Below are 71,028 nucleotides of genomic sequence, written 5' to 3'. Positions count from 1 at the left end.
TGCATCCCTCACCTCACCTTCCAGTCCACCTTACCAGGTGCTTGGTGTCACATTCCTTTAAGAGAGGGAGATACTTCATGAAACAGTCTGTCAGTGACAATTGATGGGAACCAGAGAACAGGAGGCTCCAGGAGTAGAGCAGTGACTGCCCCTGGGCAGAAGAGCAGGTAGGACAAGAAAACATGGCATCAGGATGGTGACGACAGAAACTGCGGTGGAAGAAACACAGCAGCATAGCAAGGAAGGCATAGCTATAGAGCATGGGTGGTCCTTAAGCACAGGCGAGGGGGGCAGGGAGCATGTGAGAGTCACAGAAGGACCACTGTGGCCACTGGGGAGCATTTATGAGCTACATTGGTACTCCTTGAACAAAAAGAAGGGATTTGGGGGTTGGGCTCCAGGAAATCTTGGTAATTGAGTCTGCTCCAGGACATTCTATCCCTCTCTATCTGCATTGTTATTACTTAACCCTAGAATGAGGAACGGAGGTAGAAGAAGGGGTCCAAAAGCCAAGCAGGAAGCCTTTTGCAATGGGGTTAATTGTAGTGTCAAAGGTCTAGTCTGGTTCTGAGCTTTTGTTTCCTGAGGTATAGTTTTGAGAGTCAGGACTTTTTACTAGGAGGGCTGTGATCTATCTCTTGGTGGAGAGGGTGACTTCAAAAGACAAATCCTTCAACATGGGACATGTCATAGTCCAGCTTTTTCCCATCTGAACACTCGAAGTCTTAAAGGTGATTAGGGATTGTCCCCCCAAAAGATAGGAAAGTTACTTTTTCAGAGCAAGAAACCCAGCTCTTTGAATCTCCTAACTCTGCAGAGAAGCATTAAAAGACAGTGGCTTGGGGCAGCACCAGTTCAATCCGAGTCTCGTCCAGGATGTTTGCTTTTGCTGGCAGCAACCCTAAAGGAATCATCTCTGACTTGCAAGAAACCCGTGTACTTGAGGTCTTAGCTGCTATTCAAAATAGTGCTCAGAGGGGGCTAGTGTGGGCCAACTAGACTCAGGAGTCCTGCCGCTAGGAGGCTCCTGAAGCATTTACCCTGTCCTTTTGGAGAAGTCTCCTGGCTGATGCTCTCAGACCTCCACCTGAGTTGAGCAGCAGGCTCTGTGGGTGAACAATCATTTCTTCATTAGTTGGGCACTTTCTGTGTGCTGAGTACTATGCTAGATGCTTTGGGGTAGAAGTAGAGTGAAAAGAAAAAGCACTGGAATGGGAGTTAGGAGACCTGGGTTCTATTCCTCCTAGAGAAGACTTGACATAAGAGGTACTGTGTCATTCTAGGACCCCTACTCTGGTAAAGAGGAGGGCTGAGAGTGCCCACAGCTATCCTGCCCACATCTTCAAAGTTGTACCTCATGGATGATTCAGTCTTAGGCCTCTGGATTCATTTTTAACAAGCAACAATCAATTCAAATTGAGTTAAACAAGAAGATGAAATACTCTGGCATGTGACATTGAAATGTCGAGGGATGGCAGAGTTTGGCATAGTTTGATCCAGGAGTTCAATGATGTCCCCAAGACTGGCCTTCTCTCCATCTCTCTTGTCTGCTCATCCCTGTGTTCGTTCATTCTCGGGCTTTATGTGATGGCAAGATGTCTGCCAGAAGCTCCGGGCCACAGGCCTATCTGAACTGATCGATGGCTGCCATACAGGTCCAGGAATTCACTCTGATTAGACTAAGTTGAGAATGACTTAAAAATAAGAAGTGGCATTTGAGCTAGAACTTAAAGGAAGTGTGAGAACTTGTGAATTTTTGCAGGGATGGTGGAACTATCCCAGGCAAAGGCAGAAGGATAAAGTAGAGGTTGATGTATATAGGGAAACTGAAAACTCCAGTTCATCCGAAGCATGTGTGGTGGGCACTAGAGGAAGTGAATAGTGACATACCCAGTCTTCATCCAGAATTTTAGACAGCATCCATACCCACTCTCCACAGTTTTGGTAAAAAAAAAAAACAAAACCTTTCCTTCTAATCTACCTACCTCAAAAATAAATAAATAAATAAATAAATAAATAAAAAGTAAAAAAGAAAAAAAGAAAAAGAATCTACCTACCTCATCAAAATTTTTTTTTAATGAGTTGAAACTATCACCAAATAAACTGCAAAAGCTTGATTGACAAAGACTCCCACCCCTTGTTACCGAGTTCTATGAAGTTCTTAGGAAAAGTAGCCAAGGACTTAATTATTTTCAGTCCAAACTCTTGGTCCTTTTAGAGAAGGTGAGTGTCACTGGAAGTTTCTACCCCAGGGGGTGACTGGAAGCCCTGGGGGTGATGCTTGTCTTTAAACCTTACGAAGCCCTGATTTTTTTCTGTCCCGGCTTTGGCTCCCCTGGAAGCAGGCCCTGAGATAAGGATTTGAGTGCATGTTGTTTATTGGTCAATAATCTCCAGAAACAGCAACTGAAGAGTATGAACGTGAAACAAAGAAAGTCTTATGGTTTCAATTGTATCCCCACCCCAAATTCACATGTTAATGTCCTAAGCACCATTACTTCAAAATGCGACCTTATTCGGGGATAGGATATCACATATGTAATTAGTTAAGTCAGAATAAGATCTTATGTAGGGTGGGCCCTAATCCAATATGACTGATATCTTCATCAAAAGAGGAGATTTAGACACAGATATGCACACAGGTAGAACACCATGTGAACACGAAGGCAGAGAGATCTGAGTGGGTGCTTCTACAAGCCAAGGAACACCAGAGATTACAAACAAACCACCAGAGGCCAGGTTAGAAGAATAGAACAGATGTTTTTCTTCTCACAGCCATCGAAAAGAACCAACGCTGCCGACATCTTGATGTTGGACTTCTAGCCTCCGGAACTTTGAGACGATACATTTCTGTCGTGGGATTTTGTGACGGCAGTCCCAGCACTAATACAGAAAGGAAGGCGCTGATAAAGCATATGCTATCAAGCAAGTTACCAGGGTGACCAAATGGATCTTAGCTCCCAGTGAATAACTCGGCAGACAGTATAGAACATGCACCTCAAAATTATCCTGCCAGATGCAATTCAACAATAAAAAGACAATATAATTTAAAAATGGACAAGGACATAGATATTTCTCTAAAGAATACATGCAAATGGTCAGTAAATAGAAGAAAAGATGTTTAGTCTGTCTTAGCCTGTTGGAGCTGCTATAACAGAATACCATAGACTGGGTGGCTTAAACAACAAACATTTATTTTTCACAGTTCTAGAGGTTGGAAGTCCAAGATTGGAGTGCCAGTATGGTCAGGTTCTAGAAGAAGGCCCTGTTCGTGCTTTACCGATGGCTGTCTTCTCATTATATCTTCATATGGAGGAGAGAGAGCAAGTTTTGGCTCTCTCCCTCTTCTAAATGGGACATTAACTCCACTCTCATGACATAATCAACTCCCCAAATCTCACCTCTAAATACCATAATAACAGGACTTCGACATATGATTTTGTGGGGGACACAAACATTTAGTCTATTGTTAGTCATTAGGGCAATGCAAATCAAAACCACATGAGATGGCTAACAATAAAAAAGACGGATAATAACAAGAATCAGAGAGAATGTGGCAAATTGGAACCCTCATTCATTGCTCCAAGAAGAAGTAAATTTACTGTTAAAGTCTGAGTTCTCTGAGACTTACTTGTTGGAAAAGCTGGAGAATCAGAATCAAACATTGGCTGTAGCAAGAGAAGCCGAAGCCGGAATCAGGGCACCTTCTGCAGTACAAGCTTGAAATGGCTAAGGTCTCACACAGTGATTTCTTGAGAAGAGCAGGAGTAAGCAAGTTTTGAGTTCAGTCCAAAGTCCACCCCATTTCTTCTCCAAGTTTGCAATTTCTTTATAAGTAAAATGGATACATGATGACAGAAAGGTAACCATGAATGATAATGCCACCAGGGACTTAGACAGTGTCCCTGTGGACCAGATACAACGTAAATGGTATTGTTATTCAATACAGCCATACTTTGCAATCATATTTGTGTCTCAAACAACTAATCACTGAAGTTGCTGGGCAATTATATTTGCCAGGCACGAGCAGCCCACAGTGAGCAGGTAAATGATTTACACCCAGAGATAATCTTCTTGGAGCTTTTGCCCTGCTTTCATCTTATATAAACCTCCAGACTGAAGTTTTTTGGTCCTATTCTATCTTCTTCTAATTCTAAAGATTTTCCTTTATTTATTTATTTTTTAAATCACATTGCTTTATGTGTCACCAAACTGTCCTTATTTCCAGTTGTCTTTGACAAAGGCCTATAAATGCTAAGCTGTCCTGGAACAGCAGCTCTCCGGTTTTGGGTCTCAGGACTCCTTAAATAGTCTTAAAGATTATGGAGGATGCTGAAAAGCATCTATTTCTGTGGATTATTTTTTATCAGTATCTGCTGCATTAGAAAATTTTAAAACAAGAAATTTAAAAATATTTATTAATTAATTTTAAAATAATGAGATTACAGGTTAACACAATTAACAGGCTTTTATGAGAAATATCTTTTTCGAAACAAAAACATTATGAGAAGAGTGACACTGTTTTATATTTTTAACAAATCTCTTGAATGTCCGCCTTAATAGAAGAAAGACAGGTCCACATACCTGCCTCTGGACATACTTGTTTGCCATGTAACACTGGAAAACGTGAGAGAACGAACATGAAAAGACAATACCTTAGCATTATTATGACGATAATTTGCTCTTGCAGATCTCCTAGGAGGATTCAACCCAGAGTTCCCAGACCACATGTTGAAAACTGCTGCCATTTTTGGTGTTCTTTATTCTTTTGTGCAGATGCATATTTCCACTTGGCATCATTTTCCTCCTGTGTGAATAAGTTCTTTTTACATTTCTTGCAATGTGGGTCTGTTAGGTCTTTCAGCTTTTGTATGTTTGAATAAGTCTTTACTTTGTCTTGGTTTTTGAAAGACATTTTCATTGGCATGGTAGAATTCTAGGTTGACAGTGTTTTATTTCAGTATTTTAAAGGTGTGGCTCCATTGTCTTTTCGTTTGTATTGTTTCTTTTTTTTGTTGAGATATAATTGACATATAGCATCACATTAGTTCTAGGTATACAACATAATGATTCTATATCTGTATATATTGTGAATTGATCACCACAATATGTCTAACTAACATCTGTCACCCTACGTAGTAACAAATTTCTTTTCATGTGATGAGTACTTTTAAGATATACTCGCTTAGCACCTTTCAAATATACGATATAGTATTATTAACCATACTCATCAGGACGTAGGTAGACTTTATCAGATTTAGAAAACTTTCTCCTATTTGTAGTTTGCTAAGAGTATTTTTTAAAATTAAGAGTTGAATTTTATCAAATGCTTTTTTCTGAATTTTCTCAAATGCTTTTTTTCTGAATTTTCTCCATTTTTTTCTGTGAAAATAGTAAATTTTGTTGATTTGTTTTCAAACAAAAATCACACTGGCATTTCTAGAATAACTCATCTTTGTGTGTGTGTGTGTGTGTGTGTGTGTGTGTGTGTGTGTGTACAGGTATGTATGGTTCTTCTAGAAATACAGAGTGGTTTGTCTTATTGAAAAAAATGTAAAATGTATCACTGGATTTGATTTGTTAGTATTTTATTAGGGATTTTTGCATGTATGTTCATGGTAAAAATTGGTCTGTACTTTCCCTTTTTCTTATGTCCTTGTCAGATTTTTAAAATTAGTTGGAAAATGTTTTTCTTTTTCTAAATTTTGGAAGTTTTTATAAGATTGGTGGAAAGAGGCCGCTTGGCTTAAAAGAGGTCAACCTCCCCCCACCCCACCCCCATTAGTGGCAGGAATGGGCGCGGAATCCAGCCCTGGCTCATCTGATATCTTCTGACCTTGATTGGTTCAAGTGATGGGAAGGTAACCAGGACATGCTGATGAAGCATAGGCCACAGACTTGTCCCGGGTGTATTGAGAAGTATGCATTTTCTTTGGTACTGGAAAATTATAAGAGGAAAGTATAATGAGGTTGCAAGATATTGTTAATTACCGAAGCTAGGTGAAGGGACACTTAGGGTCCATTACTTGACTTTTCCATATGTTTGAAAATTTTGCAATAAAATTTTAATAGCAAAAAAAAAATGGTGTTATTTCTTTTTCGTTTCCCCTTCTTTAATTCCTGTCGCCCCCACCCCCACCCCAACCCCACTTCTACTCTTGACTTATGGATGTTGCCATTTCCCCTTAAGAACTGGATCTCTGAAGCCAGGGCATCTCCTCACACATGCTCGCGGTGTGCGCCTGGGGCCTGGCACACTAGGGGCCTGGCCTGTGGCTCCACCTGGGGCGCAAACCCAGGACCTTCTGCATATAAAGCAGATGCGCTAACCAGTACACCACGGAGCCATCCATGCCATTTTTATGAAGTCATCTGATCCTGGAATTTTCTTTGTGAGAAAAAATTTTTTTAATCGAATTAAATTTCTTTAAAAGATATATCACTATTCAGATTTTCTATTTTCTTCTCATGTTCATTTTGGTAAATTGTCTTTTTCTAGAAATTCGTTTGTTTCACTATTACTCAAGTTCCCCTATACTCCCTGGGAAATATGGTGTTCTCTGATTGTTTTTCTTCTAAAACACTTTCTCGGAGTATTTCTGGTGAATCAAATTCTATACTTTATTACAAATTACAAATGTGGATATGTATGAAAATGTATAAATTGTGCTTTATCTATTATAATATGTACATGTTTTCACATTATAAAAACTCATAAATGAGGATGTGATAATTAACTTTAATTACCTATGTATGGGTGAAACTGGCCATGGTTATTCATATTGTCAGAAGGTCAGTTGAGGTTTTGTTAGTTCTTAATGTGTTGACTTAATAAGTTAAAGGAAATTTAAAATAATTACGCTATGATTTAACATGGGAATGAAAAGTTACTGGTAGGCAGAAATGTATGGTGATATTTGCCAGTCATAAATTTGATACTGTTGCAAAGCAAAAACAATGTGTTTTCTAGGACCTAAGAACAGAATTTACCTCAAAAAGATGAAGCTTGGTTACATCTTATAACTGAGTATGTTCGATAGAATTTCTTATCACATGTCAAGCAATGCAACTGAAAACAGAATAAACCATTAATTATTTCAGAACAGATGACAGAAAAGTCAGAATAGAGTAGCACAGGCCTATTCTCGAAGCACTGTACCAAATCTTAAGAAGTAGTGTTAATTTTTTCTTAGTGGTATACCAAATAAGGGTATGCTTTACAACTAATGGTGTCTTAAAATCAGTGGGTATATGAAGGGTAAAGACAGAGAATAATATTTCTGTTGGCCACTTAGCAGAGGGGATACCGAAAAAGAGGTCTATGTGAGTTAGAATTGGAATTATTGGTTCCAGTTCTTCACAACTCCTTATATCTAGGCCCTTTGCCATTGATATACTGTACTCCCTCCTCTGGAGATAGTAAATGTTTCCCATCCCTTTACTTTGTGACTTGCTTTGGCCAGTGGGATTTAGGTGGATGTAGCCTGCCTTGCCCTTAAATGACTGGGCTTGCCCTTTTGTGCTTTTGCCATCATCATGAGAAGAGCTTGCCCTGCATGGCTGCTGCCCCTTGGGCTCCAGAATGAGCATTTATGAGTAAACCTGAATCCATCCCACAGTAAGAAGTCAAGCCCAGCCTTGTTCACAGCTTGGAGCAAAGTCACTACATACACCCAGCACAGATCAGCCAATCCACATCTGACCCACAGACATATAGGCTATTTTGAATTTAAGTCCTTTTATCAGATAGGTACTTTGCAGTTATTTTCTCCCTGTCTGTGGCTTGTTTTCATTTTCTTCAGTGTCTTCTTTACTCTGTCTTCATAGAGCAGAAGTTTTAATACTAATGAAGAACAATTTATCAGTGTCTTCTTTTGTGAATTATGCTTTTAGTGTTGTATCTAAAAACCCATTGCCAAATCTAAGGTCCAGGTTGTTGTTTTTTTTTTAAACCACTAATAATTGTTAGTGATTTGTTATGCAGTATTATTGTTACAGTAGCTAAAATCAACAATAATCCTTTAAATTTAGTCAAAACACAAAATCCTATTCAAATAATCTTGTCCCATGCAAATAATTCTTGAGAGAGAGCTAACATGCATGACAGCTCTGATTTTCACTTAGCTCTCCACTGCTGGTCATCACCAGCTCTACTTCTATATTTGCCGTTAGCCGATAGTGACATTTTCCTATTGCTAAAGCTAAATCAGCTGTCCCATCCCAGTTTTCCAAGTTCCCAAGTTTCTGACCACCATCATCTTTATAGTTCTGCCCATTTCCTGCTGTTAACCCCAAAGCATATTTCTCTACACTTTCCCCACTCTACCCGAAACAGGGCATTTATTCTGAAATGTGGCAGCATCCTATCTTCTCATGGGAAGTATTAATATTTGATATTAGTTGAAATTTCAATTACTCTTATAGAAAAACCAGAACTGGTTAATATTTCCAGAAAATTGTGGTTAACCCTGCTGTACACACAAAAAACGAGTCACCTAAATATTATTGTTGACAGGCAGTTTAACTGGATAGAATGAAGACATGTATAGTAAGTTTCTTAGGCATTTATGACACCAGCACATTAGGAAAATGCTCTTAAAATAAGGCAGCTCTATATGCAATAATATGGAAAGATTCTCCAAGATAGATTGTTAAGTGACAAAAAAGTAAGATACATATTAGAAGATATAGGTGCCTTTTTTAAAAACCGAAGGGGGTGAGGAAAGAAGTGAGCAAAAATAACCTTTATTTGTACTTTATCGTGTATGGATAAAGAAACTCTGGAAGGATACCTATAGGGGACAAGGAGGAGTGGGAGGGGAAACTGGGCAGACTCAAGGTTAAGAGGGAGATTTTGTATACCTTTTATAATGTGTGGTTATAAATGTGAATATGATGAAAAATTAAACTTAAAAAAGAGACAAGAGAAAAAAATAAAATATAAAGATCCCTGAAATATGATGGCAGGTGGTGAGATCCTATGGAGGACCCTTGATTGGCTCCCTTCTGCCTCTCCTGGCTGTGGCTGCAACAGCCACACACAGTCTATTTCCTCCATGTGTTTTTAGTTTCTCTTTCAAGTCTGCTTTCTGTTTCCTGTGCCCTTTCAATCTCACTCTGAAAAGTGTAAGTCTTTCGCATTCTTGAGAAAATGGGGCTCTTTTAATGCTGCTCTCCCCAGTTTTTTATTCTTTCCTTTCTTAGCGGAGTGTTTTGAAACATTACACACTCACTATTCACCACTTCCCATTCATTCGCTCTTATACTCAGTGCCATCTGGCTCTTTCCCATCTTTGATAAAATTGTTTTTGTAAGTGCTACCCTGACCTCCATTTTGCAAATCCCTGCTGCATTTGACTCCACTATTAGTTAGCCTGGTCCTTCATTCTCCATCCCTTGGCTTTGGTCAGCTATGACAGGCTCCTTCTCTGCCTTCTCTAAAATGGCAATGTCTCCAAGGTCTGACCTGGGCTTACTGCTCTTCTCTCTCTCTCTCTCTCTCTCTCTCTCTCTCTCTCTCTCTCTCTCCCTCTCTCTCTCTGCTCCCTGTTATAAATCTCACCTAGTTTCATTATTTTAACCACCAGCTGATCATTGATCAGATGTCTCCAAAAATCAGGGCACTAATACTGTTTTTTTTTCAACATTAACATTATTATATCAATGGCCTACTGGACATTCCCATCTGGATGTCCTATCTCAAACATGTCATGTCCGTTTTCTAAGCATACTTTTCCAACCTTCCTTTCATTCTTGGGAGCTGTTCAACATCATTCCCCATAAATCCCATTTCTGCTTCCTCTAGCCAGAGTTGATTCAGTTCTTTGCGACAAAGAACTCTGAGGCATATGGAGGTCAGCAGCAGTAATTTCAGAACTTGGGTACAGAAACCAGCTTGCAGTGGGTTAAATTGAAGTGGAAAATAAGAATTCTTGAAAAGGACAGGACTGAAGGGAGGGATTAAGGTACTTGAGAGAGAAGCAAAGTGAGCAGAAGTTAGTTGGAAAAGGGAGGTCTGAGCACTTTCGCAGGCTAAAGGGCAGAAATCAGTGGAAGGAGCCACTAGAATAAATTCTTTCCTTACTTGACATTTAAACTGTATTGCCATATGAGACCCACCTGGCTTTCTAGACTCAATCTCTAATATTTCCTGTGATTATCAGGACACAATATTTCCTCATTGTCTGTCTTTGTTTTTTATTTGTTGGCTTATTTGTTTGTCTGTTTTACTCAGGATATAGCGTTGGCCTGGAGTATTTCCACAGATCATCTTGCTGATCCCACTGGTCCTTCAAGGCTCAAACACCATCCTAAAGCCTTTTCCTCACTCCTCAAATGAATGTGATTTCCTCTGACTTTAAAATTCCCCAAGTACCTGCATCTCTCTTATCTCTAATCAAATTATGCTCTTGAAAGAGATATTTGGGTACTAGTCTTATGGCTCCTTCTTTTTAGTGAGCTTCGTGGCTGGGATTGTTAACTCTGCAGCACCGACACAAGGACTTACACATTGGAGGTGCTCAGCACGTATTAGCTGGATTCACAGTGAAGGGGGTGGAAACATTCTTAACAGAGGCTGAGGTACTGTGGTCAGAGAGTTCTCAGGAACTTACTGTTCTAGCCATGAATCTACCTGCAATGGATAATGGTGGCTCTGTTCACCCCATGTGAGATTGGGGAGATGAGGAAATGGAGCTGTCCTTGGAGGCCCAGCCTGAGGGAAACCTCACACTCATCCGTGCAGTTCTCTCTTCCATCCAGGATGTGATTAATCATCTCTGTGCAAAGAAAATGAAGAGACTGCTGCTACATACAATGTGGATCCCATAATGTTGAAAAGTCCAATACAAAAGAGTATATAGGATGATTCCATCTACGTGAAGTTTAAAAAAGGTGTCAAAAGTAAGCATGGTGGGGAGGGGAGGAGCCAGGTGGCTGCGACGGGCACGGGAACCTCCAGGTGCTGGCGTTCTACCTCTTGGTCTGAGTGATGTCACATGGGTGTGTTCACTTTGTGATAATGCGCCGAGCCATACATTTGTGATTTGTGCACTTTTCCTTAGTTATGTTACACTTTATTTTAAACACTAATTTAAAAATATTTGTTGAGCCTATGTGCATTTTTAAATAATTATTCACTTAAGCTGTTCTAGGAACAGAACATTGAAAGGCAACAGGAAGTTGGTCACATGCAACAATAAAGCAACCCACCTTCTCTAAATTCACAGTTCTTGGCCACCCTGATCTGCAGGGGGATCTCATGTTGTTACAAGAGAGACTATAGCACAAATCTAAAACAATTACCATAATTACATGTTGTATCAAGAGAAAAATAGCCACCAGGAAGGAAATGAAGTTGTTCTCAGCAGTGCAGAATCATGCCTTGGGTTGCTTCCTCTTTGGAATGTGGCAGGTGGGGTAGGGTAAACAAAACGAATATCCTAGTGGATCATATTTTAAGCAGGTTTAACTTGAACTATGATAAATACAAGATACTTAAGAGATGAATGGAATGCTTATTTGATATTGTCCCAGATCTAAAAACTCTGTGCTGGCAGTCTCCATGACAAAAAGGACCAAGAAGTTATTCTTTTGTTCCCTTCCTTTCTACTCCAACAGCTGGATTTGTAAACTCCTGAAGGACAATATTCCCAATTTTGGAAATCATTTGTTAATGGTAAAAAGGAAATGTAGAGAACAAGTGATGGCAGCTGTAAAATCCTTGCTTATTAGGTAAGCACTATTTTGCTAGTATTCTCTTTTAACCTCCCTAATCTCTCCTTCATGATCTTTCTCTCAAAGCCTCAGAGCACCAGTGTTTTGTCTCTATGGCACACAGGGTTCGGCTTTGTAGTTGCCTTATCCCTGCCAGGTTGGAGACTTTCAGGTGGCGGAGATTGTAGCTCTCCGGGTAAAAGATGGATTTCTTACACCATGTTTGCTATTGTATGAGTAGAGCTGGTTGTTTGCTCCTTTTCTGGACTGCGAGTTGCTTGAAAGCAGGGACTATGAGTTCCTCATGTTTGTATTTTCACTGTTTGGTATTTAGTAGGGGCTCAATAAATGTTGGCTGAATAAAGAAAGGAAGGAATGGTGGATCAGGTCTCCCAGTTTCAAGATTAGTCAGATGACCTGCCTCCTGAGTGTTGCAGAAAACTGTAATTACCTCTTTCCTTATTTTTGTTTTTAAGTATTTTCTGAGTTTTTTTTGTAATAAGAAAAAAATTTTAATTAAAAACAAGAGGGGAGTCGTGATTACACATTTAAGCCTAAGAATTATTAGAAATATTCAGAGAATTTGACAGTCACCCCAACAGGCACATCATTCTTCCTCCCCATAGACTTGCCCCTCATCAGCCTGTTCCCATGTGGCTAGTGTCACCAAAGATGCAAATTTGATTGTGGCACTTCCCTACTTTGAGTTGTTTCCCTCAAAAGGTATGTCAATGTTGCTGCTCATACGTATTATCCTGTGTAAATCAATCACCTTTCATTTCAAGTGACAGAAACCTCATTCGAAATAGCTTAAGCAAAAATGAGAAATTTGTTCACATAACTGAAGGGTGCAGTGTTGGCTTTAGGCAGGGCTAGGAGTTCAAAGATGGCATTAATGCCTAGTCTTTCCCAGTTCTGCCCTTTTCATGTTGGTTTTCTTTCTAGACAGGCTCTGCTCATGTGGAGGCAACAGAGAGCTATTGGCATCTTCAGGCCCATGTGAACCTTAGAACTTAAGGTCCTGAGGAAGTGAGAGGACTTGGATCTGCCTAGGTTGGATCACGTGCTCTTCCCTAGGGCCGGTCACCCTGGAATGAAATAAAGATTACTAAGAGAGAGAAAAGCTGTTTCCCAAAAGAAGAAATTCTAGGCATATCATGACCTGTGCCTGTATCTCTCTCCAGACTCACCCCTCCCATTTTTTTTTTTTGGGGGGGGGGTCTGCAAAAATCTTTACTGTTGGTTTCTTCTAGAGCAGGAATGTGCCCAAGTGGTCAGTGGTCAGGAATTGCTCTCAGCTCCACTGTGTCATGGAATGAACTCTAGGAAAGACAGACTGCCAGAGGTCAGCATGATGGGCTGGCTGGCTCCAGCAGGGTCACTCCTCCAGGGTCCATAGTTGAGAAGATTCTTGATCAGATCCCTGTGGGCCAGTGGCATGCAGTAGCTGTAGCAGCACTTCAGGCCCAGCAGGTGCAGGGCGTTCCCCGCAGTGTACTCGGTGTGCAGCAGCCCCAGGGAGGCCTCCCGCTTGTTGCTGAAGAATGTGCAAAGGATGAAGCAGCACACAGGTACGATCATGACGGCAGGGTGGCCGGTCCCAATGCCTGTCTGACCACTGCCCACGCTTCACAATTCTCCAGACTCATCTCTTTTCTAGCCGCACTCAAACTATTTAAGTTCCAGAAACATGCCAGACTCACTCTGTTGCCTCTTATTTTGCATATCTTGCTGCATTGTCCCAAAATAGCCTTCCTGTATTCTTTACCTAGGCCAAAGTATTATTTAAGGTCTAGTTTGTGATACTTTCAATGGGATTTTTCCTGATCCTCCTTATTGGCCTGGGTATTCATTTATGTGATTCAGTAAGCATGTCCTAGATACTCTTGACATCACACTACACAGTGCTGCAGCTGTTTGCGTAAGTACTTGTCTCACTAAGCTAGCTCCTTGAGTCCAGTGATTGCCCAATGCCTGGCACAGTCATTGCACCACAAATGTTTGTTGAATGACTGAAAGATAACCTCAGTATGGATAAGATCTTGCCCTGTTTCCTCCATTTATAAAGTTCCCACAAAAAATCTTGAATTTTTCTTTAAGAGCAAGATATTTTAAATAAAACCTCACACAACACACATAACTTGCTAAGTATGTGTTTATGAAATATGAGATGTGAATATTAAATTTTAAATTATACTAAATTAAGTACTATTGGCTTTTGAATATGTTATAGTCCTATTTGAAATATTGGTGGATCTGTCTAGCTAGGTCAGGGATTCTTAACCTGGAGTCTACAAACTTCTAAGGGATTTAAGAATAGAATTCAGAAGACATGTTAACTTGAGTGGGCCAAAAAATTATTTTTCACTAGACTATAACTGAAATTTAGTATTTCCTTTGATTATAAATGCAGGCAACAATCCAGAGTTTATTAGGCAATAACTGTGACTTTGTCAATAATAGAAATCAGGTATCAGGTATTTTCATCACATTTACAGTTGTTGTGGAGATCACAATATATTGTCATATATTTCATAGCAGTTATTAAACTCGGTTAGATCAGGTTATTAAGTAAACACATATATTACTGTATTATATTTACATAATTTTGATAACTTACAATTCAAGGTAACCGGTTGTTATCCGTGCATTCTATTTTCTGCACTTAAAAACATTATTCTGAGAATAATGTCCATGGCACATAAAATTTGAAGTGCTCTAGGTATTCATTTAAAATGAAATGAGACCAGAGTGTGGTGGTCCGAGACCAGAGAAACAGCCCAGCTGCCCTCTCTCTTTAATGTCATGCTAATAGAGATTACAGGCCTTTTGGACAATGTTAAAACTATAAACCTAAGAAATGATGTTCTCTTTGAATGAAAATTTTATCTGGATGGAAAAGCCATCTGATTTAAGTTTTAAAAGGTCTCTAGGCTGGGTTAGAAAAGTGGATCTAATCAGAAACTCACAGCTAAATGCTGCAGATTTGGGCTTAAGAGCTTACCAAAGAAGACAAATTCATTTATTTGTGTAGTTATCTGCATAAATATGCACTAGACCTGGATTTTGATCATCGAAATTCTTAGGACATCCTCTGTAAGGCTGTGAGATCCTTTCTAACAATGTTTGGTGACAAGGCCTGTCAAAGAGGTAGAGTCTTCATTAGAGTTCCTGTTTTCTTTGGTTTATTGGTCTTTGTTCCAACAGGAAACAGTTCTTAATTTAAGATATTGCACAAAGGTGTGGGGTAGGGGAGCCACAAAGAGGAACCACAGTAGCTTCAGCAACTCTCAGCTAGTAGCAGTCGAGATGACATCACCCCCTGGTCAGAAGAGACAAGAACAGGGAGTGGTGACTCGAAGGAAAGTAGTGAAGGGAAATTTGGAAGTAGTGACCTCTGACTACTGGGGCAGCCCCACTGTGGGAGAGGCGAGAGAATAGACACCCTGACCACCTTCACATCTCTGGCCAGGATGTTCCTTGGCAAAACCCACCCAGAATTAAGGAGGCAAAGGAGGCTGCTGCTATAGTCCATTCATCAGCCACATGGGGCAGAAAGTAGAGTGGACCTGGAGAGCAAGATATCAACTCATCTGGCAAATCTCTACCATAGCACTCATCCCATTATTTGATGGTCTATGGGAGCAGAACTGTATTTCTTTATTTGTGGTTGTGCCTGGTAAAATTCTGGCACATAGTTAAGTGCTCAGTATTAACGAATAAAGAACTGAAATATTGCAGAAACAAAGAATAAAAGCAATCTATTTACTACAAATAGGAATTACTGGCTTTCAGACACAGTAGATATTTAAAATGTCATGGAAATATTGGATGGAGCATGACTCACCAATAAGTTTTATTCTACAGATCAGGCAGATATGTGTTACGGCTTCATAAACAGTTAAGTATAATTGATCCTCCTTATTTGTGGATTGTTTGCAAATTTGTCTACTCTTTAAATGTTTTGCAGTGCTTTCACGGTTATCTGTAGAATGGTGAAAGATTTGACTTGCCCAATGCATGTGGTCCCAGTCGAGGTTGACAAGATAGCATGCTTTCTTGTTGCAGCTCTCATATTAACAAATGTCTTTTGCTCTTAGTGCCTCACTTTTTGCATTTTTGTGTTTTTCTGTTTAAAATGGCCATCAAACGTAGTGCTAAAGAGTTGTCTAACGTTCTTAAGTGAAAGAAGGCTGTGATAAGCCTTATGGAGAAAATACAAGTGTTAGATAAACTTTGTTTAGGCATGAAGTTATAGCATTGCTGACTAAGAGTCCAGTGTTAGTAAATCAACAAAACAGGAAGGCACTTCAAACAAGTTTATATATTGTTGGTTGATGAAAATGTGACCAGAGGCTCACAGAACAATAGTTTAGGGAGGTATTCATTAATTTCATTTTGGTGGTGACTTTACAGAACCTACCATGAATTATAATCAACTGTATTTGCTGTTTTCCAGTTTCTAATAAAGATACAAAAAAAAATTCAATTTACAAAAGAAATAATTTTTCTATAGGCAGCAGCTAATTGGTACTCATAATTTAAGACCAGAAAGGAGGAAAACATTAAAACCCATCACCACTGCATAATTTCAATAAGATATAGTGAACATTTATTACTTTCTGAATATTATTTGACTAAATCCAAATTATTTCCATTAAAATTGTCTAGCAGGCCATATAGTGTGAAAATTAAAGAAACCAATGGAGGGAAAAAATCATCTGTTTAATACATTGACTTTAAGAACAACCACAAATGCATTATTCTTATTATATGGACTTGGATAATTCAATCTTTTTTAGTTAGGCCTATGTATACTCACTCTTCAATAAACCCTACATTATCCAAAAGCTTCAAACTTCTACTTTCAGTAGCATGGCAAACCTGAAGTCTTTGTTTTTTGTTTTTTAAATCACCATTGCACTAATGTAAACAATTCTCCATGCTCTAGCATAAGAATATTTAATGTTAGCCAACAATGACAGCCATCTATTCTGAAGGATATAATAGTGGCAGCCTTCTGATTTTTATATTTGTTTAAAGTACATGACCTTGAATAGTAAAAGACACTGAGCTGAAATTTTCTAACTCACTTTCTAATCATAGTAAGAGTGACATTTTCCCCCAGGGACCACCAGATAGTTATGGAAATTTATGCTAACATTTTGTTAAGAATCCACAAACATCAATAAGAAGCTGACTTTCCTGGCATGCTCCAAATGTCTTTAAGATGAGACACAGAACAGATATTATAAAGAGCTTTAGGAAAAATATTGAGTGCCTGGGTATTATCATAGTAGTAAAGGTTAAGTCATTGTTATTTCTAAAAAACATTTTTGGTACCATTACCATATCCAAAAATATGTATTAATGCTACTGGTGATTAAGAAGTTCAGAAGCTATAATTACACAACCCTTACTGTGAAAATAATGCAGGAGAGCTCTGAAATGTGAGGGGAAAACACCCAGGCACTTAAATCAATGAACATTTGCTAGAAGAAAACTTTTAAAAGTATTAACTGCAGGCTTGACAGAGTTGCAGTAACATCAAATAGCAACATTTTTGTCCACTTACAAGGAATACTATTAAGAAGCAATCAAGCTGTTTAATAAAGTGTGTCAGAAGTGAATTTTTTCACAATTAGAAATATTTAACATCTTTAGTCAAATACTTAAATGGGAAACAGCCTAAAGAAAAATAAAGACCTACACACACCATCTATTTCAACTACAAAGCAAAATATTCACTATGACTAAAGGAAAATAATTTAACATTCATTATCAGTTTATAAGCGTATAACTCAAAGGAATGATTATGCTCATACGTAAATGCGAGATTTTTCCAAAAGATTTGTAACTAAGGTATGCAAGACATAAAATCAAACTGCAAAACTAGTTCAAAGCAAATAGAGTCCAATGATTCTCTTATGTTTTATGTTCTTTATTTTAACTGGATATTTTAGAACAGTAAATTATCTTTCATAGCAGTGCCTCCTGGTCAGATAATACAGTACCCCACTTCTGAATGTAAAGATTTAAGATAAATCAAAATGACTGTTAAGGCGTACAAACACTACTTTTAAATCTGCTCTTATTTAATAAGGATCATTTTAACTCATATTCAAATACATGGAATGTTGGCACAAAACTGAAGCTGCTGTAGAAAGATCACAGATGTTCTGTGGGTTATTGAAACTTCCATTTCTCTAAAAACATACCCTTAAATGGTCTTAGTTTTACAAATTTAAGTGTTAAGAAAATGTCTAAATAATAAGTAACAATTAAAATAAAATGTTTATTTGTAAATTATATACAGAATACATTTTCTTCACGACAAGGAAATGGGAAGAGCCATAACCTTCCAACCAACGCTGCCTGCTTTCTCTGTAGGAGATGACCATCTTTCCCTGAATCAGATGTACAAACCAGTTTGGATTTCCTAAGTTGGAAAAAGAGAATTTGTAGCTAAACTAAAAGTATTGGTACATTATTACTAGTTGGCTTGTTTCCACAGAATGCTTTTGAAACCTACTAACTCAGAATCTCAGAAATTTCCTGGTATAATTTTATAATCAACAAAAGCTTAACTATCAATAACAATGAGTTTAAGCATTTCATCTCAAAGAAACTGTGAAATGGCTACATAACTATACATAATCTGAAATGTTGGTTTCTTTATCTCTTTTAGTTATTTGATTAGTCTAACAGTAAAAAGCCATACAACTATCAAAAATGCCATTAAAATGTCACTGTGGAAAATGCATCTTTGATAACTATCGAAATTAATGAGACCTACTTGCTGTAAAATTATCAAATAGATAAAATTTATAAATGGCTTTTGACTGTACCAATAATAGTATTCTATGAAATGAAAGACTGAATAAAACTGCTTGGATGTCAAATACATTTCAGTAAAGGGATTTAAAATGCTACAAATGTCATGTGTACATTATGATGATCAGCCAACATAGAAAATCCAACCTCTTGTATGTACTAAGTCCCCAAGTTTGGCAGGTTATGATTTTTCATGTGAAGATTTAGTTGTTTCTCCATCATTGTCTTCTTCCTCCTCTTCACAATCCCCATCTGTTTGTTGTTCCAGTTCCTCTTTTGTGATCATTTCAAAATCATTCCCATTCCCACTACTGTGTTGGGATCGGTCATCTTCCCTCCTGTCACTGTCTGTGTCAGAATGCCGTTCTCCACTTGAGCCTTCTGTTCCATGATTTCCTGGTCCTGCTTTTCCCTCTTCATCTTCCTTTTTCTCACTGTCTGATTTTTCCTCACTGTCGGATTTCTGCTGCTTTTTGGTTTCAGATTTTTCATCTTTCTTTAAGTCTGCTTTTGGTCCTTTATATTCATGTGTGTATAGAGGCCTGAAGGAGTCAATGAAGCCCACATCAGCAGTCAGATTTGGCAAGAACCAAAAGTGATGCCTTCCTCCAGTTATGAGCCAAATGATGAGAAATAGAATGCAACGAGCTGTAGGAAAAAAATTTCTCTAATTGAATAATTCAAGCATTGACTCTGATAATAGGGAGTATTTGTTAATAAAAAACTGGAAAAACATTCACCGTGTTATTATTTGTACATTACATGCACTTTAAATTAAATAATTAAACCTGGATTAGTTTAGCAGCTATCACAGTATCCTATACCCACAGCATCCTACTCTGAACTTGAGGGCATAATGCTAAAATGCCACTTAAAAAAATTACTTTTATGTTTTTTCAGCTGGGTGCTGTTTCATGGAGGTACACTTATGATTTATGTACTCTGCTATGTTATAGTTCAATAAGGATAGCCATCAGTTAGATATATAAATATGCACAAGACCATTGTATAAGAAAAGGGAAGTAAATTTAAATAAGGGATGAAGGTATTGAAGAAGGCTTTAAAAGGAAAAGAATGGGCTGCATGATGACTTTAGCCTTTGCAAAGCAGTTCTATAAAAACACTAAAAATTATACTTTTATGACCATTTTGGTATAAATACAAATATAATCCTTCATAGTTTCATTACTATATACATGTATACATATCATTTCTGATTTTAAAAGAAATAAAAATGGGAGGGAAAAAATGGCATAGATGATAGAGGCTCTGTATATCCCTCTGGCGAATAAATGAAAGTTCTAACGGAAACAAGGAGCAGCAGCAAGGAGAAAACGCTTGGGATCTAGAGGAACAAGCCAGGCAACTAGGGAGAAGTCTAAGAAAGCACCCTGCAATGGCAGAAGGTAGGACAGGGCGAGGACATGGGGCTGCCTGGTCCCCAGCGGCAGCCGCAGCCGCAGCCTCTTAAAGGGGTTGCGTCCACAAGTGTACTTTCACAGTGACAGACCTGCTTGACCTGAGCACCAACAGCGATTCAGCTGCACACAGGGGGCACCAAGGACTTACAGGGAGACATTGTCAGAGTGAGGGCTGAGGCGAGACTGGCTCTGTACAGAAATGTTGGCAGTATCCATTGTTCCCTGTTGAGCCCTCCTCCCTCCCAGCGCACAGACACAGAGCTGCCATCAAACTGGATAGCAGAGGTAGCTCTGCCCAGAAGATTCTCTGAAACCCCTCCTTCCCTAACTCGTGGCTGCACCCATGCCACATCCTGGGATAGCCTCTGCGAGTCAGGTGCTCCTTGCTGAGCAGCCCCTAGACTCACACTGGAGGCAGCTGGCCTCAGTTTCTGGTGTGGCCTTTTGAGGCAACTGTTAAGTACACCGTCTGTGGACTGCTTGATGAATCTTAACAGGTGGTGGCCCCAGAGGGGTAGAGGCTTGAGCTACATTTGGCCTGCAGCTGAACCCCTCTCAGGACTGTGCCACTGGACACTTACTTCAAAAATCTACACTAACAAGACCAGGAGACTTAGGAGGTTTGCTTAGTACATAGAAACAGATACAGAAAGGCAGTCAAAATGGGAAGATGAAGAAGCAGAAACCATATGACAGAACAGAACAGAGATCCAGATATACTGGAGTCAAGTAATCTAACAGATGCAGAGTTCAAAACACTGGTTATAAAGATGTTCAATGAACTTTTGGGAAATATACATAAATTCAGTGAGAACTTCAATAAAGAGATAAAAAGCATAAAAACAGAAATGGAAATTATAAAAGGGAACCAGTCTGAAGTGAAGAATACATTATCTGAGATGAGAAGTATATTAGATGGAATAAACAAAGGAATAAAGAGGATCAAATGCCCTATCTAGAAGACAGGAAAGCCAATGAAGACACTCAATCAGAATGGCAAGAAAAAAAGAGGCCAAGGATATAAAAATAATTTAAGGAGGATATGGGACACTATTAAGGCTCCAAATACTTGTCTGATTGGTGTAACAGAAGAAAATCAAGATGTTGAACAGATGTTTGAAGAAATTATGATGGAAAACTTCTCTAACCTGGTGAAGGAAATGGACATAAAACCCTAGGAAGCCCAGAGAATTCCAAAAATCAGGGATCCAAAGAGGCCCATACCAAGACACATCATAATTAAAATGCCAATGGTTAAATACAAAGAAAGACTATTAAAAGCAGCAAGAGAAAAACAAATAATTACTTATTAGGGAACACTCATAAGACTGGCAGCTGATTTCTCAAAAGAAACTATGCAGGACAGAAGGGCTTGGTAAAAAATAAATATTCGACAGAATGAAGAACCATGATATACAAATAAGAATAATTTATCTAGCAAAGATATCATTTAGAGTTGAAGGACAGATAAAGAGGTTCTCAGACAAAAATAAGCTAAATAAAGAGGTTCCCAGACAAAAATAAGCTAAAGGAATTAATTACCACCAAGCCCATATTACAGGAAATGTTGGAGGGACTTCCTTAAGAAGAAAAAACACTTATCAAAAACAGGAATAAAGAATGGTAACAACTACATTCCTATCAACAAGTACCTTAAATGGAAAAGAATTAAGTGCTCCAACCAAAAGATAGAGTGGCTGAAAGGATAAGGAAACAAGTCCCCTACATATGAAAAGGAAGGGGATGAAAAAAGATACTGCTTTGATGGACCTAGAAAGTATTTAAGTCAGACAGAGAAAGATAAACACTACATGATTTCATTTGTATGAAGATTCTAAGGAATAAAAAAACAAACTAATCAAAAACAGACTCACAGTTATAGTGGGCAATTTGGTGTTGGACAGAGAGGGTGGTTTGAGGGGCTGGGAGAATGGAGTGAAAGGTTAAAAAAGTACAAATTAGTAGCTGATGGATGGTCATGGGTTTGGGGAACACAGCATAGGGAATGCAGTTAGCATTAATACACTGGGTAGGTGGAGGGTCAGGGGAGGGAGGGAGCAATTGGGGGGATCATTTTATGAACTATATAAATGTCTAATAGATGTACTGTGTACTTGAAACTAAATTAAAAAAATAATTTTTAAAAAATAAAAGAAATGAAAATGATCACATTTCTGTGAGTCCAAAGCATGTTCCTACTCTGTCTAAAGGATAATAAGTTTTTTAATAAGAACACTTTTGAACAATGAGAACATTTTCCTAAAAGTTATACTTATTTTAAAAATTAAGTAATTATATAATTTCAGCTTATTTAAGGACTAATCCTCTCCCAATATTAGGAAACAATATCATGAAGAGCTAGATCACTTAAATAAGTTTTGAGGTTATCTTTTAGAGCAATGTATGACAAAAATGTTGTTAGTTAATGGAAGAATTAGAGAATTTTAAAGATTATCTTAATGAGTTATCACAAACACAAAATCCAATATTTGATATAAATTTTTTCATAATTTACCAAATATATAGAGCTGAGTGATTTTCCTTTTTTTGAAAGTCATAATGACTATGTAAATGTTACGAACTAGTCCAGTATGACAAATTTTTGGTTTTGTTTTGCTTTTTGTTTCCTTACAGACAATTCTACCACTAAAAGAAATTCACCTATGCTTCTTCCATTATTTTGCTTTGGATAAATAAAAGGAAATGGTTTTAGCTGCCTTGACTTTTATAAGGTAGTAATTTCTACTTTCACAAAAGAACAGATATTCTGAAAGACATTGTAACAGTATGTTGTGGTACAAATAGAAATGACAAATATGTTTGAAATTATGATTTAAGAACTTTCACTAATAAAAAAAAAAGCACATTTTTTTCTCTGAATATAATTATGATATTACGATAGGCTTTATAGGATTTTAGTGGTTCATATACTATAAATCTTGCCTTAAATCCAAGAAAAAGCAATATATAAATGGCATAATTAAAATCTAAATTCTTGCCATATACAGGGCATAACAGGGTTACCATTTGTAGTTTTCTCCACATGGCATTAGATTACCAGGGGCAAAAAGTTAAGAATCATGTGAAAACCACTGTGACACATACTGTCATACTGTCTCTATACCAAAAGTGACACATTTAGAAAAATTTTAAACATCCTATTTTAAGTGGCAATGTTAACAATGCATATTTAAAGTAGCAACAAATATAATTTTGACCAACATATAATATACAATATAATATATAATATACTTCATAGGATAATATAAAAGAAATATCCAATTTATAAGTGGGCTACAAATCAAAACTATTTGAAGATATATTTGGAATTGCAATGTTGAGTTTGTTTTCTTGTTTAATTCACATTATTATTTAATGCACAATGCTGCTTAAAACCATAGCATATTTAAAATGAAAAAAATTATAGAAAACACGCCTGAAGAAACAGTATTTTAAAAAGCAAAACAATAAACTATCGTGAATACTGGTTTAAACAAAAGATGAGCAAGTGGGTTAATTTTATTCAGTGGAGATAAATTTTCACTGAAAAATTTCAAAGAGCTAAAGTTTCAAGGATTTGAGAGCCAGAAGACACCAATTTGATCATATCTATCTGTTAGATTAAAGTTTATGATTTCTCATTCTTGATACAATACCACTAGTTACCTATTTTATGGTCTTAGATATTATTTCTTGGCCTACAAATATGCTGTGCTACATGCAGAAGCATCAGAGGATTTCCCCAAGGTGACTAAGCAAGAGGAGGGAAAAAATAAAAGGTGGGTGGAAGAGTTTCACACAGAGTCAGAGATCAGAGAGAAAAAAGGAGGACCATAAACATAATGAATTGAACAAAAATACTAGATAAGCTCCTGGACCCATGGATCGGTGGCACCAACTCAGGACATACCTTGATATCCAGGATGAAGGAATGTACAGAGGGAAATTGCTTAGGGCTATAGGAGCAATGCTTTATAACATATATCATAGAACTTCAGAATAACATGTATCTACTTCAGGTCAACTTATGTCCTCTAACAACAAACATTAGGTCAACAATGTGGGTGTCGTTTTTAATTTTTATGTGGAAGAATCTGGTATGTCCTAGTGGAAAAGGTGATTTGTTATCTGGGGAACATAATCAGAACTTAGTACCATATACCAGCATAAATTCTGGATGGTTCAAAGAATTATAGTAAGTAAAAAAAATCACTAACAGCTTTAGATAAGCTGAGAAAAATTTCTATTTCTTTCCCAAAGTGAAAAATTAGACCTGTCCACCCTATGCGGAAAAACTTCAAATACTAGGATTTTAAGTAAAATAACATTTGTTGGTTTTTTCATGGTAACATGCTCATTGTAAAAAAAAATATATAGACAAGTGTGAAGAACACTGAAATCATTCATAACTAACTAATGCCACTATTTATATTTAGGTGCATTTCCTTTTAGCTAAATCTTCCTTGGCATTATTTTCATTAAAAAAAAAAAAACTTCCTAATTATACAGGCAAAAACCACTTTCTTATCTCAATTTTATTGTTTGATTACTAGTGAGCACTTTTAATGTATTTATTAATTACTTGTTTTTAATTTCCTCTTTTGAACTGGGTTTTTTTTATATTGTTTTCTTTTTAGCTATGAAAGACACCAATCAACCAGAAATGTAAAAAAAGATTACTTACTCTTTCTTGTTTGATTTAAAAAAACATATAAAATTTCTTAATGCATCTAGAATTTATTTTGGTACATGAGTACAAACTGATTTTTCCCAATGGCAAATCAATTGTTTAGAATCATTTACTGAATAAGTTGAATTTAAATATTTAATACAAACATGATTTGCCTTAAGTCAAACTATAAAATATTCATTTGCTATAAAGTTCTACTGAAGCTCCAGATTACAGTTCAAAATGCTCAATATCTACTTTACTGAAGTCATTTTTACTAATAACAATACTTACCAACAGCAAGGAGAAGAATGCTGGCTACAAAACAGCCTGCACCCACACTGAGGTAATAAACACCCACTCTCATTTCTGCTGGCCAAAGAGGGAAGAGGGTGGCTGCTATCACTGCAATCACTGGAACAAGAAATGATAAAGTCACAAAGATAACTTTAGATTTTCAATGGCTTGGTTACAATAACAGTAAATATATTCCTAGGGAAAAAAAACATAAACATACTGAAATACATAAAATTTCCATTTTTTAGGTAAAAAATGGTCAATTATCTGTCATTTTACATAGTTCAACTTAAACATCTTAATTATTCTTCTTAAATTAGGTTGGATTTTTCTAGTATAAATTACATATAAAAAAGTGCTGTCAAAATGTGAAATTGTTAGCTCTTTAAATGTCAACTGCTGCTGTACTCTAGTAATATCTATTTTTCGACTATGATATATCTGTCTACTGAACAGGGGAGCTTAAAGAAACAACCTAACAACAAAACTAACCAAAAAATGATTCCAATGAATCAAGAGATTCTGATTCTGGGGTGGAGCTCTAACACCCACAAATTTAAAAAGGTCCAGATAATTCTCATATACATTGTTTCTGGTAGTCAGGGAAACTGTATACAAGAATCTACAGCTTTTTTCTAAGTATGATGGCACCACATGGAATAATCATAAGGAATCAGAAGTCTGGTTATTAGGTTTTTAGAGCAAAAGAGATGGGATTCAAATTCTAGCTATATCATTTATAGGCTAAGTAACCCTGGGTAAGTAAGCTACTTAACCCCTTTGAGGTTAGGTTACTTTGTATTTAATATGTGGCAGTTCCTAAATTTTAAAAGTTGGTATAAGGATAAAATGAAATAATGCATATAAAATATTTAGTAAGTAATCAACAGCTATCAGCTATTTGGGTTGGAAATGTTTGAGTTTCAATTCTTAAAGAGTTATTTTGAATGGCAGCTTATGACACCTTATTGATCAAGCTTCTTTGTTTAACTGCTATCTATTTTTTCCTACTTGTTAAATCATTCTCTCCTTCCATCCACGGCCCACCCTGAATAACACAGTCATGATAAAAATAAATAAAGATAAATAAGTAAATATTTAAATAAATAAATAACAAAAAAAGTATAAAGTGAAGTCTTCATCCAATTTTTGGTCCACTCCCCAGAGGTTAATCTATATTATGTTTTTTTCTGTACTCCCAGAGACTGCCAATATATAAATGAAACTACAATAAAAATTTTTTCCTACATAAATCTTATACTATTCTTACTTTTTGCTTTTTTTCCACTTAATCTATTTTAGATATCCTTCCATCAGTGCATCCGCTTAATTCTTTAACCCTTTTCCTGTCTAGAAAAAAAAATAAGTGCTGCTTCCTGCCAGTATTCTTTTAACAGCATGCATAGGAATGCTATGCTTTCTATGATTTGACATTTTCAGCAACCAACTACTAAAAACAGAACGCGATATATAGAATGATGTCATTTGCCTCCAAAGACTATTGACATACTAGAGCAATGCAAAAATAATAATAAAAGAGAGATATTTCACGGCAAACTTTGGGGGCAAGGTTAGGACTGTAATCCATCAGTTATGTGCAGCTCCAAGTGCCACCAGTAAGTATTCTCAAGGCAAATGGGAAAAAGGTCCACAATTATATGATATTGTAGTGTGCAGCTGTAGTGTAATTTATTTCACCATTCTCCTATTGAGGGTCTTGAAATGTTTCCAGTTTTATCCTATTACAGACAATGGTGCAACAAATACCAGTGTAAAGGTACATTTGTGCAACTGTGATTATAGCACAGGATAATTATTAGGTCAAAAGATAAAGGCATTTAAATTTTGAAACATATATCCTAATTACTCTCCTAAATATAATCTGAGGGATTTGGATTACCACGTGTCAGTGTACACTTCTGAATAGATACTTTGTGTAACTGTATTAAGGACAACCATGGGATAAATTCCTAGAAGTACAACAGGTGGGTCAGTGAACATACATTTAAAATTTGAGAGACAGTGCCATGCTGGTCTCCATAAAAACAAAAATGATAGACATATCATTAATTGTTGGATAATACTGGACCTTCACCAAGCATTGAACCTTCACCATGACTAGGTACTATTAAACTCTGTAATCCTTTTAATCACAGTTGCTTTAATTTGTATTTCTTATGAGTGTGACTAAGTATCATTCAATGATTGTTGGTCACTCTGACTCTTTATCTCTGAGCTACTGTTACTATTTTTCTACTAGGCTGTTAACCTCTTAAATATCTTTGCTTTAATGTGTTGCAAATATTTTCCTCATTTCATCATTTATCCTCTGACTTTAACATATACTTTTAAAAAATATTTTATGTTAAATATTTTTCTTTATAGGTTCTGCATCTTTATTTTCCTTTCTAAATTTTAGACATTGTACTCACCAAGAATTAATCCCATGACAAAGGTTTTAAAATGAACTGGGTCATAAATCCACACAAATACCTAGAAGAATCAAGAAAAAATGTTTTAAGTTCTAAGGTCACATTAGAAAGTTAAGCTTAATTCTATATTTTAGGTCCTCTACAAAAGTAACTTCCAACCTCCTAATGTAAGAACTGCTTTTTAAGGTAAACAAATTCCAAAGACCTTTCCTTCAGTAGTAGTGTTTCTTTTGATTACCATTCGGTTAGAAAGTTGTTTAAAAAACAAATTTTGTAATGCACTTAAAAAAATTTCTATGCAATTACATGCTTTTAATGATTTTTTCATGTGTGTAAGCCATTACTTATTCAGCCTGAAGACCAGTAATTGCACAACCTTTTTGTCCTTAATGTAATGATGTACAGTGGCATGAGTAGAACCAGTCTGGGCTAAGAGCACAGTTAATTCCAGCCAGGCCCTATTATGGATCCAGCAGCTCTGAACTCCACCCTGTTCTCTCCCATTGATGAGATGCAAAGAATCATTATTAAAGATTATGCTTAGTGAATGTAAAGATTCTATGACTCCCTAAAATAATGTTATTGCTTACTTCCCCATTGAGGGTCTGTAGCTCATAAGTTGGGAACCACTGCTTCAAAGCTTAATTTACTTTATACAACAGAAATTGACTTCATTTAGAACAATCAGAACTCTGTTAATCATCATCCATAAAATTCCTAGTTTTATCTTTTAGTTTCTATAAATAATAGTACTCTTCAATTTCCTGGTTCTATTCTGACCAGAACTCTTTGTTACTGTCTTTTTGATTTTGGTTCGACTTCTAACATTGGGGATTCCATTCTTCTTTTCATCACTCTGCACATTACCCCCTGGAAATCAGATCCTTAGATATCACTTCGGCCAATGAACAAGTTTTTAATGACAGTTTCCACCTTTAAAAGTTTGACAGCATGCCTCTTTCAGTGGAACAAAACCTAGCTTTTTCAGGAACATAAGCACCCATGTTTTTGCTCAGGCTGCTTCCTCTGCTTAACAGATCTACCTTTGTAGTGTATCTGGCAATCTGCCAGCCATCCTTCAAGGCTCAGCTCAAGTGTTCAGGATCTCCAGAACCTCATGAGCCTCTTGACTAAATCAACTATTCCCAACTGGTATTCTCACATCATAACACCACAAACATAGGACCATTTTTGACAGTTTGCATGTTTTCGAGACTGTAAGAGCTTCTAAGAAGAGAATTTTATTATTTACCATGGTATTCCCAGCACCTATAAAAATGTCTTGGCATATAACTAATGCATGGTATCCGAGCTTTCATTAGGTAAGGCCTGTGGTCTTCAATCAAGTGGTTCTTAAGCATGGGTTCACCTCAGAATCATCCTGTGACACGTTATATGACACACACATGCACACGCACACAAGAGATTCTCATGCAAGTATGTCTGGAATGAGCCTACGGCATGTTTTCTGAAAAGCTTTCCCAGAATTTCAAACTCGTAGCTCCTGGAACTACTACTTTATATATTACTTTTGTATTATGTATAGCAAGAAGAGATATATCTTGAAACTCACAATTCAATGGCCAGTATATAACTAATCTTTTTGTATTGGTTACATAACTAAATTAAGAAGTCTTCAATGTAAGGCTCCCACCACACAAACTTCCTATTACCAAAAAAAAATTTGGTATCTCTTGAGTAAAACATCAAGTAATATTGAATTTTAGGCTCCTAAAGTAGTATGTCTGACTATAAGGGCAGAATCTAGTATGTGTCCCCAATTAACCATCCTGCTTTTCTTTTTCCTTTGATAGTAATGGAAATCTTGCATTTTGGCTGGGCAAATGACAACCCAGTATAAAAAGGACAGTTCTAAGATTTTACTGCATGTGGGCATGACTACGTGACTAGGTTCTGGTGATGAAACCCAAGCAGAAACGAAACTACCAGCTTCCTGGAAGGTGTCCTTAAAGAGGAGGCACGTCCCTTACTCTCCTTCCCTCCTCTGGATGCAGACATGAAGTTGGGAGTCATTTACTAATTCCCTCACACAGGAGGAAGAGCTTGGATTCACCATGGAACTGCAATATCTGTGTTTTTTACCTTCAGATTTTATTGATGAGAGAGAAATAAGCATCTATTTTGTTTTAATCTATTGTTACTTCAGGTTTCCTATTACTCATATACAGCTGAACCTAATTCTGCTTTTTATAAATGTAAATTCAGAGAAATTATTTATTTTTACAGAGTAGATTTTATAGCTACATGGTTAGATTTTTTTAAATTACTTCTTTTCTTAGTGAAGACAGTAAAGATAATTCTAAAAATGCCTATGCAAAACTGGATTTCTATTTATAGGCTAGGTATTCTTACCTCATTTCCATCTAGAAAAACTTGATCATCATGTGGCTCAAGCTTGAATTTTTTCTTAGTTTCCTTCTTTTTTGGAGTTCCTGGCGTTTCCTCCTATTAAAATACAAGATGAATAGAAGAAAAAAACACAAATAAGCAAAAAGCAATATGACATTCAAATAGTCAAAAAAGTCTCACTATTTGAGACACAGAAATCAAAATTCTCAATCGTGGTATTTATAATAACCCTAATATGGTTACCTGAAGTGGTTGCTGCATAATATTTCACAAGTGCTCGTGTGACATTAGTGATTCCATACAATGATTTTGATTTTTACTTAATCTTAACTGAACTCACCTTTTTGGACTCTTCCTTTTCGCCATCCTTTTTTTTTTCTTTTTCCTTTTTTGTCTTTTCATCCTTCAGATTTTCTTTCTTGCTCTTTTTATCTTCTTCTTTTCCACTTTCAGCTTTTCCTTTCTCTTTTTCTTTTTTTATGTCTTTATCATACTTCATTTTCATTACCTTTAGTGCCCGGTGAAAAAATTGTTTCTTTAAAAGCCTTTAGAAAACAAGGTATGCTATTACAATCTCTATCAATTATACATACTAAAAAGCAAAAACATAAAGACCTGAATAAAATGAGCAAAGAAAGACATACACTGACAACTTACAAAAGAAATAACAATCGGTAAGCCCGTGGAAAAACAGTCAACCCCATCTCTAATAAAAACTATACAGCCAATTTAATTATAAAAAGTTTCCAACCTAATTTCCTTTTTTAGATATGAGATGACAGGTTTGGAATTATGCTTATGAAACTTTTCTCTATGTTCATTAAGACTAATCAAGACTCTACTTAATGATAAATCTCAAATTCAAGAGCAGATATAAGAAAGGGGTTCAATAAATATAAGTTTAAGAAATGTTAACAGATTAAAGATATGCTCATGATTTGACTGATTCAAATCATATCTTCATGTCTTTCTCCATGGTATTTTTCTTCTTCATGTACTTTACTATTCAGCCTTTCGCTATAATATCTTCAATTAAGTAGTAAATAATTAAATATGCTAAGGTGAAATTTCCAGACTCTCACAGCATCAAACTGAAAACTGGTCAATATAATTGGTAAAAAACACTACGTACTTCTTATTTCACTTATTTCTCTCAAGACATTGTTCTTCCCTCTCTTTAACAATTATTTTTTACATTCCTACATCAGGGTTTTTTACACTAGCTGTTCCCTTCACCTGGAATGCTCTTCCTGCAAATAAGCATGTCCTTTCGGTTCACTCCGCCACTTCCTTCAAGTCTTCCCTCAAATGTTACCATCTCAATTAGGTATACGCTATTTAAAATTATGAACTCACTCCCTATCCTCCCTCTAGTTTCCTATTATACTACCCATACCATTTATCTTCTAACTTGATATACAGTTTGTTATATGTCTGTTTGCCCCTTTCACTGGATCGTGAACTACTTAAAAGTGAGATCCCTGCTTTATTCATCTCTTTAACTGATGAGTTTAGAAGCTCAGCTGATTCCAAATTAAGTCAACCTTGGTGGTAGTTCCTTTCTAACTTTATACTACTACTCAAAAAGCTGGGTTGCCCTTATACTTGTTATCTAAAAGCCATCTTTTCAAATCTTATGTTTCAGTTTCAGAGTTTCTGATTTGTGTCTTCATTCCTGCCTTCATAAAAGTACAACTCACTGCCACCATATGTGACTACTCACCTTTCTATCCCCATTGGTGTCTGCTCCAACACATCATACCACGTGTTAAGTCAATGACCACTTATTTCTGGTCATTATAATGTGCCCTCTGGAGCACCTGTATTTTTACCTGGTTGGTTGGGCTTCTTTCTGCTGCCCACCCCAAAAACATTTCCACAAAGCTAGCTTCTCAGTCTCCTTATCTGACCTTCTACCTGTTCATAAGATTTATCTATATAGCATAAGACTCTACCCTCAAAGACTCTACCGTTGACATCTGCTACAGATAAACATGTACACAAACAAAAAATTGAAATGAATCCCTTAATAATGAACTACTTATGAGTAGGAAGTGAGATTTAAGAGTAGTGGTAGGTATCTGAATATGAAGGGGGATTTAAAATTTTTACCCTACTTCAGAATATCTTACGAAAATTTATAATGAACATATTCTAATTTTCTTTATTTACACTTGCACTTATGTGATTTCCAGATTTTTCTATAAGGAACATTTATTACCACTTACTGTGAAAACAAAATACATCCTATTCATTATGTATTAATTGAAAACCAACATTTCATATTACAGTTCATATTATAGACTTCCATATATTAAGAGTCTATGTGTACACACATAGATACTTGAGTATATATTCTCAAATGGTAATGTGGTTATCTATGAGAGAACATTATTAGTAATTTGAATTTTCCTCAGTATCATTTTAAGAGTAGAGAAAAATATTCTTAATAAAGTAATAAATAATTTAAAAAATAAAACATACAACTTTAAGAGAAAAAAAAGCTTTCTCTTAGTAAGTATAGAAGGGCACAGAACCAGAAGGAATATCAGCTTCTATCACCCTTCCTGCACAGGTGTCTCACCCTCATGAAAGGAAAGCAGACTATTAACCAAACTGGTGTCAAAGAGTTCACTCAGGTATATGCATGCAAATATCACCCCTATCACTTAACTAGCTATGTAGTGGTTGGATAAGCTACTTAATTTTAGTTTATTTCTAAAATGTGGTATCTATCTCTTAGGGATTTCTAGAACTAAATGAGAAGCATGTAGATTAATTAGCATGGTGCCTGACATATATGTACTCAAAGTTAACCATTATTGCTACAGCAAAATATTGAATTTCATTTAATAGTTATGAAATAGACACACAACACATTCAGGTTCATAAATCATTAATCATAGCATCATTCCATTCAGTAAAAATGCAAGTAGAATCATTGACTTATTTCTTGATAGGTCTTTAGAAAATTTCTACTTCAACTTACTTTTTGCCTCAAAAAGTGAGATGACATTTGTATTATAATAATATCAATGCCTCCATTATATTAAATCACTTAGTATAAAGCTGACATTTTCACATAACTACTCGTACTTCCCTTTCTTAGCATGTTCTGTGCCCTTTACCAGGATCAAATGTCCTTTCTCCTATTGTTTGCTGGGTAATTGCATATTATGTTCCAAAGTTTTCCCTCTAAAGCCATTCTTGACATTTCCTCATCTTTGTCTTCCTTACAGAATACACTATATTGCAATGAGTCATAAGTCTTCTTTAACAGACTATAACAGGTACTTTGGAGGCAGGAACCAAGTGACACTCATATTTATATTTCTGGGGCATGGCATAGAATAGATATTTGATAAATATTTGTTGAAAAAACAAATGAATTAAAAGCAGTGTTATTAAATTGCTTCCTTCACCTCCTTTTATTTTTCAGGTTTAAAAAACATGACACCAGACATGCGTTCAGGACTTTCACCTGTGTGACAATAGTGAGGTTGTATTAAATGCCCATATTGTTCTGTGGAGTTACAATAAATTATAAAACAGTCCTACAACTGCCTTCAGATTTAGCTGCCAAGAAATAAAACAAACAAACAAAAAAGACTAACACATATGCAACACTTCTAAAATAGTTAAGGGCTAAACTATATAATACTAACTTTATAAATTCTGTAGAACCTTAGATAGAAAGATTAATGTGGGCTTGAGGACCTGGGGAATACTGCATGGTAGAGATGAAACTTGAGGGATGCTTACATTGAAAGGCAAGCAAGACAGAGGGACAACCATTTGGGGAAAGTGCCAGGTTATGAAGAAATAAAGACCAGAGGGAAAATGGCTGTGATATATGAACAAGAGTGAGAAGGACATTAATGGACTGGGAGGATGGAGATGCAAAGTCGTGTGAGGAGTTCGAATGGTGCTAGATTAAATAGTCCATAAGAAGACATAGAATATATTAGAAAAGATTGTTTTGTGTATTATTCTACACTTTCTTGTTTTCTTTTTCCTCAGATTCTCTTAAGTCCACTTAGTAGCTTCAGAAAATGAGACTGGACAAGTTTCCTTTTGTGCTTCTGTCTGTAGTCAAGCAGGAATCCATAAGGGCTGGCCATCATGAGGCCTCCACAGTTAAAGTGGCTCTGAAAAATTTAGGTAGATCTACTTCTCAATTTTAGTGCAGAAAGGACACAAACAACCTGACATGAATGGGAATAACATACACAATGAAAAGTAGTGTATCTCAACAGTCTCTGTACTCAGGTCTTTTGGGCTTTCCATATAACAAGGTATCAAGGCTCCTAAAAGACCAAGAGATGTGGATTAATACTGGCTGCTCTCCTCAGAGTTGGGCTTACAGATTAAATATTCAAATAGTACTGGTTTCTCTGCTATCTGAATGTATAGCATTCCTATGAAACTTTTTGTAAGGTGAAGTGGATTAAAGTGAAAAGTATCCCTCCCACTTTCCAAAAATTCGCTTAAACACCACTTCTCTTTCAAGAAAGACCTGCATTAGTACCTGTTTTCACTAACCTAAATAAATCTGAAGAGGATTTTGCTTTTACAAAAGATTTACATTAATACCTGTTTTCACTAACCAAAACAAATCTGAAGAGGATTTCTGCTTTTACAAAGCTTTATCATAATGTAAGTCTTCAGAAACTTTCAGAAAGCAGAGGATACCTGTACTGACTGACAGGTGAATCCTTCATCTTAATTTGTTTTATTAAATTATCATTGTGTTGGAAGAGGAAGTATAGCACACAGTGGTTAAGAGCATGGACTATGGAGCCAGACTGTTGGACTTAGAATTCTGGTTCTGACACTTACTAGCTGTGTGACCTTGGGTAACTTACCTAACTTCTCTGTTTTAGTATTTATTTAATCTTTTAATTTTTACATCATATATAAAAAACAAATCTATTTTGAGGCAAGGCAGGCAGTTGCACTTTGGAGTTCTAAATACACAAATGGCTGTACAGGAAAATACCAACTATTAGCTCATCCCTGACCCAACAAAGAACTTTTCATTGTTTCTGAAAGGTCCATTAGTGACTCTAGTTTTTGGTGACTACAAACATTAAGAAATATTTAATAATTCTTTAACTTTATAGCTTTAGAAACAAGGTTGTAAAATAGTGGTTTTTAAGAAAGGTCTTGTGTGGCTGATACTTTAAATGCCATTAAACAACAAATTAATAAATTGCTATATGTACCTCCCTACCAAACATAAAAAATACTCTAAAATGTCAAATTTACACTGATTATAAAATATAGTGTCACGTAAACAAAATCTGGTTACCAACATCTTAATAAATATGCTTATTTAAACCAAAGGAAAAAATGGAAAATCAGCATACTTATTTCCAAAAGGAAAGTGATTTTTGTGCATAAGTACCTATCATGAAAAACATGGATATGTTACTAAACTGTCTATACTTCATCTTGGAGTCAAGAAAAGGCAGATGTTGCAGCTGTCTTGATTTTACAAGGAATACATTAGCAATCACAAAATAGAGAAGGGTAGCAGCTAACAGCTCAGTGTATAGGCACTAAACGAACAAAAAACTCAGGAACGAAAGATCTACTAGGAATCCTTGCCAAACCTGCCGAAGTTTTGGAAAAGACTCCCCAACCAGCTGCTTGAGAAGAGTTTTGTTTACTGTGGGTGCTGATATATGACTTTTATTGCTGACCCTTCAGTTTAGTCAGCTTGGCAAATGTACAAATGTAATAGATCAGGGGTCCTCAAACCCCCGACTCCGGGGCCACAAAGCAGGAGGTGAATGGCAGGCAAGTGATCAAAGCTTCATTTGTATTTGCAACTGCTCCCCAGCACTGGCATCACCACCTCAGCTCAATCTCAGATTATCGAGCATTAGATTCTCTAGGAGCACTGGTCCCTGGTACCAAAAAGGTTGGGGACCACTGTAATAGACCATAAAAACTATAAAAATTCAATAACCTAACACCAAATAAATGTATTTCTGGAAGTACTGAAGAGATCCAGTTTGCATGTTTTGTTTTAGCTATGTTGTAATATCACTATATTTAATGATGAAAATGGGTAAGGAGCTTCAGGATTATGGAGATTACTAAATTATTATTTAGTTATCCTTCACTAAGAAACAAACACTACCTGTTGCAGTAGTCAACCACAGACTCCCTTGTTGTAAATAAAGCTTCCTCTCCTTTCTTGGCCTTTGCCCACTTTGAATCCAAAAGGCAATCCACTGCTTTTGAAGCTAAAGAAGAAATTTATTATTTTAAATTTAGTATACAAGAAAATTTATATCAAAATAATATTTTATAAGGCAAATTTCAACATTCTGGCATCAGAAAATAAAACCAAGTTCAACAGAACATTTAAGTCTGACATGATCATGATAAACAGTTCCTCTGAACCTCAGTTTGTGAATCATATCGATAAGCATCTTTTTAAAGTAATTCTTGGAAATAAATGACATTCAAAAATATTAGATAAAGCAAAATAAATTAATAGGGAAATGTTCTAAACAAAAATTCAAAGTAAATGTAATATTACTATTATCAAATAATCATAATTAAATTAGGATAAGTAAACCAAAAACCTTCCTCTCATAGTAATAGAAATTCTGTCATCATGCTTTATTATAACTCACTGAGTAATAAACTCTATGAACAATCTACTGCTGTCACTAGAAGAAACTAAATACATTAGTTCTGATGTGAATAGCCGTCTATTTTCAAAACTTTTAATGAATATCAAAATCATTAACCATGACACTTAAGAAAGAAAAAACAAAGGAATTTCTTTTCTCTACAATGTCAATTCGATCTTAATGGATCAGACAGGAAAACTCAACCACTATTTATAAGCTATGGGGATATATTACAGATGGCATTAGCTTATAATGAGGGTGTTTGAATTATGTGATGATCCAAAGTGCCTATATTGGTTCCAACAGACCTGTTTCACACTGAACTATACTCCAGAGTTATACAAAAAGATTACCTTTAAGTACATACACTATCTGAACAAAAGGTAGTATTAATATGGAAAATAAATCCTGTTTTAAAAATTTCCAACAAATGTTATTACAAAGCACTTTCTTTTATCTTTTTATTATTGATAATTTCAATAATAAAAGGAAATAATAGGATAAGCGATTGCCATATGCTCATCACTCAACTTCACCAATCACAAAAAGTACTTTTAAAACAACATATCCCCAATTTAGGTATCTTCGTAAGATATGTACACTAACATAATTTTACTGATATAATCCTACCAATAAAATAATCAACCCGGTGACCCATCATATTGGTGGACTTTGTAGGACAGTTGAATCGAAGATACTTGGCTACAGCCTTCTCTTCTTTAGATGGTTCACCAACTTCCTGCAAAGTAAGAATATTAATGTAATCATTTACTTGAGAAATTCACACACTGAAGAAATTTAATTTACTAATCTGTTCTGCAAATCTTCTTAAGTGGAGTACAGGCCTTTCTTTCAGGGCTTCTCTGGAACAGAGCTGGTGATGTATACAAATGATAGGATGGAGATTTTTTAAATTACATGTTTAAACATGTAATTTAAAAAATCTCAATATTTCCAGCAATATGTAATCTAGATGTGACTGATTTCAGGAAAGTCTGTTTCTAAAATGAATAAAAGCTAAACAATAGTAAAGAATTATTTGCCAAGACTCTAGAATGCGAGATAGTTATGTTTCAGGCAAGACATTCTAACAACATGAAATAGAAAAAATAAACTATCTAAATTATCTGTCTTTAAGTCAGTTTTCCCACAAACTCAGGTAAGACCGAACTTAGCTATGTTTGATGAAACTAAGGAACAATTAACCAACCAAGGTTTCAGCTTTAATTTTATCCTAAAAAGGAGGAATGAAGTAAAAGCCTGTCCTTTGGTTGTTGAGTCAACTGGCGGCTATTTCTCATATTTCTTCCTTTGCATTTCCCAACTCCTCTACTTCCAGTACCCAAATGACATACATGATTCTTATATTCTGCTACTATCCCATTTGTGGATTATTTGTGTTAATAAAAATTAAAAGCCCAAGCCATTCAATGTAAACAAAGACTACAGTAAAAGCCAGGTATTTATGTGAATAAAAATCCTTTAGTTTTAGATATAAAAATATGTACCACAGGAAAAAAAATTCTCAAAATACTGTGAATTCAAAATATAACATTCTAAGTTTACTAACATTTAGAAGGCTCCTAACGATCTACTTTGGAGCCTAGTCACAAAACATATTTCTGACATGCTAAAGGTGAAAATTCTATATTTCGATTTTTGAAATCACACTAAAATATATTAACATGTTAGTTTCATATGTTAAATGTTAGTATTCAATTATGCTTATGTAAGACACTGCATTTCCAGGAGCTTCTTCTATTAGTAAATAATATTCTACATAGTGTGGTAAAGCCAAAAAATACTATAAATAGTTGAAAATGAGATACTAAAATTGGCTTATAGAAACAAATTCTATTTTATAATCATATCCATATATGCTCATTTTATCCCTCATTCGATACATTTGTTGTTAATTGAAAAGTATGTCTAATTAACTGATAACTTGTAACTGGGCTATGCTTGATTAGCAACAATGGTGCTTCTTATTGAGAAGGCTCAATAAACATAAAATCGTTCCAATACATACTGTTTACTCTGTATCTTTGGGTGCTACAGTTCATAGCAAAAAATTGTAAGACATGGTACCTATTACCCCAAACAGCAACTGTTACTTTCCAAAACGAATGGTAGAAAAAATATTTTAGGAGTATACAAAGAAGTAGGATTATTAATATGGATGAGAACAGCTATGAAAGACCTCTTGGAAGAAGGAACTGGATTTTGAAGATGTACAAGTCTGGGTAAGTTGAATGGACAACATAAACATTGTGGCTGAGAATGAGCACAAAATTTGGTTCCAGTAGAGACAAGTGAGGAAGCATTGTGAGGTTAAGTATATATAAGTAAAATAGGGCTAGAATCTTCGAGGCAGTCTGAGGTATTTCAACTTTATCTTGTAAGTAGCAGAAAGACCATTAATGGTTTTTGAATAGAAGGACATAATTAGAAAACACGATAGCCACATTATTTTGGTGGCTGTGTATAGCATGAACTGGAAAAAAAAATGCATAAGGCAGGGGAACTAGATAGTATTCAAGTAAGATGTAATGTGATAGTGGACTAGGAATGGAAAGGATTGTGGATATTTCAAATATTTTGAATGTAGAACAGATAGGATTGAATGATAAAGGATGAATGAAATGGCTGAGTAAAAGATGTCAGATCTCTAATCTGACCAACTGAAAGGATAGTTTTTCAATAATAGGAATTTGGAAAGAAGGTGATTCTGAGGGAAAAAACAATCATATCAACTCTAGGCATGACAAGTCTACACTCATGCTAACACTCAATTAAACCATTTACTTGAACACAGGCATAAACACATTAATCTGATTGTTGACACAGGCATCACATGCAAAATATATTAGGCTATACAAGAAACTGAAAAGTCCATTCTATTATTACATATAGGAAGTCTGATAACATTTTAAAACTTCATTTTAACAAATAAGTTAACCAAACTCATTTCCATACTGCAAAACAGACTCAAATACAGCTGACCCTTGAACAATGCAGGGTTAGGGGTGCCAATTTCCTGCACAATTGAAAATCCATGTATAACTTTTCACTCACCCTCCCCCCCCCCCGCGCCATATTTAACTACAGTTGTTGCTCAGTCTCCATGGGGGATTGGTTCCAGGACCCCAAACGGATATCAAAATCCTCAAATGCTCAAGTCCCTTACATAAAATGGTATACATCAATGCATACAGTTGAAACCACAGATCCATTGGTTGAATCTGCAGATGCAAAACCCGGTGATACCAAGTGTTCTCTGTATACTTATGGAAAAAAAATCTGTGTATAAATGGACCCACGAGTTCAAATCTCTCTCAACTAGACAGAGAGTTACTTGTCCTTTGATACTTTCTTAAAGTTATCAGTATCTTCTCTTGAAATTATGACTGGAAAAGTAGTGAATTCTATCAGGACAATGATACCTTCCTTGCTCCTTTTTGAAATTCAAATCTTTTAAAAGTTTTTATTTTCCTTTGTGAAATATTATAAATGTTCACTATACCACATATAAGTTATACACATTATAGGCTGTCTTTAATGAAAAGTACAGAATTTGTGCCATCTGCTGAGGCTTTACAGCCAGAAAGCCAAGACAACATGACCCTGGGAAGTTGGTTATATAGAAGGTCCTGCCACAGACTCCTCACCATCACTTCTCCCCTGCTGCACTCTCCCTTGAAGATTATAAAACAGTCTTACCCTTTTCCTGTTTATACATTAGACTATAGTACCTCCTCTCTTTTGTTCTTTTTGATGTGAACAAATCTTCGGAAAATTTTCATAACTTTTCTAGAAACCTCCTAACAAAAAGTGAAGGACTTTTGGGAATAGCAAGACCCACTGATAAAGAGAAACCAGCTAATCAACACTCAAGAAAACTTTACATAGCTCAATGAATGAACTCAAATGCTTAGAAACAGGAAGCAAAGAACCAATGTATAGAGGCTGGCCTGCCATCTTTGCAATCAAATACGAAAGATGCTGGCTCCTACAACTCACAGTCCACGATTATATAAATTGAAAGTTTGGTTAGAACATTCTTTTAAAATTATTTAAAAAATACGATTTTCACTTTAGAATACATCAATGCTTAAATACTATAATAAAATAGGAATTATCATTTCAAACTCTATATAATTTTAGCCAGTACCTTTTTGAGAAAAAAATTATTAGATCAAGAGTCAGTAAGCCGCAGGCTTCATTCAATCTTACAGAATTTTTTATTTAGAATTTTTTAATTGCTATATTCAATAGAAATAAGCTTTGATTTATTTGACTTGTTGAGTAAACTGAACAAAAAAGAAAAAGGTTAGTTCACAAATTGAATTTGTATCTTCATACGAGCAGTATAAAATATTTGTTAAAATGCAAATAGTTAACAGAATAAAACCTGAAAGCTGGAGGGAACCTTAGATAAATTATTTGCTTAAAGTCACGCAGCACATTAATAAAATTTTACAATAGTCTCTATATCTTAACTCTGACAGTAGCCTTCTGTGATACCCCCTTGCTTCACTCCCATTGCAAGCCCTTCTCTCTCTCTCTCTCTCTCTCTCTCTCTCTCTCTCTCTCTCTCTCTCTCTCTCTCTCTCTCTCTCTCTGCCCTGCCCCAAGAGTGGGGAGTTTTCACTTGGGACTGGCTTCTGGGTTCTTTCTCTTTTCTGCAGAAGGTCCCAGAGAGTCACACTGTAAAGTGCTAAACTTTCTCTTTTCTGAAATTAAGCATATAGGCCTATGATATGTCAGGATTTCAATGCCAGGAGGACAGATGGATACAACAAAATTAACTGAGATGCAAGTTATAAAAGTTCTAAGAATTTGTAAGCCATTTAATGTCTCAAAACACAACTAGATACCTTACATAAGTAGAATATTGAATGAGATGATGCCCTCTTTAGCAGGGACAAGTCATGTTAAGTCTTTATGTTATACAATATAAAGACTTCAGGGTTAAAGTATTTCAGAACAATTTATTTTTATGTTGGCAACGGTGAGGTGGAAAAAACATTTAACTGGGAATTAAAACACTTGCTCTAAATCTGGTTTTACTATCTTGATGAATAATCTCGGGTCACTTCATATAAATAACCTTACTAAACCTCAGTTCATCTGAAAAATAAGGGTGACGGTTTAAAGCAATGTTTTATACTTAGTAATACTTTTTTATCAAGGTCCTAAAGGTAGTTTAAAGAACTATGAGGTATGGGGATGTGATGGTAGTGGGGTGCCGAAGTAACAGGACTTTGGACCCACCATTCTGTTTTTTGTATAAGACCTGCATTTGTGCAAAAGTATTCCGAACAAACCTTATTATTTGAAAATCCTTTTCAACTCTAAAATTTCATGATACTAGGATTTTAAATCAAACTTTCTAGTAAGTAGTACCTTGTTAATCTATAAGCACTTACTACACATTCTTAAAAACCTACATAATTGAATTTCTTAAATTATTTTTGAATGTTTCATTAATTTAGATTGAGATCACTCTCATTTGAGAATCTCAATCATTAAAATTTCCCAATATAATATCAATGAACATGCAGCTCACTTCTGGTTTGCGGTGACCAGTAAAGTGAGTCCAAGAAGGAAATGTGACAAAATAGTCCTCTTGCTTCCAACTTTGATGGGACATCAGAACCTGAAATTATGCTATACTAGAAAAAGCAAATGAGTTAGCTACTTTTATAAATCCTGAACTTGTCTATATCAATCACTTCCCCCAAGGTACAAATTATAATTCAAGGTCACTCAATCCAATAAACATAAAAATCTTTCCTGAACAGAAAACATCAAGTAACAAACAACAGGAAACTCAGTTGATATTACAGACCTTTTTGCCCTAAAGTCTTACAACAGAATCTTTTCTGTAACTGAAACTCTACACTTTATCATCACATTTGATCTTTTTGTCTAAAGTGATGCCAATATTATAGAGTTTCTGAGTGCCTGGACAGGGGACAAGGAATTTTATCAGCTACTGTATATTTTTATTAATTTGTTAAAACAGCATAGTAGTACTCCACGTAGCACTCCCAAGAGCTTCACAACATTCTAGGGCAGCTATGTAGAAAACTTTGAGGATGGGAAAATACATGTTATTTAGTTTGATTTAGCAGTATGCCAAGCTGATTTTTAACAATCAGATCCTCACATACTTTTCTGATCTTCAAATAAACAAAAGTTAAGTAAATAAGCTATACTTTATGGAACTCACAACCTAATGGTTTATTTACTGAATAGAAAGCTGTTAATCTTTCTTCAGCGTATCAGATTGGTTAACAAAAACCAAAACAAACCATCCTAAATCCTTCATCCTTGGGAAGGGGGAAAAAGAACGAATCAAGTGCCAAGCACCCTTTTAATGCATTTTTTTTGCAACAACCCTACAATCCTATGAGGTTCCTTTCATTTTTTTAAAGGTAAATATTCCATTTTTACAGATTTAGAAATTGAGGTAAAAAGTTAAGTAACTTGCCCAAAGTTACACAGTTAACAATTAGTGAAACAAGTACAAACAGGTAGTCTGGCTCAAGTTTTAGCTCCCAGCCACCACCGCTACTATAAAGCTTCTTAATCTACTTTTCTATTTAATATAAAATCACAATTGAAATAGAGCAGCTATTCAAAAAGTGAATTAGGATCACCTTTACAACAATATTAAATAACAGCTGGAATGGTAAAAAGTGTTTGTATAAAAGGCGTAAGTGTAATGTATATGTAAATATAAGGAGTCCAGTAAGTAAAACTTGACAAATTCAATACAAATTCTAATGAAAATCTTATATATTATTTATACCTGACCAATAATACTAAATTTTGAAAGACTAGGAATAGTATAACTAGAAATTTCTTCCATAATAATCTTAAGTCTTGGTTTTATGGCCTGTCTGAACTCAAGGGAATTTGTCTCTTTATGATCCCCTTCTGCATGCTGTTCCAAACTACTTTGTTATTTCTGCCCAATTCCAAAAATCCAAATTTACTGGCATCTTTTTTCCTAGGATTTCAAAGTTTTCTGGAGAATTTTAACTTGCATAGCTCAAACCATCTGTGGTGTAAACTGATTAAGTGATAGATTTTTTTTTAATGTAGGAATAAAACATAAGACAGTCACTCTAAACAATGAAATATAAGGAACAAAAAGACAATAATGAGTGTAACAATTTCTGATTAGTATATTAACAATTTACAACATGCTATCAATTTATGATGACATATGAAGGTTTCTAGGAGCATGAGCTGATGAGAAACGGACATCCTGAGCCTAAGATGTTCCACCTATTTAATCCTCTTGGTAAAGGGCAAGAACAACAAGGGGGAAAATTGCAGGGATGAAATGCACAGATGACACGCATATGGAATGAGGGATGTTATGTAGGTTATGAGGATGACACACAGGGAAAGGTTTCTGGGCGCGACCAGCTCCTTGCAGTATGAACGGAGCTGTGTTTATTTTACACTGTGTCGTCCGAAAGAAAGCCGAGAGCTTCAACTGGACTATTAACTTAATAACATGGGCAAGAAAGAAGGGTACACGCCACGAAACATATGGATAGGCAGATCGCCGCCTGGGCCCCCGAGCCAGCTGACCAAACCTCGATTACTCCCCCTTTTACGGTCCTTCTGTTGCGCACAAAGAGCCGGCTGCTTTAGGTCAGTCCTCTCCCTTCTACCCTAATTACTATGGCCTTAATTTTGAGGGAGCTAAGGCAAGAGGATGGGGTGGAGAAGGGAGACGAGCTTGGAGAGGGTCAGCGTAAGCTCTGGGAGGAGGCTGGGTACCCAGCGCAGGACCGGGCCGGCGCAGCCACAGGAACCCTGCGCTGCCGATTCCCAGCGCGGCGCCTCCTGCCTTCCGCCGCTGTCCCAGCACCTCGGCCACAGTCTCCGCCGTCGCCACCACCGCCCTCCCTCAGGCCCCTGCACAACGACGCAGCCCGCAGCCGGCGGCCTCGCGACGGAACCCCACCCCACTGCGCCGTCGGTTTCTCGCCCTTCCGGAGGGCTTTCCCCGCTTCTTTCACTTCCGAGCGCCCTGAAGCCTGTACCCCAGGACTCGACTTGGCTACCTGAATCCGCTTCTTGTGTCGCCTGCGTTCCGCCATGTTGGCCGCTCCGCCCGGTTCCCTTTGACGTGGAGCGAGGAGAGGGAGGTGGAAACCTCGCGAGAGCGCTCCGCGGGGGCCCGTTATGTAACCCGCCGGCTGGCGCCCTGCTAGGGGGGAGGAGGACGAGAGGCTGGTACCCTGGGCCCGGCGGGCCTTGGCGGCGCCTCTTCTCCCTTCTTCCCCACTCTTTCCTCGGCTCCTTTTGTTGCGGGAACTGGAAATCGCTGGGACCAGAAGGAAGTTGAGAGGTGGACCAGACAACCGGAAGGTTGGAAACAGACCTCGGTTGTCAAACCTGACTGAGCATCTGAATCACCTGAGAAGCTACTAAAATACAGATTCCCAGGCCCCACCCCCTCCCGAGTCAGTATGTTTGGTTGGAGCCTTTCACAGAACGATTTACCAAGAGCTACGGGATTCCTAAATATCTGTCACTGTGGCCCTGCCCCGCACACTCCCCAGGTGTAAATTCTACAAATCTCATTTTAAAGATGGGAAAATCTAGCGACAGCGATAGGAACCGATTTAGCTAATGCTCCGTGTCTGGAAGATGGCTGAGTCCAAACCTAAGCCAATTATCTTTTTCCATACAATATGCGGCGGGGTGGTAGGGCTCATCTGAAACAAACTTTGGATATTCTGTTTCATTTTCCATCTTGCTTCTTAAAACTTACCTTTTGAATCCAGGAGTTACAACCCAGGGAAGTACAAGTAAGAAGAATAGAAGAAAGAGTCTAAGAAGTTAAGAATGAAGACTACAGGGTAGTTCATGTCTGGTGACTTAACTATTAGAACTATTGTTATTTGAGAGTCACCTAGACCAAAGATAATGGGTTTAACATGCTAGTAAGTGTTTAGATAGAAATTCTATGACTTTATGGAGATTTCAAAGCATTTTTAATTGTAGAAAATTGGGAAAATACAGAAAAGATCAAGAAAATAAAAATACCTAATTCTACTACCCATACATCTGTTGTTATTTTAATTTTCCTCTAGTATTTATTCCTACTTTGTGGGTATTTGTATGTACATATTTTCCCCTTCCCTCAAATTTGCAATCATATTGTACATGTAATATGGTAACTTTTTTCACTTAATGTTGCAAGCATTACATCATTACAACTTCAAGTTGCTCATATGTAATCTAATAAAAACTGAATGTGTAATTAAGGCAAATCACGGGATCTTAATGGCTAATCTTTTATAAAGTAAGTAGCTGAAGTTCATTTTTGGACCATGCAATTCTGCATTCAGGGGACAGTATCAAGAAGCCAGTTCCCTTCCCCTCTATAATCTACAATTGGTGTGTGGGGTCAGGGAGCAGGGAGAGAAATAAGTTATGATTCTTACCAATTAACCCAAAACATAACATAGAATATGAAATTTCTTTATTTCCTTCAGTCCCTCTCCCCACCCAAAATGATGTATCTGTTTTGTACTGTTTTATTTGGAGAACACTGGATTCTTTTCTTAGGAGAGCTGGTTTATAAATGAAAAGATTGCATTTTTTTGAGTCCCTACTAGATGCAAAATGCTAGGCTGGGACTATAATGAGGAACGAAAATCCTTTGTGGACAATGACTCCTTCTCAAGCTACTGTCTTACTACCTTTGCCTTCTTCAGAAAAGCCTTAATTTTCTATCCCCATGTCCTCACCAACACTCACTTCTTAGGTTACAACAATTTGGTTTCTACCTCCATCATCCATAATAATCCACACCAAATCCAATAACTTCTTTTTAATTAACATCTTAATAAGCATTTGACAATATTGACCATTTCTTGACTTACTCTTTTCCCTTGGCACTTATGATATCAGATTCTTCCTTCTACTTTCTCTTTGGCTCCCCTCTCTTTACCCAGCTCTTAAATGTTCCTGGCTACCATGCTTCCATGCTCAGCTTCTTCCCTTCTTCTTTCTCTATGCATTCTGGGGATTCTCATACATGTTAATAACTCAATTCCAAAATACCGCATAAATGTTTATTTCCAGTTGCCTTCTGAATATCTCTTGAATGTCTAACTAGAAATCACCATTTCCCCCATGAAACCTGCCCTATTTACCATATTGTTAAACTTGTAACTGCTTCACTGTTCACTCTGTTACTCATGATTAGAAACTTCGGAAGTATCTCAGTCATGCTTCTCTGCCAATTAGTCATCAATTCTATTGATTCTACAGCTGAGATGTTTGGAATTCTTCCATTCTTCATTCCTACTACCATTGCTTTGATCAGGTCTTTATTATTACCTACCTGAACTATTATTGCAAGAGCCTCCAATCATTCTCCCCAACTCTACCATTTCTACACTCTAGACCACCTTCCATTCCTTTGTTTAACCACTGTTCTCACCCACCATTACTCCCCAATTGTGTACTGCGGCATTAAGCATGGCTAATGTTTTCACCCAAGTGTAAAATTTCAGGATCCTTCTTTTATGTAATATTTATATTAATATAGTTCAAACACTCTACCCAACATCCCATTTATATATGGTGATAGTGGAGAGTTTCTCCTAGCCACCTCTTGCTCTGATTTCCCTTTGAATTTGCAATCACTCCTATCATTTGACTTTTATTTCTTTCCCAAATGAGGAGGAATGCCTCTCTTTCTTTCTTTTGCCAAAGCAAAACTTCTCTCTACCTCTGGGCTCTGTCATTTCTTCTCTCTAGGACTGCCTCTGAAACTCAGAATTGCTGTACAGTAGAGAAATTGAGGTCTTCATTCTTTATTGGATTCCCTTGGGCATGTATATGTAAAACCTCTTTAACATGCTTTGCTAAACAAAGGGTTCTCTGATCTGAATCCTCTCTCTGGGGACTGATGAAAAGGTGAGGACTTGACATAAAAAATTCAGTTTCCTGGGGCCTACTGTCCCAATAAGTGGAAGGGAATAGTATATAGCAATGTATTTTCATTTATCGTATTTATGTAAAATGGAAACTGATACATTCAGTTTTCCATTTTAATAACACTTTATCTGGATCCATTTTATATGTTAAAAATATATGGGTGACTAAATAGAAAAGAAAAAAGTTATAGGGAAGTATAACAAATGATGGCCAGGCCTTTTCTGGGCATGGTTTTTATACTAGTATTTTAAAATATGGGCGTTAATCACATCAATGACTTTATGCTGTTATCACAAAGAAAAATGAATTTAATATAAATATAATTAGTATAAAATAAAATGCAATAAGCCCAATTTTATTTGAAAATTGATTTAATATTTTAAAACCACTTAATTCTTTAGACTTCCACATAAAGACAACAAGTATGAATCATTAAAAAATAAGCATACATATTTTGTTTTGAAAAAGTATAATACATAAATTTTAACATGTTAATATTAGAACATATTTAAAAAGTCGTTTTGTCTTTTTAACTGAAATGGTAATTGTTTTGTCATTTCAAACAGAAACAGTAGTATCATCCTAATTCAGATAGGGGATACTCATGATCTCCTTATCTTTGCTCTATTAATTAGGGTTTAGTGCAAAAAAAGAGAAACAAATCTAGGTGTTTTAATAAGGAAGGAACTTAATTAGGGGAATTAGATGTTTCCAATATTGTTGAAAGGTTGGAGGAGCAAGCTTAAATGTGGACCTGTGTGAATGACTGCCAGAACCCTGCAGAACTGACCAGTCAGGGAGATTGCTACCTTTGGAGAGTCAGGAGTCCACAATAGAAACACTGAGTTCAAGAAACTACTAAGAAAGCTGTGATCCAGCTGTCAGAAAGCCAGGATCAGAAGTCGATGCCAGCCCTGCTGCAATTGCCTCTTATCTTGATACCACAATCAAGACTGTGTGTCTCCATGACCTTGCTTGCTAGCAGAATAAAAGCCAGCAGCAACAAGAAGATAGCCTCATCATCACTTTTGTCCTCCTGATGTCCTACCAGTGCATTGAATTAAAACCAGAACTTCAGTTGCAAGGGAATCTGAGAAATGAAGACTTTAGTTTTCCATCCTCTGTTATCTACCACTTGAGCATATAGAATCACATCTTCTTCCTTAGAATCACCTGGTTCACGCCTACCTTTCCTGCTTCATCTTTAGCACTATGAGACCACACTTATTCCCCTCTCCTCCAGCCCTCCACATGCACTTTCACACTCACGTATTTCCTTTTTTTTTTTCTTCCCCTTCCCACTTGGCATATCCTTCAAGGGTCAGGTAACATGTCACATCACAGTGAAAACTTCCCTGAGTTCTGCCTTCAGCAGACTGTTCCTTTTTCTGGGTTCCTACAACATTTTGTACAATCATTGCTATAGTATATATAATTTACATTGTAATTTGCTGTTTTTCTTTCTACCAGACTGTAAATCTTTCAAGGTCAGTTACATGTCTTATTCTACTGTTCTCAATGTCTGGCTCAGAGTGCATGGATGTCAATGGAAGGAATAATGAATGACGACAATGACATGGTCCTTATCCTCTGAAGTTTAGTGAATGAGAGAATATACTTATAAGGCAGACAAATTGTTAGGAGGTCTCTATTATCTATAAAGTTCTCTATGGAAGTTAAAGGAAACCAATTTAATAAGAGGCTGCCCTAGGTTTGGTTGAGGAAGCACTTTCTTGTGCAAAAAGAGAGGCTCTAGCTATCAGTGTTGTCTTACCTGAGAGCAGAGGCATATGAAGATCCACCCTCTCAATCTACTGCTAACCTAGCAACACCACATTAAAAACTTCAGGACAAGGAAAGGCAGCTAAACCTCACAGGTTATTAATATACCTAGAACTTGTTTTCCGTGCCAACTCTACATCTATGAAGATGGAAAGATAAACGAAGGATGGCAAGAGTAAAGAACAGAGCTCCATTGTCACAGAATTCACAGAACCGAAGTCAGGAGGACCAAGAAAATCAGGCCTTCCAGACGTGGATAATTTTCAGCCAGCCCTTGTTCTCAAGTGCTAGTTCAATAATGTTGATTTCTCTAAAATAAAAAGAACAATAGGCCAATAGATCTTATGGAGTATTTTAATTTTCAGGTAATTATCTAAATAATTTGGTGGAGGCTGTGGTAATTATGAATCTACCAACAAATTAAAGCTACTGATTATTCAATTATTTTTTCTTATGTATCTATGTAAAAATGATTAAAAGGTAACATTTTATGTTCCTTTGTGACGTGTGAGGTGTTCTGCTTCCTGTGGCTTATTTTCTTACTTGCTGCTTCTAAATTATGCAGGTTTCCTCCTTGCCGCTGGAAATGAATGCACTGTATTTGAAACAGCAAAAAAATGCACTGTATTTGTGATATATTTCAGAGCAAACAGCAAAAAAAGTACTAGATTCCATCCTATCAGGAGGGACATAACCGATGTGTCCCATCATGGTGATGCTAACTTTGGTCTGCTTCCTAAGGAAAGGGATTTGAGGGTCTTGATTTTTCATTTGCCAAATGGAAAACTTTCCTTTTCCATCGCCTTCCACCAGGGATTGCTGATCTGAAGGTCAGTATATTTAGTGCTTGATTGTCATAATAAAGCAATTACCAGCAGAGGTCTATTCATATTGTTTCAGAACAGACGAGGATTACCTACTTTTTCATACAACTGCTGTTCTGACCTTCAACTTTTGGTAATAAAATAAATGCTGAGAGCTTAGAATGTGCTTTTAAGAAATGTTTGAATAATCTTACATAGGAATAATCAAAAGCAAAGTTTGTCACTCTTAATTCAAGAGTGAAGATATTTCTTTTCATTAACATGTATTCTTACTGTCCACAAACCAATATTGTAATAAGTAAATTTAACTCAGCTGTAGTTTTTAAAATATATTGTTAATTTTTTAAAGTTATTAATTTTGAAATACTTTCAGACTTCTGAGAAAGTTGTGACAAAATAGTATGAATTCCAATATACTCTTCACTCAGCCTCTACAAAATTTAACATCTTATGTAACTACAGTACCATTTTCTAAACAAGAAATTAACAGAGTCCTACTAAGTAATACACAGCCCTTATTCAAATTTTGTCATGTCCTTCTAATGTACATTTTCTGCTCAGGATCTAATTCAATATCCCACATTGTATTTAGTTTTCATAGTTCATTAGTCTTTAACCTGGCACCAGTCCAAAGTTTTCTTTGTTGTTTTTATTTTTGCTTCTGTCTTTGTTTTGACTTTTTGAATAGTGCTGGCCAGTTGTTTTGTAGAATGTTGCTCAATTTTGCTTGCCTGATGCTTCCTCATGATTACATTCAGGTAACACTTTTTTGGCAAGAATATTATAGAGGTGACATTCGTGCCCATTTCAGTGCATCCTACCAGGAGGAACATAACTGATGTGTCCCATCACAGTGATGCTAACTTTGATCATTTAGTTAAGGTGGCCAGGTTTCACCACTGTAAAGTTACCTTTCTCCCCTTTGAAATTAATAAGCATCTAATGAAGGGATCCTTTAAAACTACATAAATATTCTTCTTTTTGTCACACTTTTGCTCATTCATTTTTAGCATCCATTATCTCTGCTTGAAATAATTATTTCTGTTGCGTTTGTCAAATGGTAATTTTCTCTTTTCTTTATTTCTTCTACATTAGTTAATTGGGACAGTACTATAAGGAAGAGTTTATTTTTATTCACTTATTTATTTACTTATTAAATTATGAATTTATCTTGACTCTCTGAGACCATCACTTAGAAATGGTTTGTTAATGAGAGTTAATGCAGTGACATTTGGGCACCATGCTCTCCACCCTACTCCACAAGAACTGCTCCCTTCGATCATATCTGTGCAGCTGATTTTTTTTTTTTTTTTTTTGAGTCTGGAAAAAAGCTCATGTGGCTTTGTGGAGAGGATCTAGGGAGAGGATCTCACTCTGCATCTGTCTGCATCCACTGATCTACATCAGGGCTGAACATCTTTCCAAGAAAAAGACTTTGAACCTGCAAAGGTATGTACAACACGTGTGAGGGGCTGGCATGTTCCTCAGCAGGGCAGAGTTTGAGAGTGAACAATGTGAGGCGTGAGAACAATGGAAGATCCTTATAAAAAAACAAAGAGTTTGGTCCAGCAAGTCAGACCCAGAAACAGAGCATGAGCTTCAGAAAGCGTGGTGAGTTTAGATCACTGCTGTAGAACTTTCCTCTGCACAGACCTCTGGCAGCAGGTATGACCCTTGGTAAAGCTGCGTAGTACATTATTAAAAAAAAAAAAAAAAAAAAAAAAAGTGAGACTAAATGCTCCAAATTTTGAATCCAGGCAACCTTGCTGTGGGACTTTGTATGGCTGCACCTGAGTGTAACCCAGAGAGAGTTCTTTCCTTTCCACTTCGTAAGGTCAATGTTTGGACCTCTCACTTCATTGGCAACATTTCAGTTCCAACTCCACCAGACCGGTTAGCTTCATGGCTCTAGCTCAGCAACAGGAGATGTAACTCTAGGCATTGTTGAGTTCCTGATCCACCAGTACCCAGGGGACAGCCATGGGCACAGGAGCAGTTTTAGTTCTGTGTGCTACTTATATGGAACTCTCAGCCCTTGAAGCTGTGGAACCCCAGTTCACCTTACCAGAAAGGCAAATAATGGCCATGACAGATTCATGGGCACATATAAGATCCCTGAGGACTTTAGCAAATTTTCAGAAACAGGGACACTGTTAAAAATTAGGCCTCTCACATAGAGTTGAGCATGCGGGAGTGAGGTATTATTAAGATTTATTTATTAATATCAATGAAACGTCATTTGTGCACATTGTCTTAAGATAGTGAGACACTAGGATTCTAGAGTTGAAATAGTAATTCGCCTGAGCCTCCTAGATCTCCAGAGCATACACTTCAGCCACTTAGAACCTATAAAACAAGCAGATCCTCATGAAACATTATCTTCCGGTTGCATATGAATAATAATAACAGCCTCTTCTTTATCCAGGTCTTTTTCTTCCATATGACTCTGTGCTAATCCAAGATCCAAAACCAACTTTGAAAAATTTACAAGTAACCCAGAGGCAATTATGGCTGCTATGCAGCTGAGTGCCATTTACCAGAAAAATCTTACATGAAGGGAAGCATGGGCAGTCATGACTATAACCTTTAGAGCCATTACCCTTTGTCTTCCAGGAGCTTGGAAAATTCAAGAGGCAAAGTAAAGAATCTGAGGGAACAAATTCCAAAGGAACATGGGTTTTGTCCATTTATAGGCATGCTTGGTGTCTTCTGTTTGCCCTTCCAGATCCCCCACTTCACCCTCTTCACTGCTTTTGTGGCTCAGTGACTACATCAAAGGTGTCCTTCCCCATCTGGCTTTGGGTGACATTCAGGCACTGGAGAACACTGGCAGGAAACAGAGGGTGGGTAGAGAGGTCAAGTTGTTTAGCCTGCTGGTTCACCTTCCTGCTCGTTGAAGGTCCCGGCTCTCGGCTCTCGCTAAGTGCCCCTCTCCATTCAGATCTCTGTTGAAGTTCTGGAAATCGTTCCCTCCCCTTGGCCTTTTAGCTTAGGCTCCAGCTGCTACTAATCTGAAGAGGGGATACAGCAATGAGCTCTCTAGAAAGAAGAGTATCAGGAGAAGCTGGTTGGGGTGTGCAGTCACGTGTAGTTACTTGAAGTTAGAGAGATTGTCAGCCAAATGCCAGGACAGGAGGAGCTGTGTGCCCATTAGCTGGAGGACTCCTACCTCATGAGGAAAAGGAGCAGGAGCTGAAGCGATGTTTGAGGCCCGTGGTGGGGCTGGCATGATGAAGGGAACACTCAGGTCAGCTCTCCCCTCCTCTAGAGGTAGAGAATGAACAAGTAATGCCAGCAGGCATTTTGCTACTTCCTATGGGAGAAGTATTACAAATTACAACCACATTAACGCTTTTTTTTTTTAACTATCAGACTAACAAAGATCAAAAGTTTTTATAAAACTGTGTTGGTCAGAGCTGGGGCAACAGGCCCTCAGTCATTGCTGGCAACATTGTAATTTTTTGTTACATAAAACCCTACAAAACTCCCAAATATAGTATGTTAACATTTGCATTAAAAAGAGTAAAAAGATGGATGTACATTTCTACTTGCTGTAGGAGGGCAATTAGTGACTAGAGGACAGGGTTGGAACTGCGGTTTATTACTCTGTAACCTCCCGAGCCATGTGACTGTATGCACTAATTTTTTTAAAACTATAAAATTTAAATTTAAAAAAGCAAGAGAAGTAGGAGGAGCAACGGCAGCAACTGTGGCTGAAGATAGCAGAATGCTTGACTAGCCAAAGTAAGCAGTAGTGGCTTCCAACCACTGCAGGAAGAGGGGGGCCCAGTTGTTAAGCACATGTCCCATTTGGTGGCCATGACAATGATAGCTAGGTCAGGAAGGTCTAGCCTAGACCCCAGAAATCAACGACAACACATCCAGCCATGCCCAGCACTGTGGTGCTAAAGCATGTGGGACAATGTGTCCCAGGTTAGAGGAAATGGGTAAGAATTGGATGCATTTCACCCATCTTGGGAATGAAGAAACCTGTTCTGACTGATTATTTAGAAAAAGCAGACACTCTAGAGGTGGTGAATTCCAAAGCCTCAGTGAACTTGAGTGGACAGACTTCCAGGAACAGGTTTTTCCAAGCCAGGTTCCCTCTGGTCCCTCCACCATATTTAAGATACCCTCTCCTTAGGCAGTATGAAGAGGCACCGGCAAAAAGGAAACGTCAACGTATTTCAGACAGAGTCTGAAACAGCTCAAATGATTTCTTAAATGCTCTCAAGGAACCGATATGGGGTTTTTAAAACAGCTCTGAGCTTGATGGGAAAGATCAGGTAAACAGTGACAGATAGTTCATAATCCCTTTCCACCCAGGCACTTGAGTTACTAACCATTTCCCTGTCTCAGCTTGTTTTAATATTAGGATTTCCTTGGCTTTAGTTGTTAAGTTCTTCAGAGAGCCAAGTGGGTTCTGCTCAGGTGTTCTTGAGCCAGAGACCAAAGTGTCCTTGATGGTGACGACTCACCCCAAGAGCTGTGGCTTCCAGGAAGCCCTGGCTCAATGAGAGTATGGGCAAGGAAGGGTCATTCCTGTATGTGCATGGCTTGTCTTACCCCATCTACTGCCTCTTGGGCAACAAGTGTTTTATACGAATTCTTATGCTCACATTACTCTCTTGCTTGTTATACCTGTTTGTGCTAAACAAGGGACAAATTGTTGTTATTGGCATAGCATGGAACAACAGAGACACGCCCACTGGTTACCTAAAAAAAGAGATGAATGAGAGAGTCAAAAACATTAAAAAGATCTTTTTCTAACTTAGAGAGTGTAAAAGATAATTTGTTTTTGAGATAGGGTCAGCTGTGTTAAATCTCCTATAAGTATTTTACTTTAACGCGGGCAGTTGTCCATGGATCATGGGGTTGGGGGTAGGAGGGATAAAGAACCGGAAACAATGAGAAACTTTTCAACGTACTTCCTGTTCTCTTATTCTTTAATTTGGACATTATAGTGTATTAGAAACATTGTATGCACTATAAAAGTCTTTTAATTAAAAAAAAAAAAAGCTGGCATATGTTTTGCTGCCTCAAGGTTACTATAAATTGTTTACTGGTAGTGCCCTTGGTCTTTCTCAGTCTTTCCATTATATGAAATTGGCAGGAGGAGCTAACAAACGTTGGGAACAGGGAGGTACAGCAATTGCTATGCCACTTTCAGCATCATAGGAAAGCAAATACCTGGTTTGGACTTTCTATAATTCATCTATTTAGTGAACACTTGCACTGTAGGGACTGTGTTAGATACTGTGAATCAAAGATGAAAAAAGTCAATAATGTGCAAAGCTGTAAATGGTGAACCAATTACTTGTTTTCTCTTTAGGTTTTACATATTTTAGTGGAGTTAGTTTTTGTTTTTGGCCTCTTAAAGTTCTCATTTACTTATCTCAAATGTTTACAGATTGCTGAGATAGGATTCAGAAGCAACTGGCCCAGGTAAACCACTTTCCTCATTCTGCAACATTCTTCCCCCCTCCCCCGCCCCCAATGTTCTTAACAGCAAAATGGAGCAAGAAAACTTTCTCTCATCCCTCCTGGATACAGATTTAATTATATTATAATCAAAGTAACAATTTGATTAACGAAGTCCCTTATAGTTCTAATAGCTTTGATGCCACCATTTGAGCCACTGCACTGGCTTGAAACAAGACATTTATATTTTTCGGTTATATGATTCGATAAATTCCATTGATGATTTAAGCCAGTTTGAGTTGGATTTCTGTGTGTGTGTGTGTGTGTGTGTGTGTGTGTGTGTGAGAATGAGTCGGGATCCTGGCAGGACACAAACATGGTAACTGAAGGGAATTAAATGAAGGACCATTTACACGAGTGTGGGTGGGGTTAGGGGAAACCAATAAAAACTAGCAATAGCAGGGAACCTTCTCATCCCTAGGGCTGACACAACAAGGGGAGGGGCTGGTTTCCCCAAATCCAGAGCTTTGGGGGAACCATAGCTGTAGCTGCTGGAGAAGGCTGCCTGATAGGAGCTGTGGTCTTCATGAGGAAAGTAGTCTCACAGAGAAAGAACCCAAGGAATAAGTACTCTGATCCCTCTTTTCTCTTACTTCTTCTCCTTCTCCTGTTGGTGTTTCCCACTGGCCAAAACCAAGTGGAATCCAGAGAGAATGAAGACCATTTCATGCAGTCTACTGAACTCAGTCTTTTGGGACACTGAGCATGGTAGAGATGGGTGGAGAGAGAATCTGGAAGGGCCATGAAGAACATTCATTATCCTATAAATTTAATATATTTTTGCAACATATTTTAAGATTTTAGAAAACAATTAATAATTAAAAATGACTATTATGAACATCGCAACACATGACTCAATCTCATTTGTTGAGCATTCATTGTTGTGGGTGCTTCGAAATAGTGCAAGGAATTTAGAAGTCATAGTTGTTGTTCTCAAGCGGCTAAAAACCAAAAGGGTGAGATGAGGTATTACAAATAAAAAAATGAAATTATGGGCTACAAAAATATAAAAATTCAAGCTTTAGGCATAAACCAATCAGTGTATCCAGTCCTCTTGGTCATAGGGACCTGGCACAGAAGCCAAAGGAATCAATAATACTGAGTGACTCCCAGGACTTGGAATCTACAAGAGATATCTGTTCTTTCTCTCTACCCATGATGTGAAAATATCAAGCCTGGACAGCTACAGGCATTTTACTACCGAGAGAGGAGGCCCTGGAGCTGTATGGAAGCCACTTTTATAGAACCTAAAGACGAAGTCAAAGAAAGGCAGCACAAGGAGAAACTGGATCCTCGGTTTCATATCTAGTGGATCATTTGAACCACTAGATAAACTTGGACTGAAGCCAGACACCTAGACTTCTTAATTACCAGATCCAACAAGTTCTCTTTATAGTTTATGGCAGTTGGAATTGGGTTTTCTGTCATTTGCATCATAGAGCATCCTAATTGATACACTATCCTACGACAAGAGCATTGAAATAAAGTACTACTTTAAAATAAAAGATTTTCATGTTCATGAGAAGCATTTGAATCTTTATAAGAATTCTTGCATTTTATTCTTATTCTTTATCTTAAATTTAAAAACAAGGCCCTGATTTATGAATTAGCAAATATTTCGGTGGTAGTAATCATAAGCAGCAACCCTATCAGACCACTCCCTTTGGAAAGTCTCTCATACGGAATGCAGTCTCAGAGTCTCTTCTATGGATGTCATTTGCCTAAGGAGTTGGTGAATGTAAACAAAGGCTGGTGAATAATGATTTTTTTTATGCCTCTGGCATGGGAACGGTCATCAGGCCTGGAATAAAGACTATTTTTCATATGCTCCCGGGAATAAAAACATTGCCTTTTGTAGATTTGTCCTTTGGAGTTGCTGATCTCCCTCCTACGTACAACCTATACAATTAGATGTTGGCTGGTTCTTTTTGATTCCTGTACTGTGAATCTTTATTTGCTTGTTCAGTTAAGTGAGTGGTTTTAGTGGCAAAACATTAGTATTAATACAAAGCACAAAGAGCCAAGATAATAATTTAGGAAAAGCTGAGTGTTAAAGACACTAGTAGCTCAAATCTCCTAAAACAATAAATCACCTGATCATCACCTAATTCGTAAAACAGCAAGAACAAAAACAACCTAATATGGACAAAATCTCTTTCTACTGTTTTGAATGAAGTTATTTCTATTTATTCAGTGTCTGGGCACCTAACTGTGTGTCCAAAAAGAAAATGTTATAGTAGAGGTCTGCTGTTGAAGTTTTCAAAATATCAGGAAAGTGTTTTTAACTATTATTTATCAAATTGTACTGATGACCAATGCTTTTGTAAACAATTGTAATTTCTGTTTTGCAGGTGAAAGAAAATTGCAGAAACTGCAGCAGAATTCCATTATCAAGGCAAAGCACAGTGCTGCATTGACATAACTCTGGCAAATACCGTACTTCCTTCACAGAACTGGTTGGATTAGTCAAACGAATGCAAAACAACAGGTCGATAATTTTGCAAATTATCTGCCTCACCCCATATAGAAAGCACTGAAATATTTAGTTTCCAAAGAGCACATTACAGTGTTCAGAGAGCAGTTGAACAGCATTTCTCATCTGTGATTTAAGATAGCTGGCGGGGCAGCCTGCCTTAGGAGAGAAACAGTCTTCTGATGTATCACATACAACTAAACTTTGCCTTAGAGATATTATACAATGTATCCAGTTAAATTCATTAAATAACTCTACAACAGTAGCAATGAAGATGTAGAAATGCTTAAACAGAATTTAAGAACTCAGATAAGTCAGAGAGCAGCACAGTAAATTGCAGACGCAGAAGAAAGGTTGTTTCAATGCTATGCGATAACTAGCTCATAGATCGTGGATGCTAGTGTGTGTGTATGTCTGAGTATGTGTGTGTCTGAAGAGGCCTGTGCACTTAAAGAAAGGGGAGATTATCACCCCATTTCCCAGGAGTCATTTGCATAATTTCCATGGACCTTGGGACAGTGAGTGGGAAGACAGATTGAGATGACCACTAGAGGAGAATCAAACAATTTAGAACAGATGGGTGTCTTACTATTACAGAAAGTGCTTAGGAAGTGAGGCAGTATGAATTTAGAATGGCTGGGTTGGTGGCCTAAGAAATTCAGAGTCAAGAGGAAGGACAAAGGATGAAAATACATGCACTATCAAGCTGGTCACTGGGACAGGGAGCAACATCGCTCCACAGAGATGGGTGAGACTTCTGAAAACTGAAAGGTTCTTACAGTGGGTACAACTCTTCGTGCTGAGTTTACTTCTCTGGGAAAGGCAGGGTCAGAACTTAGAGTCCTAATTTAGGAGACTTGTGAGATGATTTCAACGGGAGGAAGTGGCTGGAAACGGGGAGGGGCCCTGAGCAAAAGGAGGATGACCATCTGCCAGGTGCACTCCTGGAGATGTTCGTCTTCCCTGGCAGTGTGACTAGAAAGAGTGAATCTAAAGCACAGTTTGTAGTGTCCCTTCTCCATTTGGAACATAATAATAATTTTAAAAACTTCCTTCTTTCCTATGAGCCAAGGTAGAGGGTCTAGTCAAGAATGGATTAAGTGGTTCAGGGGTGAGTCAGTGTCGTTCTCCCCTTTGGTGGTTGGAATTAGCTTAAAAATTGGGTGCCTAGGATGGCGGGTAACATGATTTAACTAGATCTGTCGATTATGCACCTGGTAACTTTAAGAAATGAGGTAACATCTCTTCACTCCTCCACATCTACCCCTGGACAAAGAGCAGGCTTGCTTACTGCTTGCTATACAATAAGTGGGTTCTCCAAGCCCAGTGTTCCTCAGCTGTGAAACAACCCACTGCATGCGCACACATCCTCTAGGCCCATCTGCCCTGTGGCATTTGATGACAAGAGCAACCAACACTAATACGGTGATATTCATGCTGCTCATTGTGTTATGAGAATAATCTCCTTCGTCTCTGACCCATGAGTCTTGAGTATTCTGTCAGCTTCCATAAAATAGTAAGTGACTAATTTATTAGGTTGTAGGTAAGGTAAAATCAGACCCCGGATCCAACATATATCATTTTATCTGTACATATTTCAGTACATGTTTCTAAGAGGTAGAATTTAAAAAAAAAAAAATAGGTAAGATGAATAAGTTCTAGAGATCTGCTGTATAGCTTTTTGCCTATAGTTAATAATATCATATTGTGCACTTAAAAATTTAAGAGGAAAGATTTAATGTTAAGGTTTTTACAATAAGAAAAAAACTTCAAAATCCTATTATCACATCTAAAAAAAGACAATAATTTTTTAATAGCGTTGAATATTTCCAATTGTGTTCAAATTTCCCCAATTGTTTTTTTCTTTTTCTTTTTTTACAGTGTATTCATTCAATAAGCATCCAAGCATTTGTATTTGATTACTTGAATCTTTAAAAAAATATATTATAATAAAAATATATATGTGTATATATAATTTGTGATTTTAACCATTAGTTACATTCTCAATGTTGTGCAACCATCATCATCACTACCTGTTTCCAAAACTTTTACATCTGGGTGATTTAAGTCTTTAGTAACTTTTAATCTTACTAGTTCTCCTTTTCCCTTTCTCTGTTTTTCTTGCAATTTATTTGTTGAAGAAATACAGTTTCCCACAGTTTGGATTTTGCTATTTTTGACTGTTTTATAGGCTTCCATTGGGAGGCATATAATGTCTAGTTGTTTCTTTTTGTGACGTCAACAACTATTTATGACCATTGTCTAGATCCTTTATTTTTTTAGAGGTGCAAAATTGTGACATTCGAATTCTATTATTGCTTTTTAATGTTTCTAATGCTTCCATAGAAGAAACAGTTGTGGAGATGTTTACTCAGTCTGTCTAAACAATGTTTGATAAGCCAGAAGACCCTATTTAGCAAGCACAATTTTATTGTGATTGATTTTTAAATATAAAAGAGTTGTTTTGTTGTTGTTGCTGCTGCTGTTGTTTAATTTTCACAAAGGGCACAGAATATACTCAAAACTAAAATTACATTTGGGAAAAAGTTAAAAACTACTTCTATATGACAACACGAGTAAAATTTTCACCCTCCCAAATCATTTCTGTTACTGAAGTGGGTCTTTTGTTAAAAGGTATAGTAGAGTCATTAATCTGGAAAGAAAGCGATCAGTATGGACAAGCAATTTCTATCTCTTTTTCTCCCAAAGAAGAGTGCTGAGAGCTGGGGAGAGCCTCTTTTACATGGGTTCTCCGGTTCTTTTTTTATGGGTCTAAAATTAAGCATAGTGTTTTGTTTTGGGTTTTTTTTGGTTATAGTACATGCCAGGATGACACATCAGAACATTTTCCTTAGAGCAACATTGCGTTACATCTGTTCGAGTGAATCAGTTACCAACTCAATTGACTCATTTAGCAGGGGTATGAAATTCAAAAGCCATCAGTCATGTGAGTTGAACCGCGTGATCCCGTTGCCATTAAAAATATTAATTAAGCTTTTCTTTTTATTCCCCACCATAACATCTGTTAACTTACATTTGGTATCCTGTGAGACTTCTATGTGCTGGGAATTATAGCAGTTGAACAGTAATGTGACAAAACTTATTAAAATTTTAAAACTTGGAGGGATTTTCTCTCTCTCTCTCTTTCTCTCTCTATTTCTTCCTCCCTCTCCTCTACCCTTTCACCCCCAAAGAGGGTAAACTAGCAAGTCACATTATATTTGATAGTATAATATAATTTGATGTTGGGAAAAAACTCTGCTTTTTTCATATTAAAAATAAAAGAAAGCAAAGCTCAACTAAATTTGTGTGGTTTGTGGAGAAATGACTTCAAAAGCCCACTCTCTGCAAAAGCCCACTTTCTTCCAAATCAAAAAGTAAATATGTGTAGCATGCTGTATATGTTTATCAATGCGAATTATTTGCTTGTTTTAGTGACCTATTGCTGTGAAATAAATTACTCCAAAACTTAGTAGTTGAAAACAACACATTTTATTATCTCATATTTTCTGTGGGTCAGGAATCCAGGACCTGCTTAGCTTGGGGCCTCTGGCTCAGGGCTGCCATCAAGCAGTGTGTAGGAGCTTATAGTCATCTCGAGGCTTGACTCAGGGAGGAGCCACCTTCCGCTGTTGGCATCCCTCAGAAGATCCATTTCCAAGTTCAATCACGTGGTCCTCTCTACATGGCTGCTTAGAAGCTGGCTTCTTCAAGAGTGAGGATTCCAAAGCGAGTGAGAGAATATCCCAGACAGAAACCATAGAATTGATATCCCATCATGTCTTACAGTCTATTCATTAGAAAAGAGTCAATAAATCAGGTCCACCAAAAGGGGAGGAGATTATATAAGCATGAATACTAGGAAGCAGAGATCATTGGTGGCCATCTTAGAGGCTACTTACTACAGTTTTTTCATTTCAAATGTAAATTTTAAAAATAGAAAACGCACTCTCACAGTTAGAAATTAAAAATGTATAAGAGAGTGTAGAGTAAGTCTCCTTCACTCCCCCGTCATGCAGTCTGCTCCTTGAGCAAGCTTGTGTCCATTTCCTGTGTATCCTTTCAGGGGGTTTCTGTTAGATGTGAAGTTGACAAAGTTGTTTTCTGAAGGGTGCAGGCAGAAAGCTGCATTAATCTTCTCCCTTCCGCCTTGCCAATTCATACCTGCTTTGCAGAGATAATCCTACTGCACCCTTGGGTGAAATCTGAGGTGGATGTTATGACTTTTCATGTCCTTCTCAGATAACGAAGAGTCCTCCAGTTATTTTTAGTCATAACATAATTTCATGTCAGAAAGAAAACGCTGAATTATAGTCAGACTACAAACTTTAGGGTTAAAGTGTCTCCCTTCCTTAGCTCGGGCCTCCGTCAGCCTGGAAGGCTGCAGCAGAAAAAGGGGAGACTTTCTGGCCTCCAGCTTCTCTATTTCTCTGTTTTATACTTCGTTTTCTCTTCTGCCTCCGGTCCACTCCACTGGGTGGCCTTTGTGTCTCTTTGTGTTGGGGGATGGTAAATGAGTGAAGAGAGATAAGGATGCTCCAATATGCCATCCTGGCATGTACAGCGGTCTTTTCTTCAGTATTTGTTCATTTCGCTTATTCAGAGATGCTGTTGTGGAAACATCCAATGGTAGCTTTTTTTAGTGTTTACGAATTTTCTCCTTCATTCAACTTTTGCCTCCAAGGATAGGCCTCCAGCCACTTTATGCTGAGGTCACTCCAGGAAGCCTCTTGGGCAAGGTCTCCTCCAAGACAGCTCCAGGAGGGCTGGTTTTCTCTCCCTCTTAGCCTCCATCTGGTCCTGGAAAACCCTCATGCACCCTTCAGAGTGTCCTAGACTCTTTGGAAAACTGACTAAGACTGTTTTTGCTACTTGGGGGTTTTAATTTCTCATACTATCTCGCTCAATTCATTTAGGAATTATTATATCCTGGGAACAGGAACTTTCCAATGTATCACCCCAGGAATTAAAACCCAGAAGAGGGGATGTATCTGCTGGTTGATCAAAGGCTTGTTTTGTTTGAGTAGGAAGTGAAAAACTTTTTTTGTAGAACATACTTTCCACATGCTGAGATACCTTTGAAGACAAAATAATTATAGAAATTAAGTCTATGAATTCTTTCAATAATCCAGTGTATTCTACTTAGCCACAGATGGCAGGGAGGCTGAGGTAATTTCAGGCATGGGCATACATAGTTGTGGGGGAAGTGTTTCTAGGACGTGGTGGGCTTTTTCTTTCTCTCAGAATCATAGTGTTCACTGTTGTAAAACTGGATATCGAGATGGTAGAACTTTCCAGTTCCCATTCCTGGTTCTGCTGTGTTTCATCTACATACGGTTATTCTCGCTCAGTTCACTCCACCTCTCCCTTTTCCAATGGTCCATCAGACACCCCACGCTACCTTCACCAATATCCAGCTGGTCCTTCTCCTAGCTAAGGCTTGAGTTGTTTATTTTTTATTTTTTTACCTTTATTTTATTTTATTTTATTTTGTTTATTAGGGTAACATTAGTTAATACAATTATATTGTTTTCAGTTATACATTATAATTTGACATCTATATATTCTAGGCTAGAGTTTTTGAGGCAATATCAGCACACAGCAGGCCTTCAGTCATCTTAGTGTTGAGATATAAAGGGGGCTGTTCTGGGACTTAGTACCCCAATACTAACCATTAGGTTCCTACACAACTGACCCTGAACGGCACCCAGGAGATTTCTATGTTATTAAATTATCACAGCTCCAACCCAACTTCCTCCATTCTAAAAATATCCAAGTTCTCAAATTCCAATAACTCTCTTCTCCTACCCCTGTTCCTTGTACGCTCAGCTCCGGTTCACCTTCGAAGTCTCTGTTCCGAAGAAGGGGTTTCCTTCTTCTTAGCAGGGCTCTCTGTAATAGAGTCTTGCCCTTGATTCCCATTTTGGAGATTGAGGCTTTGTTATCTTATCCACAAAGATATCTTTTCTTATCTGGTGAACTCCTATCTGCTCACCTCCTAGGTCTTCCAGATGTTACTCAGAATCTCTCAATTCTGCCACTTCTATTGGGCCCCCGAAAATTCCCAGTCCCTAGTATCCTACGACTGTTTTGCTGGGTCGAATATCTGGCATCAGCTGGACCTTCCCCCATCAGCTTCTATGGGAGCCCTGTCCTGTTGGGCTGGCAGATGGGGCATGGATCTAACAGCTCAGCTGGGCTTCATGGAGGCACTACACATACCAGACGGAAGCACAATAAATGACTACAGCCTCATGAACAGTAAGTGAGGAAAAGAGTAAGAATGATTTGGAGTTGGCCACATTGTAAGGTCCAAAAAAAGGGAGGGAGGGAGGAATACATCAGATCCAAAGAAAAAATTGTACAGTGTCACTGTAACTATGCCAAGAGATATAGTATTCTCATTAAAGAAAACTAAGTCATTTTAAAGTGAATGCCATATTGTACCATTATACCAATGTTAATTTCTTAGTTTTGACAAGTGTGCCACATTATTTAAGATATTAACATTAAGAAAAGCTAGGTGAATTCTCTACTATCTTTGCAACTTTTCTGTATCTAAATTATTCAAAAAATTACATTGAAAAAAAGGATACCAATGGAAACATTAAGTATTTGCATTAGATACAAACAACTTCTTTACCCTAAAACTTTTAGGCAGATGAAAATGGTTTTTGAAGGACATTTTGAAATCTCAGCTTCTGGAATAAACATGTATAGTAAAAAGGTGCAGCCTTGTATAAATTCTGGGAAGAATTAATTGATGCTTCTTGGTTTTATGTTAGGAAACTCAGTAACTTTCCTCAATAAATTTTTGACCTTTTATGGCCCTTGCATGTTCTAAGGATACATCAGTCAACAAAATAGATAAACTCTGCTCTCATGGAACTTACGTTCTATTGGAGGCAGAAGGAAATCAATAATAAACTGAATATAACAAATAAATAAATTATGCTGCATGACTGAAAGTGATAGGAGCTATGAGAAAAAAAAAAAGCAGAAAAAGGGATTGTAGTAGTATGCACAAGGGCTGGGCCAGGTGCAATTTTAAGTAGGGCGATCAGAGCAAGCCTCATTGAGAAGGTTGAGAGGAGCAAAGAGGAGGGAGATGAGGGCGCAAAGCATGAGGATATCGGGGGTGGGGTGGGAGTGAAGAGCATCTCCAGCAGCGGGAATGGCCCCAAGGTTCTTGATTTAATCTCATGTTGTTTTGAACAATAACATGCTGTACAGGCTTGTAGTCTAGGAGGAATAAGCTATGCCATTTAGCCTAGGCATGGAGTAGGCTATACCATCTCTGTGTATGTATACTCTGTGACATTTGCACAATGACAAAATTGCCTGATGACACATTTCTCTAACATACCCCCATGACTTATTTTTCTTTAGTGAGAACACTATATCTCTTGGCATACTTACAGTGACACTGTACAATTTTTTCTTTGGCTCTTTACTGTTTTGTGAATAGGTTCTGGGTGGGCAAAGGCAGAGCAGGGAAAACAGTTAGAAAGCCAGAGCAGGAATCCAATGAGACGATGGCTCCTTAGACCAGGATGAAGCAGTGAAGGTGGTGAGAAATGGTGTGCTAGAGCTGGCTTGTTTCAGTCTTGAAAACCATTTGTTGATTTTTTTAGGGAGTTTGCAAGCCAGTTGTTAAATATGCCATTATAAAAAATTAAATCATATAAACTTACAATTAAATATATTATATTGAAAACTAAAGTAATAAATTTTCAAAACTCATCCTTTCTTAATTGTCGTTACTTAATTACTTTGCTATGATCATTTATTATTATCTCTGCTATTTGTATCTATTCTATCCATATGGTGAAAATGCTCTAACGTGGGGTGCTGCTGTGCATCTCTTCCCATTTCTGTATCCAGCGACATTACATCAAGAGTTTGTCAGCCATGGTGGGAGTGTTGACACTACAGAAATTGACAAGTGCTACAAATCTGGGTTCATTTTGTTCTTAAAGAGAAACATTTACCAGCACACCACTGCCTTGTGCCTTTCCACTGTACCAAGGAATATGTGCTACTACTCCGTCTAATGTTTTCAGGTTCCCTCATTTTTATCACTTTCCTAGCCACAGAGCGGAAAGCTTAATATAGAGGCTAGCTAGGTATTATGACTATTACAACAGGATAAAAGTAACACACTCTCTTAAGTTTTATACCATCAATACATACAGTTACGAAAAATCGTCATACCTGTGACTGGATCTTTAGCGCCGGCCCTAGCTTTAATCCCATAGTGCTTCGAAGATGCTCCTCTGTGAGTAATGGCAGAGTTTCTCCATCGATTGCATGATCTTTAAATACCTTATTAAACACAAACGGTGTTAACTTTGTCTACATTTTTTTTTTTAATTCTTTTTTTCCATACAAGCATGTTAGTTTCGGAGGAAACATTAAGACTGCTTGAGGGTGACACAACTTTTATAAAATTTCATATTTTCAGTTATTCTCTTCTGTGCTCCAGTAGCACATTGTTCGTGTTCTTTAATACCCCTTGGAGTACGTTGTAGTCCTCTGTTTAAAGAACTCAGTTCCAGCCCGGAATAGCTAATATTTGAGTGCGCACCTAGGTCTCGTTTACTAACGTACCTGTAATGCGGTGGCTGGCACATAGTAGAAGATGTGCAATAAACGTTGCTGGACAAATCAGTGAATGAACAAATAGCCTCAGTAAAGGGATCTGGGTAAGAACTGTCACAGACAAATGTCGTCCCTCACATTTACAGGTGCACTGCCTCCCGTCCACTGCCTTAGCCTGATGGCAGAGGGAGGAGAGGAAGACGCAGATGGGGGCTGTCATGCTGGCCCGTTCCAGCAGGGCCTGTCTGACTGTGTAGTGGATGTGACCTTTCCTTCCTTTCTTCCTGAAACGGGGGAAGCTGCTGGTGGACAAAGATTCCAGGCAGATACAGAGATGGACAGGAAAAACTGAGTGGATTGGTAGCACCATCATTTCATGATCTCCAGCTTCAACCTGCCTGGCAATCCTGTGTTTGCCGACCAGCTTTCTCTTCTTCCTATTTCAAGCATTCTTCGCACTCCTCACATTTTATTTTAATTTTTGTAAATGTTTTTATTTGACTTTTAACCATATGTAATATGTAAAACCTCAACCGCCTCCAGGATAAAATTATAATCCTTCACTGGGTCTTCGAGGTTCCTTGTGACCTGGCTCCTACTCCCACTCCGGTCTCCTGTCTTGCCATTCTCACCTCTCCCACTTTGCCCCTGGCCCTCTCTGTGCCACTAGGAGCTATTCTCAAAATCCCAACTATACTAAATTCTCTCTGGCTCCTGATCTCTGCCTGGAAATTCTTCCTTTGCCTCTCTCCCGCCTCACTTCCTCCCTCAGCTGGTAAACTCACCATCATGTCTCACTTTCCATGCCTCTTCCTTTGGGAAGCCATGAGGCCTTCCTGTATGTTCCCACCAGGCCTCGTACCTGCCTTCTCATAGCACATTCTCACTGATGTAGAATCCCTTACTAGCATCCTTCTTCTGGACTGTAAGCTTCCTGAGCAGAACCATGTGTGTCTCGTTTCCACAAGGTGTTCCTTACAGGTGTGCCTCAGGACCCACTGAGAGCGAAAATCTTCTTGGGAAGCTTCTGTACCAGGAACTTTGTGTTCTAATATATTTTACTTGTTCACAAAATATAATTTTTAAGTTATTATTTCCTTTCTCATTTTAATTAAGCAAATCATAGAATGGCTAATGCAAATTAAGTTAATTTGGGCCAAAGCAAAAAAGTTGACAGCTTGGGTTAGTCTTATAGCCTTCTCTTGTGGAATTTTGAAATAGAATAACTTACAGATCTCTTAACCACTTTTAAGAACCCCTAGGGGCCCAGGTACCCTTGACTAGAAACCATACAGCCCAAAAACCTCTATGTACAGTAATTATAATGGAAAGAGCTAAATTTGTAGTTATATACACATTTTTTAAGTACTTACTGTTTTAGCCACCTCAGTTTTATTCAGCTGCAAAATAGGGTTAATATCTTCCTTGCAGAATTATGGTATAGACTAAATTTAAAAGATAATCTATAAATTATGTGTCCAGAATAGTGCCTCACATATAGTCCATGCCTAACGAAGACTACGTATCATTATTATGATTTTTTATAAATGAGAGAACAGCATAGAAAAGGCTAAGTGAGTTTCCCAAGAAGCACAGCTTGCCATTTAGAGAACTTATAAAATAACACACAGTTTATGATTCCTGTTCATAATTTTCGCTGCTTAAATACACTGCCATTCAGAAAAAGGGGTGCTGATGAAAATAGTTAAGTATATTAATGGTGGACATTTTGCTTTATTCCTCTTTCCTTAGTAGCAATTCCAGTGAGCAGTGAAGGAACCATGAGTGAGCACCAAAGAAAGAGAAACCATAGAGATAAATTTTCAGACAGAGGTTGGTGGTCAGCCAGGATCTGAAACGTGAGAGCTGAACCCTGAGCCGTGATAGATGAACCCTGGGCCTGGGGCAAGGACGCAGCACATGCCACCGTCTCTCAGAAGATGTTCCAGCCCCTCATTCTCACGAGAGCGGTTTAGGCCAATAGCACCGTATATATGTGCATATATTTTTAGTAATTTTGGTTATTTTCAGAGAGAATGTTTTATCTGCTCAGTTCTTTGAACTAGGCATTTACTTAGAACAAACAAAATGTGTTGCAAGGCCTCCTGGATGTCTCTAAACAGTCGAGCCACATCTGTTTAAAAGAATTCATTCGTAGAGGAATTTTGGGTTTTAGTTGTAGTTATTTTTTTCTGAATTTCTTTTTCTACCTACAGAAGGCAGGTGGTGGGAGGTAGATGATTAGGCACCTAAGGCGGACATGAGGAAGAAGAGGGTTGGGTACAGTGGGTGTAACCTGACTGTCCAGAGTCTGTGAGTAAAATCCGAAGGGACATTTAAGACCATGGTTCTTTGTGAGGGTCGTGCACAAGCAGAGATGCTTCAGAGCTTGTTGCACCCAGCGGGAGCCAGGGGATTCTCCCGTTTCCATACAGAACGCTGTCACTGAGCATGGCAGCGTTGTGCCCAGCAGAGCAGCCGTGTTCTTGTAGTTGATCTCACCAGTAGTCACTTTAACAAGGAAACAAGAGAAGGACTTGATCCTAAACACATTTGCAAAACACCTAGAAATAATTATTTCTGCTTCTTGGGGTGGAGAAGGGAATACTGACATCCTGTCGGTGAGAGATAATGAGTCAGCAAAGTATGGGTATTCGTGTTTTTGTATTTTTTACATACCCGTGAGAGGACATTTGAGATGATAAAGCATAAAATGCATATAACATTATATATTACAAGAGTGGTTATTATAAACTGCAATTTTATGACTGCATTGCTAACTGATTAAGAATAATGAAAGTTCAAACAGATTCAATCCAGCAGAAGTCATCAATCACATGTCCGTTATGCACAAGGTTGGTTGCTTCTTTCTAGCTCTTATCAGAATTGGGTAACTTCATTGTACAGTGGTTGATATAGCACTTGATAAGTGACATAGATAAAGTTAAAAAGTGCTTCACGACTAATAATAAAATAATAAGGTTATACTCATTAAATAGCAGACAGTAGGACAAAAAATTTTATCAGGTATGCAGAAACATGAAATAGGTGACGAAGAATATAGCTTGCCTCAAAAGTAACTTGAGGTTCTGCTCTCTCTAGAAGCCTGATGCAGTGATGAAATTAATTTACTGAGTACTTACAAAGTGCCAGGCACTCTTTACTGCTTACAATAATTTTTCGAAAATTTATTATACTATCCCCATTTTACAGATGAAAAAACTGAGGCACAGAGAAAAGAGGCAACTCGTCTTAGGTCACATGTCCAGAAAATGGAAAAGTCAGAATCTCAACCTTTATTTTCTGGTTTCATAAGCCATACTCTTAATTACTACTCTACATAATCTTTCCATAAGTCTCATTAACAGAACAAAAAAAGAAAAAGAATTAACAGCATTACATAAAGGAAAATATCGCAAAACTAAGATCAGTTAATTATGATGTTAAGTCAGAATGTCTTTTTCTTGCTTTTTCTTTAATATATAAATCAAAGACAATAATATTCAATTTAGTAGGCACATTGTTGCTTGGAATTGCATTATTAAATCACTTGAAAAAGTAAACTATATGCATGAAAGCGAAGCAGTGACATAAACTTCAAAAACTTGTCAACCCATGATTTTTGTCACCAATTTTCCTATATGAATGAAACTAGTCTTCATTCCAACTGTCCTAACATCACTGTAATTTTTTTAATAAGTAGTGTTTACCTACCAGATTGAATTATATGTGTGTATGCGTTTTTGTATATTGCTTCAGTGTAAATATAGAATTAAAAAATATATAATTTCCAGCTTTTCAGCTCTATTGCCTTCTTGTCTTTTTTAGAACAAAGTATATATTTTCATTACCTGTTACGAATAGCCAAAACTTCTGGTACAGAAGTATATGCCCCCTAAAATGTTTGTTATATAGATGAGTAGCGAATGTAGTAAACATTTATCATTGTTTTTGGATCTGTGGCTTCTAAATCTCCCAACCTGGGGAGACATCCCACCTCTCTAGAGTCTTGTTGAAACATAAACTAAAGCCAGACACTGGCTTTTCCAGGTGGGTTGCGGGCACATGACCCAAGCTCCATCACATAGAGGCTCCTTTCCCAAGGTAGACAGGGCATAAAAAGGGGAGATTACTAGGAATACTCTCTGGGGCAAAGTGCAAGTTTGACAGAACTCGTTATGGAAAAAAAATATATTTCTAAGTGTCTTACTTTTATGAAAATAATTAAATATTAGGTCACCTGAGCATAGTCTGAACAACCCGGAAGGCCACTGATGAAATTGTGCACATCACTCACAGTCCATTTCTGAATATCTTCATCCAAGGACAGATTTTCCCCAGTTGTAACCAGTGTGTGTGTTCCTTTAAAATGGGGGAAGAAATTATTTTGTGACGTAAAATTTCCAAAAAAAAAAAAAAAAAAAGAGGGACACTAAGAGCACAGTTTTAAGTGTATTTGCATTAATTTCCTCATATTCTATTACCACAGAATGATT

The 71,028-nt window shown here is 37.2% G+C and overlaps 2 protein-coding genes across 2 annotated transcripts in view; both read right to left on the bottom strand.

Annotated features, from left to right (window-relative positions):
* Positions 1-17,635: 17,635 nt before the first annotated feature.
* On the bottom strand, positions 17,636-44,728 carry SEC62 (SEC62 homolog, preprotein translocation factor). The gene is made up of 8 exons (XM_016148116.2): positions 44,479-44,728; positions 37,019-37,127; positions 35,887-35,992; positions 30,079-30,283; positions 29,742-29,834; positions 27,369-27,429; positions 24,934-25,053; positions 17,636-19,197 (listed from the first exon to the last, which is right to left on the bottom strand). Exons 1-8 carry the CDS (start codon positions 44,512-44,514, stop codon positions 18,731-18,733), a joined length of 1,197 nt encoding a protein of 398 aa, XP_016003602.2. The 5' UTR covers positions 44,515-44,728; the 3' UTR covers positions 17,636-18,730.
* Positions 44,729-62,839: 18,111 nt separating this feature from the next.
* SAMD7 (sterile alpha motif domain containing 7) overlaps positions 62,840-71,028 on the bottom strand; it is a 15,886-nt gene continuing 7,697 nt past the window's right edge. Inside the window, exons 5-7 of the mRNA XM_016148115.2 lie at positions 70,773-70,894; positions 66,146-66,256; positions 62,840-63,007 (exon numbers count right to left, since the gene is read on the bottom strand). Coding sequence (XP_016003601.2) covers positions 62,840-63,007; positions 66,146-66,256; positions 70,773-70,894 — 401 coding nt within the window. The remainder of the gene's footprint in view (positions 63,008-66,145; positions 66,257-70,772; positions 70,895-71,028) is intronic.

This window comes from Rousettus aegyptiacus, unplaced genomic scaffold, assembly GCF_014176215.1.
Source record: "Rousettus aegyptiacus isolate mRouAeg1 unplaced genomic scaffold, mRouAeg1.p scaffold_m13_p_4, whole genome shotgun sequence".
Taxonomy (NCBI): Eukaryota; Metazoa; Chordata; class Mammalia; order Chiroptera; family Pteropodidae; genus Rousettus; species Rousettus aegyptiacus.
The sequence above is the reverse complement of the archived record's forward strand: the minus strand, read 5'-3'. Positions and strand labels throughout refer to the sequence as shown.

Coding starts and splice junctions, on each gene's coding strand:
- SEC62 (XM_016148116.2), bottom strand. CDS start 44,514: ATGGCGGAACGCAGGCGACACAAGAAGCGGATTCAG. Junction 30,284..35,886: donor GTGGTTGACTACTGCAACAG/GTAGTGTTTGTT, acceptor TGTTTTCTAAAG/GCTTTTAAAGAAACAATTTT. Junction 29,835..30,078: donor AAAAGGAAGAGTCCAAAAAG/GTGAGTTCAGTT, acceptor GTATTTTAATAG/GAGGAAACGCCAGGAACTCC.